Source organism: Mustela putorius, unplaced genomic scaffold (assembly GCF_011764305.1).
Source record: "Mustela putorius furo isolate JIRA1106 unplaced genomic scaffold, ASM1176430v1.1 tig00003845_pilon_pilon_pilon, whole genome shotgun sequence".
NCBI classification, from domain to species: domain Eukaryota; kingdom Metazoa; phylum Chordata; class Mammalia; order Carnivora; family Mustelidae; genus Mustela; species Mustela putorius.
In genome coordinates this window covers 25,571,776-25,643,864 of record NW_025421998.1, presented here as the reverse complement: position 1 = coordinate 25,643,864, position 72,089 = coordinate 25,571,776, and the positions used below count along the sequence as shown (strand labels likewise).

At 34.4% G+C, this 72,089-nt stretch overlaps 1 pseudogene; it reads left to right on the top strand.

The window, feature by feature from the left end:
- Nucleotides 1–14,913: 14,913 nt before the first annotated feature.
- LOC101689252 lies at nt 14,914–43,689 on the top strand (annotated as a pseudogene).
- Nucleotides 43,690–72,089: the final 28,400 nt, after the last annotated feature.

Below are 72,089 nucleotides of genomic sequence, written 5' to 3'. Positions count from 1 at the left end.
TGGAGGATGAATTGCACCATTCAGGCAACCTTCTACAGTTACCAGCTGTTCATAAGAGATCCCTATAGATACATGAATAAAGATGCTTTAATTCTTCAGGGGAAGCTTTATAACATTACATAGGAATCTTACTGCTAGTGTTGATGTAGAACAGAACTCAGAAAAGGATAGGTTACTTCCGAAAATATTCAAATCACCATCCCATGGGGTGTACAATATGAGGGTCTACAAGATTCCATCCTAGACTTTGAGTTTTTTAATGAGGTATCCTAAGTACTCTAAAGCAATATAAAATATTTGTTGAGTGCTTCTCGTATATCCTGTACTGTTCTCATTCCTTTTATGCATTACCTCATATACTCTTCGTAACAGCTTTGAGGTCTTTATTATAACTTTCCACATATAATAAATGAGGTAAATGATGTCTAGGAAGGTTAAATAAGATCTATAGATGAAACAGCTTTTATTAGAATCAGGTACTTCAGGTTACAAGTGCTTTGCTATACTATTTCCCTGAAAATTTGGCACATATTTGTCTCTAATATATTGTCATTAATGCACAGCATACATCTGAAATATTGTGAACATGTTGTAGTTTATTCACTGAGATCAGCTTTAGTGACTAGAAAGATGAGATTTCTCATGGCAATAACTGGTCAAGGGTCTAAGATTTTGCCTTACTTGCAAGTTGAAAGAGGTTAGCTTCCCACAGTTTCATGGTTGCTAGTAGAAGATAAAAGACTCTTGGGTTAGAGACAAAGGATATTATTATTCAAAGGAATTACAAAAGCCAGAGTTTCAGCATTCACACCTGTTCCTTAATTCTAGATCACAAAAGAGTGATTCAAAGTGGGACATACAATGGCTGCACATGCAATAGGTTGGGTTATAGAAGAGGATCTTTGAGTTTAGTGGATTCCAGTCTTTCCTAGAGGTCATTAAATTTGCCTAATCTTTGCCTTGGAGAAAGACTTAGTCTAAATTATATCAGATAGTAAAAAACAAGCCCCTAGTTCTAGAGAGACATTATCACCACCTCTCAAAACTTTTTTCTTTTGTTTGTATAAAAATATTTGAAGGGGTTCCTGGCTCAGTTGGCTGAGCGTTGGATTCTTGATTTCAACTCAGGGTCCTGGGATCAAGCCCCACATCGGGCTCCATGCTCAGTATGAGTCTGCCTGAGATTCTCTCTTTCCCTCTCCCATCGCCCCTCCCCACATGCATGTTTTAAATAATAAATGAATAAATAAATCTTAAGTGGAAAAAAAAAAGAATCCTTGAAGATAGTCTAGAACAAAGGTGGTTAGGTTCTAGGTTCAAAATATCTACAGAAATGCAAGAAACCCATGAAGAAATGTCTCCTAGCATCTCACTCAGAAGGAAACTGTGCTAGAGGATATTTGGGGAAGTCAAACCAACTACCATCTCTACCTTACGTTTCTGAAATCCCACAGCAGACTTGAAAGGAAGACATTTTTTAGAACTTGACATTGATAATTTAGGCCAAGTTTGATTCCACAGCTAGAGCCATATAGAAATTTGTTGATTTCATTACATAATTAATAAGTCTGCATGTCTTGATTTTTAATCAAATTATAGAAAACTCTTACTTCTTGGTTGATTTTGATGCCACAGTTAAAGAATGATGGGCTTTGGGGCACCTGGGTGGCTCAGTTGGTTAAGCATCCAACTCCTGATTTCAGCTCAGGTCATGCTCTCATGGTTGTGAGATCAAGCCTAACACGGGTCTCTGCACTCAGCATGGAGTCTCCTTGAGATTCTCTTTTTCCCTTTCCTCCTGCTCATGCATGCATGTATACGGAGCTCTCTAAATAAATAAATAAATAAATATCTTAAAAAAAAAAAAAAAGAATGATGTGCTTCAAAGTATTTTTCTAGCATTTTAACTGTTTAAATTATGTATACCATTGTTTTCAGCAATAGAAAGACACTGTTGGCAAAATAATTTAACTTTTAAACTACTCTAATCAAGATAATGCTCCATGACATATTATTTCTCTTAGAGTCATGAAAGAAAATGTGAAAATTTTATTTTTACCTAAATAAACCTCATTTTTGCAGTCAATAGATAAAGGGGATTATTTATACTTGTAAAACCTATAAGTTTAGATGAATTTTCAGACAGACTAGTGACACAACTGGAGATCATGCAATTTCTTTAGTTGATCTTTGGATGAAGTATGACATAAAGCATGCATTTGAAATCATGAGAGTACCCAAAGGAATGAATAATAAATAATATGGTATACAATATAGCAGAAACGTTTACCACACTGTGTAAAAAATGTTGCAGGATCCCAATCAAACAGAAATGAAATTAATACAAGAACTAGCTGATTGTGGGAATACATAAATGAAATTAATACAAGAAATAGCTGGTTGTGGGAATGGTGGACCCTGCTGCCATTAGAGAAACTCTAGATACCAGTCAGAGGAACTCAGTGAAGGAAACATATCAAAATAAGTTAAGAAGGTGGTTGTAACAAAGACGATAAGGAGGTCCCAGAGGCAGTGACACTGTTAAAAAACTTCATGTTAAAGAAAATCACAAAACATTTCATGACATTGAAAGTGCTAAAAATAAAACATGGCAAGCTGATCCAACCTCTAAAGGAATAGGACAATTTGCCAAAGCACAGAAAAGATCTTTGTTCTATATCTTAAATTATATGATGACAAGCAAGCACCATTCAAACTCCTCAGTATTTTTTAACAAAGATAAAAAATAATTCCTATTTAAATTACAGTGTATCAAATAAATACTAGTTTATTATTATTATTATTTTTAAAGATTTTATTTATTTATTTGACAGACAGAGATCACAAGTAGGCAGAGAGGTAGGCAGAGAGAGAGGAGGAAGCGGGCTCCCTGCAGAGCAGAGAGCCCGATGTGGGGCTCGATCCCAGGATCCTGGGATCATGACCTGAGCCGAAGGCAGAGGGTTAACCCACAGAGTCACCCAGGTGCCCCATAGTTTATTATTTTTAATACCCTATCCATCTCTAGCCTATTTTTAAACATTTTAAATATTTTATAAATTTTTAATATTTTGACAAAAATTTTTAAAGTCCTAGAACAACAGTATTTTTTCCTGATTATCTTTTTGATTCTTCAGATTGATTTGCATAATTTTAGCTGACACAGGCATTTTTACAGTCTTGTAATACTGTGCAAAAGAGGACTACCTTATCCTTATCATATGTATGATTATTTATAATATAAATACATATTCTCATACCAGAGATTATACCATAAGTATGAAGTATACATATCTTTCTATATCCTGGACATCATATTTTAGGTACTCATTACTTCTCACATAGAAAGATATAGAAGTCTTTTCACCATTCTACCTTCCACGTTCTCATCTTGCGGTCAATTCTTCATTTCCCTTCATATGGATCTTTCTAAAATGCATTTGTAGTCATGTCAGCCTTACTTAAAAGTGCATAATGAGAAACTGCTGTATATTTCATTAGAATACATTTTTCCCCACTGTTTTCCACTATGCTATCTTTGCTTATAGTTCCCACTCCACTTACGCTTCATGTTCCCCTTTCCTCTTCCCCTTATTACATGAATGTATAAATCAATGAATAAATGAGCAATATTTACTGGTGGAATATGTCATATAAATTAAGCAAGTTAACGTAACATTCTCCAAAGGTGTGGATTTTCACACATGAGGGATGTGGAAAATAACGTCCTGTACTGGTGAAAGGAAATATCAAAAATTCTATTTCAGGGGCACCTGGGTGGCTCAGTTTGTTAAGCGACTGCCTTTGGCTCAGGTCATGATCCTGGAGTCCCGGAATTGAGTCCCGCATCGGGCTTCCAGCTCCACAGGGAGTCTGCTTCTCCCCCTGACCTTCTCCCCTCTCATTCTCTCTCTCTTTCAAATAAATAAATAAAATCTTAAAAAAAAAATTCTATTACATTTCTTATGTTTTTTAAATCCAAAATACAAAAGAGCCTGGGTTGCTCAGTTTGTTAAGCATCTGAATTTTGATTTTGGCTCAGGTTATGATCTCAGGGTCCTGAGGTTAAGCCCCATGTCAGGCTCCTCACTGGGCATGGAACCTGGTTAAGATTCTTTCTCTCCCTGCCCCTCTCCCTGCTCACATGCTCTTTCTCTCTCCCTCTCTAAAATCAATCAATCAATCAATCAATGTTTCTTTCTAAAACAAACAAACAAACAAACAAAAAAGAAAATAAGCCTTAATATCCACGTAGCAATGGCATTCTTACTGGGTCAGTCATGTGCCACATGGAGGCTAGAGTAGGAATTCACTGTACAGACAAGGGTCTTCCCCCTTGTTTGTTAATGACTGACACATTGCAATCATTTGCACTTGTAAATATGGTTGAAGTGGATTTATGTTTTATATTGTCTTGTTTAAACTAAATCTCTCTTCACTAAATAGAAGAGAAATTTAAATTCAATGAGACAAGAATGATGAAAAAAAATGGAGGGTGATGGCAAGAAATGACATTGGACATGCATGCCTGCTGTTCGCATAAGGGGCTAAAAATTGATCTGCCAATAAGTCATCCAAAATATTCAATATTACTCAGAAAAAATAGTTGCAGTATGGATTTACATGTACTCTTAATAATGAATTTCAACTAAACTACATATTTCTCTTGGAGATATTTGAAGACATGACAGTTAGTAAAGTGTTAGAATTCTGTACCTATAATATGAGGTTAAAATGATGCAATATTTTTAGGGGGACAGTAGGAACCTGACAAAATTTTACCAATTTAGCTATAAGCGTATAATAGCAAAAGTCAAAATCCGCATTTGATTATGGCAATTGTTATTCATACAGTAGAAAAACAGCTAAAAGAGCTTATGTGAAATAACAATTATTATTTGGGCAGATACAGAGAAATGTTAGAGATTTTAGGAAACACTTTTAGAACTAATAATCCAGTATGAGAAGTATGCACTAGAGTTGGATGAAATTGCAGGTCTTAAACATGCCTTAGCTGATAGATTTGAGAGATTCTATTTTGTTAATGAAAATCTGAAGAACTACTCTTCTTGAACCACTAAAGGGAAAGTTCTCTAAAGAAAAAAGGGCTCTCATTTTTTAAAAAATGATTAAGGAAAAGAAAATTAATGGGAAAAAATATCTAAGGATACTATCTGAGAAAACGGCTGTTTTGTATTAAAAGTAAAGGATCAAGAATTAGTTCATAGAAATAGAATCATGTGAAATACATTCATTTGTATTATTCATAGACAAAGGATTGCATCAAAGTGGAAAAGTTTTTCTTTTCTTTTTTTTTTTTTAAAGATCTTATTTATTTATTTGAGACAGAACACAAGCAGGGAAGAGGGTCGAGGGTCAGAGGGAGAAGGAGAAACAGACTCCCCATTGAGCAGGGAGCCTGAGGTAGGGTTAGGTCCCAGGACCCTGGCATCATGACCTGAGCTGAAGGCAGCTGCTTAACCGACTGAGCCACCCAGGGGCCTGAACATGGAAAAGTTTAAGCAACAAGTGGAAAGTAATCATCAAAGTGGCTACTCAGGTTGGGATGAGGAAACTGATCATCATGATATTTTGTAAAAATGGTAAGCAATAATAATAAAAAATTTTTACTATACATATTTACTTGTTATTAAATAGTATACAGTTTACTTAACTGTCAAATTTAAGGATGAGTTACATATATTTTCCCTAAAGGACACGTCTTCCAAATTTATTTACTATTTGCATAATATGCAAACGCTTCATGGAAGTAGTGTATCAGTCCTTTAAAGATTAACGTGGCATTCAACAATGAATAAGAAAGCAACTGCTTACTGAAAAAAATTCACTTCATGGAGAGATGGATTTCAAAATGTTTTTATCATTATATGATTCAAAACACTGCAAGTGTATCACCTACAAAAATTTTATGTCAGCCCACTTGTACTGGGAAACAGAATTTTCTAATCAGTTTAAAAATCTTCCACATGAAGAGTCTCAGTAGATTTTAAACTAGCTGATTAAAAATGTAAAATGTAATACCTTCCAATCAGTTTGAAATAAAATCTGACTTATATCAAGAATTAGGGATACTGATAGCTATCAATACTCAGTGCTTTGCAGTATTGGTCAGTAAAACAGAAAATGAGTTTGTGATTATTAAGTACAAAATGACACCCTTCTTTTATTTAGATCTACACATATTTGTGAGGAATTTTTAGGCTCTTTTCCATCTTTAACAGCAAAGCATGGGTGGGTATAAAGTGAACTTTGTTCCTGGTTATGAACGTATTATACACACAATGCAAAAATTGGATTAATAATAAAAAACATATTTATTTGTTCTTACTGTATTCTTAAACAATACATTCTAAATAACTTAATACAAAATATAATTGTTAAGAGACTAATTTACAAAATGCCTCTTATATGACTAATTAAAATAAAAGTTTTTGGGCACCTAGGCACCTTGGTGGATGAGTAGGTAAAACACTGACTCTCAGGTCTTTCTCAGGTCTCAGGTTTTCCTCTCAGGTCATGATCTCAGGGTGATAAGATTGAGCCCCACATCTGTCTGGCTCCATGTTCAGCAAGGAATCTGTTTGAGATTCTCTCTCTCCCTCTGCCCCTCCCCCCTCCAATAAATAAATAAATCTTTAAAAAACAAAATGAGTTTTTAAAGACATATTGTTTATCTTCAGCTGGTTATTCATCTCATTATGAAATATTATTAAATAAAAAGCACTATGGAACACCATTTATAATATTATAAAGAGAAAAAGACATTTAAAAACTTTACTGTAATGTACTTGTCATTTTGCATTATAATATTTATGATAATTATAATAAAGTATGCATAATATAATGTGACAGAATATTTTCCATCCTTATTGTTCTTTTAAATTTATTCTAATTTTTGTTTATATTTTATAAGCATAAAATATATGCCATTTTACATATGAATAATTTTTAAATATATAGCTGTATGTATATTGGGAGATAACCCACTGAAAACTATTTTAACTGATAAGATTCTATAATCAAAAGACTTTGGTGCTTATAAAGCCTCATTTTATAGGAGCTACCTTCTACTTAAAGGTCTCTCTTTCCATTTTGGTAAGTGTCTCTTCTTTCTCCTAAACTTTCACATTCTTTTACTGAAACTTCTCAGGCACTTTGCTACACTGTAATTATTTTTATCTCCATTATTTTTTCTAGTTGTTAGAAACTACATAAGAATTTTTCTTAGCTATGTATCTCCTCAGTCATCAACAAGAGTAGCAAGTCTGCAGTTAGAGACACTCAAAAATATATGTTGACTGAATCATCTTGGGGCTTGCAACTGTGGAGTCACATTAGAAATAACTCTTTATCATATTACAGAGAAGCTTCTATTAGATAAATAAAGACTAAAGAGCAAATCACCTGGACTGCTTGCCAAATATTCTCCATAGGATACCCCACATCAACTCTAAATATTTATAATTTAAATTGATGTTATATAATGATCCTTGCTTTGCTGATAATCTTCTCACCAAACGCATATGGGAAACAGACATGGAAGTTGAAATATGACCTATGAGCATAATCATTCAATTAAACAGAATAAAACAGAATTGGCTTTTTACAATGTTGAGTAACAATTTATTGACCTGTTGGTTTAATCGGAGTAAGGACTAAATTTGTATAAATAGTCAAAGCTTTGCATTTGTCAATGCACATTCCTAGGGGAATTGGGAAGATGCTCTAGATATGAACATTTCAAGGTTTGTTTAACTTTTGGGCTTTTTTTTTAGCTTTTAAGAAACTTAACTATTAGTTAAGGAATTTGATGCCTACTGAGATCCTTTTACTGAGTATTAGTGTCTTTTATTCTCTCATTCTCACTCTCTTCATGTGTGCGTGTGCATGCACGCATATGTGAATAAAGAACAAAAACTCAGCACTTAATCCTAAATTATTCAAAAAGGACTCTCCTTTTCATGTTTTTTCTTCTTTCAGGGTCCTCTTAGAGTAATTTGCTATATAAAAAATCTTTCTCTATTATTATGTGAAATATTGATTAATTTAGGTCTATTTTTTAATATTGGCTAGTTTCAAATTGTTTATATAGCCTTTTAATTAGACTGCAGACCCTGGGAAAGCATTACAAGATAAGCCTATGTGTGCTTTTCTCTTTGGAGGTGCACCTCAATGCAATTTGCAGTGAGTCACAACTCGACCAAAACAGAGTTCTGTTCTTTCTAATTAAAACAAATATAATAGAACAACAATAATGATTTAATTAATGGAAAATGCTGTTTCATTGATTTTTTCAACTAGCATTTTAAATTATAATCAAGTTTTTACATGAAAAAATTCATATGAATATGTAAAATGATTTGATGAAATGATCAATAAATGAAAGTGAGAAGTTAATGAAACTGGCTTTTAACATTCTCTATAGCAGTTATTAATGAGGGAATGAAATAAAGGTGTAGTAAAGGTAGAATGACAACTTATTTTTTTCTTTCAAGTGTTCTGCAGAGCACAACACAGAAAAACAGTATTGAGAATTAAGAAAAAAAATTAACTCAATTTTAGAACTTTTTTCAAAGTCACAATTTTACTTATCAATGTAATTTATAGGGATAGTCACAAATTATTTTTATATTTATAATTTTATTATATATTTTATATTTATATATAAATTATTACAAAATTTATGAATATATATTATACAAATTTCATTATATGTCTATATATTTTATATCATTTATATTCATAAATTATATATAATTTATAGATAAATTTTTTTTATATTTTAACTTGGTTTTACTTAAAACTCTCTATGTTATTTCTGCAGTGTTTTCACACACTGCAACAGTAATTTCAGATGTTAATTAATCCAGTTAATTTGCCTGAAAATATGCTTCCTGGGACACAACTGATTTGAGCTTATAAGGATGTAGCTGGAAAAGCAGATGCCTACAACTTTCTAGGTAAAATGAAGAATTTTATCATCAGTGTAAGTAAATAAATTTTAGTATTTATATTTGTATGTATTTTATACTTATGACCTTTAAGATTCAGACTTCAGACATATTTAATTAACCTAAATGTTATAGTAGATTTCTTGGTTAAAACCGGCTGCAGATAATTATGTAAACATAAAATTTCCGAAGGGGCTTCCCATTACTACCCTGCCCCACATTCCTGATAGTCTAATGTTGCCACGAATGTCTCCTGAAAAAATAAATATTGTGTTTGTCAATTTGGCATGAGAGTCACCCTATTATTTTCAGAGAAAAAAAAAGTCCTCTGAATAATAGGAAAGATGATCCAAAATACATATTTTTGTACTGATTTCAAGAAAAATAATTTTTTCAAATATCTGGCCAATTGAGTTTTATTTTTTCCAAAAAAAAAGGATGAACTAATCAATTAGTTAGTTAAGGCAGATAATATGTTCTGTGCTCTGAACTCCCCACAGTACCTGTGTCTAGTCAGGTGGTTTGCACAGTAGGTCCTTAATAGGTTCAAAGATAAAGGGTTCCTTAGTTAAAACCAAAATTCAAAAAACCTTTGTGTCTACAATCAATCCAGCCAGGGACAACTGCAAATACAAATTATGTGTTTCTGGATGCCTCTGAAATAGGAACCATAGATTTTCTTACCAGGGTGCTTTTTACTCAGGTTGTGATTTCTTGAGTAACATACAATTAACTAGATGTTAATTTTAAACTGAGCCCTAAGATAACATAGTGGTTATCTACATTTTAGAGAGGTTTCATAATGTGCACACAAGTACTTGCATAGTATGCTCAGGAAATGTTAAAATATTGCCTGACGTGATTTTTATAAATTTAAGAAAGTGGTTTCAAAAGGAAGAATAGACAGATTTTATTTGTTGTTGGTGGTGTTTTGTTTTTTTTTTTTTGGTCTTACTTGCAGCCCAGTGACATTTGACTTGAATGCTTGCTTGAGGCTCAGCATAGTCCCCTACTCTGAAAAGCCAAGCCCCTTGCCACAGACATCTTTCTAAGCATTGTTGACTCAACGGCTGCCCTTCCTGTTACTAGGACTGTGCTCTAAACCTCCAAATTCCAAATAACATCTGAGCATTCCTATACTCTTTGTTTTCTCCTGGTAAGGGTCGAGATACTGGAAGACTTCTTTTGGTGGGACAATTTCTAATTTCTTGTAGAGAAACTGCAATAATGACCACCTTCTCAGGCTCCCTAATCACCTGCTATTTGAACCTAAGGCTTTTTTATTTTTTTATTTTTTTCTTACTGTACCACTGTTGGGAGTGTGATCACAGACCTGGGCTTGAATCCCAGAAGAATTTCCCATCCTCTTTGTACACCACTCCCTTAATAATATGATAATATCTGAATCTAATTATATGAAGAATGTGTGCCCACTCAAAATCCCTGTTTCTCATTTCCCTGTTATCCTTAGTAATTGCCTAAGATGAAAGCTCCTGCAAATATGAATTTATCCTTTTCTCTATTCTCATCCCCATTCTACTCCATGCTTCCTCTCCCCTAACCTAACTTCACATTTTTCCTGCATTCTCATACCTTTCAATTATGGTTTGTGAAATCCCTGGTATGTGGCAAATACATAAATACACACACACACACACACACACATCTCTTACTTTGTCAACTTCTTTTGTGACATTTCTCTACCTCTTTCTTTAACTGAAATTTGTTGTCCTCATGAGACAACCACAGCATGCCTCAAGCTGATGTTAATCATTCACCCACACATCTCATATCTCTGGGTCAGGAAGTGGGAAGTCAGCATTCTTCTCACTTCCCAAACTGATCCCTGACCATTGCTCTGAACCTCCTTGGAAAATCCCTTGCCCTTTTGGAGCTCAGGATATTTGGCTCTTTACCAAATATACTAATCACTCCCTCTCAAGCCCCGGGCACTTGAATGCATCACTCACTCACAATGTTTCTCCCTATTTCAAGTCTTGCTACCATCTCTGAGGTGTTTGTTTGTTTGTCAATATTCACATTATAGCTCATCCAGCATCCTGCATGCTCAATCCATTGGCCTTCTCTACTGTAAATTCCTATACCTAAATCCCTGTATGTTTAAAATCTACTTCCATCCACACCCCATGGCTGCAGCCAAAACATAAATAGCACCCTTTCTACACTCTTCCTCTCTTCCTATGCTTTTTTCAGCTCTTTTATTCTTGTCCCCATTATGCTATTTGGTCAGCATCATCAAGTCCACAAATCCACTAAATTATTTTCTTTCTATCACTCATCTCTTCTCTTTACTTCTCTATCTAGCATTATGGTCCATTTTTCAAACCATTCTTGACAATATGCTCAGGTAACTTGCCTTGTTATTCTTCTATAACTTTTCCCTGGAAAAACTAGTATGAGATAAATCCAACAGTTATTTCCTGCTATATCTGGGTTGATGAGGAATGTTAGGGAAAATCACATGAATCAGTATGTTAACTCTAAATTTTATTTGGCCCTTTATACTTTCTGGGAATCGTTCACAATTTCTCTAGTTAGATCACTCTTTTATTTGCCAAGTTGGCTATTTAAAATTTTCTCCAATCTCATCTCAAATTTCCTGCTCACCTTAAATCTTTTATCTTTTCAAATGAACTCAACTCTACATGTTTGAGGAAAAATAAAAGCAATCAGGCAGGAATTTCCTTCTGCTGTTACCTAGACAGTGGTTCTTTTTGATTTACCCCTTTTTTCTGTTCTCTTGTCACAAAAGATGCCTGCTTTCTTTCATCTACTTCCATTCCCTTCAACTTTGTTCTGAGTTCTATTTTTTTCCCTCTTTCAGAGATCTTGCTGCATTGTTTATCCCCTTATCCCTATATTTTATCTTCTTTGCTGATTCACTTCTACTAAGTAGTCTATTGAACCTTTCCTACCTTAGACAAAATTCACTTTGGCCAACATCCTTCTCCTTTTACTGTCTTCCTCCTGACCTTTTATAGAATGTCTCACTTCTGTAAAAGGTCAAATCTTTAAAGAATTCTCTATACTTTTTCCACTTCTGCATCTTCTGTTTATTCTTAAATAAAGGTCAGTGTAAATGTTGACAGATCACTTCACCAAGATATGGCACCATACATAGCAATCTTCTTTATTGTTAAGTACAATTTTGTCCCTAGTCTCATATAATACCTCTTTAACATTTAGAACATTTAGTAACATTCCATATTTTTTGAAATGCCCTTATCCATTGATTCCTATGATACTATATTCTAATTTTACCCATTTCTGTCCTCCATGTCATTTCCCATTTAGGTTCCCATTTAGGTTCTTCAGAAAATAAAAGAGTTAAATATGTAATATTAAAATCTCTCAAGACTTACTTATGTTTCTATATACTTACGGTCATTATAATTTATGTATTATCTCTGAACTAGGCTCTACCAAGATGTTTAATTATGAAACTGCTAGTCTATAATGGCAGGATCCTGAGACACATTTTGACCATTAATATCACTGATTTTCCAGAACCCCCAGACTGTACTGATGGTCCCTAGTTTTTCCCAGGCACAGGTATGGTACATCATCTTCCTATAGTTTACTTTTAACAGCTACATATAATGAAAGTGGGCAGGCATATTTCTCCAGTTATAGTTGTAGCAGTTACTTTTATTATGTATATTATGTGTTTAAATAAATATAAAAATTATGAGCATATACTCATGTATGTAAGAAAATATATAACCTCTCTATGAAATAGTTAGGAAAAAGGAATTATCATGAAGAAATTCTCATAGATGACTGGGATTAGAGAGCAAATACATTAAAAACAGCAATAGAGATTCTTCAAAAGATTGGTAAGAAAAGTGAGGCAGAAGAGACAAAAAATAAAAGGCTTTGCAATTTAATATATAAATTTAAGCCACTGACTCTGAAAATGCCACAGCAAGCAATTTATTTTTAAAATCCTTATAGCTCAAAAGTTGCATGTTGTGAAAGCAAATAATGTGTGCTTGCTTGGGGTTGACCAAGTCAGAGACACAACTTTCTCTAAATAACTAACAATTTAGTTTAAATACAAAGTCTAATATGAGTAAATGAGCAAGAAGAGAAGGGACAGTATTTCATGTAGAAGAATTCATATGTACAAATGTTTTGAGACAGTGTAGAGCATGGTGGGTAAAAAGAATTGAGTCTAATGTGATTGGGATGCCTGGCTGGCTCAGGTAGTTAAGTGCCTGGGTTTAGCTCAGGCATGATCTGAGAGTCCCATATTGGGCATCCTTGATCATTGGGAGATCTGCTTCTCTCTGCCCTTCCTCCATACCCATCCTCCTTGCTAGTACTCTCTCTCTCTCATAAATAAAAAAATCTTTAAAAAAAAAAGAGAGAGAGAGAAATTCTAGTGTGATTGAAAAGAATACAAAATGATTTTTGAAAGGTAATACAGCTATTTTAAGAATTTTGGTCTTAGCCTTAAGGATAGTAGGAACCTTCATAATATTTTAGGCAGATAGGTGTTTTAAACAGATTCTTCCTGTTGAGTGTAGATAAAGACTTAAAGATGGCAAAGGTAGAAGAGGTATCCACAGATGTAGTAAAGGGTCAGCTGATAAATATTTGGGGTTTTGAAAGCTGAAAGGAAAAATCAAGAATATTATTTGTAGTATATATATAACAATGGAGGGAACAGATTTCTATTGACAAGTTTTTAAAAATACAACAATAATAGTAACAATATGTTAGAATTTTTATAAATGTATCCTCTATAAAAATATGAAATATAAAAATAATGGATATAAAAATATCCTTTGGGAGGATAGAATTTCCTTTTATTAGATGGAGGGGTTAAATAACTGAACATCATTGAATGGTTTTCCTTGCTTGGCTAATACATGAGTCACTAAGAATCTTATTTCAGTTATAGCCTCATTTTAATTTATATTTGTGAATACAGTCCATCATCATGAGATTTTTTTTTTTTTACATTTTCTATTTTTTTTCTGACTATTGTTTTCTTGTCAGTTGGGAATATTGTGATGAGTGCTTAGTCTTATAATTCTGATGTATATCATATTCTTTTATTATGACTATAGTGCCTTTGTGCAATAAACACAATGCTTTCCACATAATTCAATAACAAAGTAATCCACACTCTAACATGCCTAAAAGTGTGGCATTCAAAATCCACATTTCCTTTCTTCTCTTGTTTGGACATGATGGGTAGGCATGGTAATAAAAAATGACGTGGTAATCAGCATGCTGTTATAACTGGATTACTGCAATTTATAGTATGTGAAATTATGAAAACACCATATATGGTCTCTATCTCCATTACTCAACTCCACCAACACAGCAAGAATGGAACCACAGATACTACATAAACAAGTGGGTGGGTATGTACATGTTCTGTTAACACTTTGTAAGTAGTGAAATTTGGATTCCTTATAAATTTCACATGTCACAAAATATTCTTTCTTTTGATTTTTTTAACCATTTAAAAATGCACAAAACATTCTTAGCTCATAGACCATACAAAAACAGTCAGAAGTCTAGATTTGGCTCATGGGCAGCAGTTTGATGAACCATGGAGTAGAGAAAGAGCAGTTAGCGGGTTATTTCAGTAATCCAGCCTAACCAGGTGATGGAGATAAAGATAAAAGAATAGTCTTGAGATACTTAAATAGTTAATTAATCTAGTATTGAATTAACTATAAAGGAGGACAGGAGGACTCTGAGGTTTCTGATTTGCATACTGGTTTGGAGATCTTCAGTTAAGATAGGAAAATCTAGAAATAGACCACATTTGGAGAGAAAATTATGAGTTCACTTTTGAACATGTCATGTTTGATATGCCTTTGTTATATCAAAGGAGAGATTTAAATAAGCAGTTGAACTCAGAGGTCCTGCCTAGGGCTATAAATGTTTTGTAATTGAAACCATGGACTTGGATGAGATTACTCAGTTAAAGAGTAGAGAATTAGAAGAAAGGAGGACAAAAGGCCAAATCCTGAGGTACTCCTACACTTAATGACGTGCGGGAAGAACCCTAGCCTGCCAAGAAAACTAAGGAGCAGCTAAAGTGGTGGTAGAAAAAGAGAGTTATGCCCTGAATCACCAAGGAAGAGAGTGCCAGTGGTTAGTACTCTAGAATTCCACAACCAAGTAAAATGAGATATTAAAATGTCCATTGCATTTACTAACTGATATGGGGGAAAATGGTAAGTGGTGATCCTGAGAACTATTTTATTGATGTTATAAGGCTGGAAGCCAGAATGGAGCAGATTGAGGAGTGAGATGGTGACATATAAACCATTTTTTAAAAAAGAAATTTGCATGTGAAATAGAGAGAAGACAGTGACAGAACTACATTGGATTGAAACAGTTTTGTCTGGTGTATTTGGTTTTAAAGTGAGTCTCTTGGGTAAATTTACAAACAATTGGGGAGAAGCCATTGGACTAGGCATTTGAAGACACATGAAAGCAAAACATAGGAGAGAGATGGGATCAAAGCCCAGGTAGAATCAATCAATCATTTATCAATCTAGTATATTCATTTATCTTATGAACATTTATATGTCTATATTTGCATCCTCAATTTATTTTTATATTTAACAAATTCAAAATGCTATGAAGCATTAGGTTTTTTTCTTTGAGATTGTACTGGCAACTTTAAAAAAATATTTTATTTATTTATTTATTTGACAGAGGGAGACATCATAAAAGGATTAGAATAGGAGAAGCAGGGTCCTCACTGAGCAGGGAGCCTGATGTGGGACTTGATCCCAGGACCCTAGGATCATGGCCTGAGCTGAAGGTAAATGATTAAACCAGCTGAGCTACCCAGACATCCCTGCACTGGCAAATTTAATCTCTAAAAACATACTAGTGAATTGAGGGTCCCAGTTTATTTGGCTGTATATTTTTAATTATATGTATTAACATATTTTATATATAAATATATAAATATACTATATATTTATTATGCGTATTATTTTGTGTTGGAATGAAAATTTCTTTATCATTGCAATTGAAATACAGTACTTTGAAAACATGCATTAGTGTCCCTTGATTTGAAAAAATCATGAATATAAACTATAAATTCCTTTAAAAACATAAAATAAATTTAAATTACCATTAATAAGAATACAAACCAAAACCAAACAGGCATTTAATTAAACTGCCATATGAAGTGCCTTTTAAATTCATTATAAAAATAGACTCATTTTCTATATGTATTATATCTATTACACTATGTTCAAATATCACATTCATTTTCTTAAAAGCTGATTACACCGATTACATTAAAATGTAATGCTTTTTATGTTGATACAAAAACACTATTTTTCCCCAATTTTCACTATTAAAGGCAGTGCTCTCTGATAACCATGAAGTTATTTTTCAATGCAAACACACATGCACACACACACATATACAGATGTTAAAAAATGATAACAGCTATGGATATGAATAAATAATGAGAATCGTCATTCTTTTTTTCTTTTTCTCTTGGTCAAGAAGTACGACTCCATATCATCTCTTCCAAGCTCTCCTGGGCTCTTAGCTCTCTTCTGTGTCACACTAAGGGCCTGTAAGTCCTTCCTGTTTTCCATTCCTAGTGTTGGATCTGTCCCAATTTGAGGTGGTAAAGGGTACATACTTAGGGATGACAGCATAGGGTGGTAGGTAAAGAAAACTGCAGATTTAAAAAGTTGTTGGTTAGGATTTAAAAAGCTATAATAAGGATTTTATCTGATATGAGAATTTAATGGCTGTTCAGGAAATTTGCCAAGTTTGATTTTCCCAGGCAATTGTTCCAGAGGTACTTAGAAGTTTTAGAATAAACCCTATAGATTTGTAATAATATTTTTCTGCCAAGAGAAAAAGCAAGAAGTAACTGTAAATGCTGAAGAAAAGTAAAATAAGATGAACACTGAGTGTAGATTGGGTTTGGCAGCATAGAGACTTTTGACGACCTTTGGGGGAAAGTTTTGGTGTTTAGGCAGTAACCTCTAGTAGAGTGGACTAAAGACTTTGCCAGAGGTTAAGAAATATATAAAACTCTGGACTTGAAGAGTGGAAAGTGACAGAGCCATAATTAAAGTATACTTGGAGCTAGGATGCTTTTTTTTTTTAATGGTATAGTTTTGAGCATGTTTAAATGCTAAGAGAAAGCAGACAGTAGTGATGGAGTATTTGAAAATGGAAGATAAATTTAAAGTCAAGTTCCTGAGAGAGTAGAAAGGAAGATATCTCTCAGTGAACAGGGATTATTGATAATGACAAGAAGATCTTCCTTTTACTCTAAAAGGAGGGGGAAAGTTGCAGACATAATTGGGGTTATAGATCTTATGAGAAAAAGGTGAGTTATTACTAGTCTAATGGTTTCCATTTACTCGGTGCAGTAAGAAGGGAGATTCCTTATGGGAAGTGGCATAGAAGGGAAAAGGTAAAAGGTGGGGGGCAAAAGGGCAAGATTTAAAATAAATGTAGAAAGGTGATGAATAAATATAACAGAGACTTGCTTAAGATGATTAAGGCTCCAAGACATTTATTCCTCTATTAATTTTTTTTATAATCAATATTTTGGGCTCATACTTGTGAAATGCCACAAAAGCTAACTCTAAGCATTGACCAAAAAAATTTTAAGCTCAGTTTTCTGATTATTTGAGTAAAAAAACCAAGTTATAGATATCAGCATATTTCTCGCTCAAAATCTTCAGGATTCACTATCCATGGCAGACTTATAACATGTATTTCTTAAATAATAACACATGAAAGTCAAAATTACTCCTTAATCCATGGGCTGCAGAATGGATGTTGTATTAGCAGGCATGAAAACAATATTAATCTTGTACATCTCCATCAGGGTTCTTCGTGACTAGGTGCATTGCCAATGAATCACATTCTGAAAAGGCTTTTTTTTTTTCCTGAGTAGTAGTTCTCAACAGTGGACTTCAGTGTTCAGTAAATTGTGTTATAAACAGATTTGTTGCCATCCAGGCTTTGTTGTTTCACTGATACAGCAGAGGCAGAATAGGTTTAGCATAATTCTTAAAGGCTCTAGGATTTTCAGGTTAATGTGCACTGGCTTCAACTTAAAGTCACCAGCTGTATTAGCTCCTGATGAGTTAGCCTATCCTTCAAAGTTTCGAAGCCAGGCACTGACTTCTCCTCTTTAGCTATTTAAGTCCTAGATTACGACTTCTTCTTCTTTTTCCTCTTCTTTTTCTAGATGACATCTTCTAACAACAGAAAGTTATTCTGTATACATAGAAGATCTGTTTTTTAGTGTACCCACCTTTATTGATTATCCTAGTTAAATCTTTTGAATAACTTCTTTGCAGCTTCTACATTAAGACTTACTGCTTCACCTTGCACTTTCATGTTATAGAAATGTTTTCTTTCCTTAAACATCATGAACCAACCTGCGCTACCTTCCAACTTTTCTTTTGCATCTTCTTCACCTCTTTTGGGCCTCATAAAATTGAGGAGAGTTAGAGTCTTACTCTGGATTAGGCTTTGGCTTAAGGAAATGTTGGGGCTGGTTTGGTCTTCAGGCTACTAAAACCTTCTCCATATCAGCAGTAGGGCCATTTTTGCTCTCTTATCATCTGTGGGTTCACTGAAGTAGCAGCTTTCATTTCCTTCAAGAACTTTTCTTTACACTGAACATCTTGGTTAATTGTTGTACAAAAGGCCTCACTTCGACCTCTCTTGGATTTTGATATGCCTTCCTCACTAAGCTTAATCATTTCTAGCTTTTGTTTTAAAGTGAGAGACGTGACCATTCCTTTCACTTGAATACTTAAAAGGACATTATAGAGTTATTAAATGCCCTAATTTCAAAATGATTGTGTCTCAAAAAAGAGGGAGGCCTGAGGAGAAGGAAAAAGATGAGGAAATGCCCAGTTGGTGGAACAGTCAGAACACACACAACATTTATCAATTAAGTTCACCATCTTATATGGGTGAGGCATCTCAAAATAGTGATATCAATGATCACTGATCACAGAGCACCATGACAAATATAATAGTAATACATTCAAAATATTGTGAGAATTTCCAAATTGTGACACACAGAGACAATGAGCATGTGCTGTTGGAAAAATAGTGCGAACAGAGTTGCTTCACATAGGGTTGCCCCAAATGTTCAATTTGCCAAAAATGTAATATCTGCAAAATGCAATTTCTATAAAGTACAATAAAGTGAAGCACAATCAAATAAGGTATGCTTGTATCTGCCAGGACTTGTTGAGCCTGTTACTTTTCTTTTTTGAAAAACTTACTTAAAATTATTATTAAGTTTGGTCATGTTATGTCTTTACTCAGAGGGAAGGCTTTTGTGTAATCTTGTTTTCTTCTTTTTTCAGTATTATTTTCAGAGAAAATATTAGGAGACACGTTTCTAGGCAGTTACTCTTCACTTTATTATCTTATTATCTTTGCTTACCCCCAAATCTCCTGATCATTTAACTTTAAATGTAATTACATTAGGAAAACAAAGATTTATTAAATTGAGCTGGGCAACTTATTAAAATTTAAACTTATAATGAATAAATTTGGTCCACAAATGTATGTCCATAAAATATAGAATAAATTTAAACGTCTTATTACCCAACTTTAGCTAAACTTCATTTCTAACTGATATCCCAAGGGCTGTGATTAAACACACACACACAAGTTTGTGTGCACACATACACACATGCACACATGCACACAAAACACCAAGAAACTAATAAATAATTCACTTGAGTATTTCCTGGGGTCACTCTATCCATGTTGTAATGTAGTTCAGCTTTTTACCTATGGTCAAGCTATGGGGAGATGTCAGAAGCTGTGTGAGAGATGGAGGTCAATCAGTTTTCTACAAATGTGTTTCTGTAAGAAAGACCTCCTCCATGAATGGCTTTACCAGAAATTGGAGTACAGGAATCTTACAGAAGGCTACCTTCTGGCTCCCTACAGGACAGTCTATCAGCATATATGTCATGCTCTTTTTCTTTAAGTTATAGTTGCCATTATCAGTGACTTTAAGATTAAAAAAAGCACTCTGTAGGAATAGTAAAAATGATAGGAAGCTGGGGGTGGGGATGATAATAAGAAAAAAAAATAGGCATCTTAAAATATTATCCCAGTTCTACCATCCGACCTAAAGTTAGTACTGTTCTGTTTTTATTATACAGAAATCTAATGAAGTGATAGTATACTTTAATGTTTATACATGTTGATTTTTTGCTTCACAGCTGCCTTAGAAATTGATGAGGGTTATCTATTATTTCAGTCCATATATAGAGTGACAGCCACAGATGAGAACTCTTTAATTGGTGATAGACTGATGGTAGGTGGTGATCATCGTATGAGATGCATATATTGCTTTAGGATACAGGACTATGCTTCATTTTTCAAGAGTAGTTAACATATTTAATTTGATAACTAAAGAGTATAATTAAGTTGACATATTTGTGCTATATTTGTGTGAATGCTGGGAATAGCATTTTTAGAAGACATTTCCTTGATTTGTACAAGAAAATTATATGACTTTTAATGAAGGTGGGCAGCTGAGAGGAAGATGTTGATGCTGAGCTGAAATTGGGACTTTGCCTTCGGGATTGTACTCAGAACTGTTTCACTTTTCTAGATATTTCAATGACACATCTGAATGTGATTATATTTTTTGATGTTTCAGTATCCTAATTACTAGATATCTAACTGTAAGAGACTTGCTTTTCTCATAATTGATTCATGGTTGTAAAGTCTTTAGAGATTTGGCAAAATGAAAAGAACCTATAAAGCTCTTTTGGAATATTTAGTGGCACACTAGACTAGGCCAGCATGCTTACTCTGCAGCTGTTCTTTTCAAACATATATTGAAAGAGTTTACTAGTTCTAATTTAGTAACTCACAGTATGGAGTAATGGAGCACTAAATGGGGATGAAGTAATGGAGTTATCATGGGACTTGAGTCAATTTATGGCTTTAACACAAACTAGCAGTATAATCCAGAAAGGTTATCTATTCTCTCTTGCCTTTGATTTACACAGTTAACCTTCAGAGTTATATAGGCTATTGTCAGTCAAAGTACTCAAAATTCCTGCTCAAAAATATTTTGCTGCAGACCAGCCAATACAAAATTAATATAAAATTGTTAAGAAATATGAGACCTCTCCTATTAGATGTTAAGTCTTTCTAATAGGTTAAAAAAATAACCTATGATTTAGTTGAAAATTGTTATTACCAGTCTGTCATTTTCAAGGAAAGGATAGGGACCCAGCAAATGATTGTTTTAAAATTTAATGTTTTAGGTAATAGTTACATTGTTAGAAAATAGATCCTTATCAGATTTAGAAAAAATATACAGATATAATCACACTTTTCTTTAATCAAATTTGACCTCATTTCAAACTAATTTGTTCAGATCCTTTTGAGAATAGATTTATCTACTCTCATCCCTTCTCAGAGGTTGTGGCACATAAATAAAAAGTGAAATCAAGAAGTAAGATAAATTACAGACTGCATATTCAACCACATTAATATGTGAAGTTGGTTTCTATCCTAATTTTTGTTTGTTTCTTAAAATCTGAACTTAGTGATGATGAGTTAATTTTGTACATTCTTTCAGAGTTGTATTAATTTATTGAATCAGAATTAATATTTTTTAAAATTATCTTGGGGAAATGTGTAGAGTATTATGCAGCACTATAAAAACATAGAAAATCTTTTGATTGTGGTGATAGGTTAAATAAGTATTATTTTTCTTGTATTCTGCATCAGTATATGCTGGTGGTTTTAATACAAGCTATATCATAAAGAAAGACTAAAATTAGTGTGAAAGTAGGGAATTTTCTACATATTCACTCTATTATTATATATTAAAAGTCTTCCAAACACCTTTTCATTTATTTTGGTGTGAGTAATGAATATATTAATTTTTTAGTATTCCATTGAGACACAGTTATCAGGACCAAAGAAAGGAGCAAAAATTTTTGGAGTAGATTCATTAAGTGGAATTGTTAGCTTGAGAGGAAAAGATCCCTTGGACTTTGATGTTGGATATCATGTAATTAATTTATTAATTAATTATGCTACACAGAGTGATAGGAATTTTTAAAACTTAAAGCTCTTCCTGAAAATATTAAATACATTATTATTTTAAAAGAAGAGTAATGGAGCACCTGGATGGCTCAGTTAGTTAAGCAACTTTGCCTTTGGCTCAGGTCATGATCCTATGGTTGTGGGATTGAGCCGCATAGCAGGCTCCATACTCTGTGGGGGAGCCTGCTTTTCCCTCTCTCTCTGTCTGCTGCTCCTGCTTGTGCTCTCTCTCTCTCTGTGTCGAATAAATAAAATCTTTAAAAAAAATTTTTAAAGAAAACATGAATTTTTAAAAATTTTGTGTCATTCATTTATGAGAATTTGTTAACCAAAAGTGTAGATCCAGTCTTTGTGGTTACTCAAAACATAGCACATCTTAACTTCTTAGATTTATCTAAAGAAGTTTAAAGGAGTAAAAAATACTTTTAATTGTTTGCTAATCAGGGAAAAATAAATTAGTAAATCATTAAAATTTAAATCTCTTCTAACATCAACGAAATGGAAGACACTTAAAATAATCAGGTTTTTATACTGAAACTTTTTCAGTTTTCATACTCTACCTCATGTAGAATGGCAAACGCATAGATAGTCAAGGTAAGAGCAGGTATAAATGAATTTGAAACTAATGTGATAGGAGAGAAGAACAATTTCTGATATATCCATAAGAAAGATAATTTAAGGAAAGCATTGTTGGGAAGATTTTCCTAAGTGGATAATGAAGGCTGCATTAAGTAGGAAAAACTAACTGGAAAGAAAGTAGCCAGAAGACTATTGAGATGATCTGTCCACACGGAAATAAGGAGTGAGATTTGAGAAATAAAGGGATAAGAGTTATTGTTATTGTTATTATTATTAAAATTTTCCATTTCCAGAAATCTTCCAAAGTGTTATTTCAATAAGGTGATTAAGAAAATAGCCACAAGAGGATAGATGCATGAATTTAAAAAACAGAGAATTTGCTGCTTTATAAATAGATATTTAGGAGAAAAAAGCAATAATAACTAAGGATGATATCAACTTTCTAGCATAAAAAAACATAAATGATGGAAGAAAGCCAATGACTTCTATTTCAACTTGGATTTGTTGAATGTTACAGGATGATGGAGAAGCTAATGATACATATGTTTTAAGCAATCTGAGTATTCGGACTACAAAATGATGTTAGAATTAGGTGGGGATAAAAGGAGATTATTTATATGAGGCACATATTTAGCATTTCAGCTCCATACTTTCCCTGTCTGCACTGACTCACACATTCAACCAAACTTCTACTTGTCCTTTAAAACCTATTTTATCATTCTACTACATAATTAACCAATTTATTTTATTATATTTGTCATGTTAGTGCCCACCCAAGAGATCCAAGAGATTTAAGTATAATCATTATCAACCCCTTATTTTGCATGGGCTCTTATATATTGTAAAGGGTTACTGGATATTTGCTTAAGAAAGGTTTTAGTAGATATTTTATTGCCTTGGAAGTGTTTCTTTATTTTTTTTTCTTTTCTTTACCAAGGGGCAATTGCTGATATGTATGAATAAATTACATCTAAAGAGTAAAATGTGTGACAGGATGATGAGGAAAATATTTGAGATCCGATGACATGCTTAACTCTTCTGAAATTATCTTCTGTTCTTGATCCCAAAGGGTAGCTCATGGTCTTGTTTCTATGGGTTAACATCAAACAACCTGTACTGTGAATAGTTTCAGTGCATTGTACTTTGAGTTTATGATTGAATCTGGAATTCATTCATTATCTTTTTTTTTCTTGGTTCAATTTAATCTGCATGTATTTATACAACCAAGCTACACATGCTTTTGAGTGAAACTTAATGGCATATTAAAGTTAAACTATTCTGAAATACACAACAGTTATTCAAGTCCAAGCACCACAGAGAACTTTCCTCAAAAAAAAAAAAAAAAAAAACAGGTCAAGACCAAGACGTATCATAGTGAAACTTGTAAAATACAAATACAAAGAGAAAATTCTGGAAGCAGCTAGGGACAAAAGGTCCTTAACGTGCAAGTGTAGACACAAGGCTAGCAGCAAACCTGTCCATAGAATCCTATAGGCCAGGAGAGAATGGCATTATATATTCAACATGCCAAATGGGAAAAAATATGAAGTCAAGAATACTCCACCCTATAAGCCTGTCATTCAGAATACAAGGAGATAAAGAGTTTTCAAGACAAGCAAAAACTAAAGGAGTTCATGAACACTAAACCAGCTCTATAAGATTTATTAAAGGGGATCTTTGAGTGGGAAAGAGAGATAAACAACCAACAAAGACTAGAAAGGAACTGAGACATTTTACAGAAACAGACACTATACAGGTAATACAATGGCACTAAATTTTTACATATCAATAATAATTCTGAAGGCAAATAGACTAAATGCTCCAATGAAAAGACATAAAGTATGAGAATGGATAAAAACAAAACAAAACAAAACCCATCAATATGCTGCTTACAAAAGACTCATTTTATTTTTTTTACTTTTTTTTAAGATTTATTTATTTATTTATTTATTTATTTGAAAGAGAGACAGTGAGAGAGAACATGAGTGAGGAGAAGGTCAGAGGGAGAAGCAGACTTCCCATGGAGCTGGGAGCCTGATGTGGGACTCGATCCTGGGACTCCAGGATCATGAACTGAGCCGAAGGCAGTCGTCCAACCAACTGAGCCACCCAGGCGCCCAAAAGACTCATTTTAGATCCAGATACTTCCAGATTGAAAGTGAGGGTGTGGAAAACCATCAGTCATGCCAACGGACATCAAAAGAAAGTTGGAGCAGGTGTATTTATATCAAATAAATTAGATTTTAAAGATTTTATTTATTTATTCATTAGAGAGAGAGGGAGAGGACATAAGCAGGGGTTGGAACAGCAGAAGAGGAACAAGCAGACTATGCTGAGCACAGAGTCCAATACAGAGTTCAATCCTATGACCTTGAGATCATGACCTGAGCCAAAAGTCAAGATTTGGACATCTAACCAACTGAACCACCCAGGTCCCCCAGACAAAGTAGGTTTTAAACTAAAGATTGTAATAAGAGATGGAGAAGGGCACTATATCATAATAAAGGAGGCTATCCAACAGAAGACCTGACAACTGTAAATATTTATGCCCCCAACTTGGGAGCAGCCAAATATATAAATCAGCTAATAACAAAATAAAGAGACTCACTGATAATCATATACAATATTATAAGACTTTAACACCTCTCACAGCAACAGACAGACCATGTACGCAGAAGATCAACCAGGAAACAATGGCTTTGAATAACACACTGGACCAGGTTGACTTCATAGTTATACTCAGAACATTTCATCCGAAAGCAGCAGAATACCATTCTTCTCAAGTATACATGGAACATTCTTCAGAATAGATCACATTCTGGGTCACAAATCAGACCTCAACTAGTACAAAAATATATGAGATCATACCATGCTTATTTTCAGACCACAACATTATGAAACTTGTAGTCAATCACAAGACAAAATTTGGAAACACCTCAAATACATGGAGGTTACAGAACATCTTACTAAAGAATGAATGGATTAATCAGGAAATTAAAGAAGAAATTTTAAATATCTGGAAGCAAATTAAAATGAAAACATTAAAGCCCAAAACCTTTGGGATGTCACAAAGGCAGTCCTAAGAGGAAAGTATATAACGAAAAAGGCCCTCCTCAAGAAGCAAGAAAAGTCTCAAATATACTACCTAACATTACAACAAAAGAAGCTGGAAAAAGAGCAGCAAATAAAGCCCCAAACAGCAGAAGAAGGGAAATAATTAAGATTAGAGCAGAAATAAGTGATAAAGAAATTAAAAAAAAAAAAACTAGACCAGATCAATGAAAGTAGGAGCTGCTTCTTTGAAAAAATTAACAAAATTGATAAATGCCAAGCCAGACTGAACAAAAAGAAAAGAAAAAGGATCAAATAAATAAAGTCACAAATGAAAGAGAAAAGATCACAGCCAACACTGCAGAAATATATATATATTATGGCAATTACATGCCCAAAACTTGGGCAATCTGGAAGACATGGATCAATTTCTAAAAATATATAAACTACCAAACCCAAAGCAGAGAGAAATAGAAAATCTGAACAGATCCATAACCAGCAAGGAAATTGAAGCTGTAATCAAAAATCTCTCAACAAACAAGAGTCCAGGGCCAGGAGACTTCCCAGGAAAATTCTACCAAACATTTAAAGAAGAATTAGTACCTATTTTTCTGAAGTTTTCACAAAAAATGGAGGCCAGCATTATGCTGATTTCAAAACTAAAGACCCCACTAAAAAGGAGAATTACAGACCAATATCCCTGATGAACATGGATACAAAAATTCTCCACAAGATACTAGCTAATAGTACATTGATTATTCACCACAATCAAGTGGGATATGCTCATGGGCTGCAGGTATGTTTCAATATCCACATGTCAATCAGTGTGATATAGAAAAGGATAAACCATATAATTCTCTCATAAATGCAGAAAAAGCATTTGATAAAATACAGTATCCTTTCTTGATAAAAACCCTAAACAAAGTAGGGACAGATGTACCATATCTCAACATCATAAAGGCCATATACAAAAGACCCACATTTAATATCCTCAATGGGGAAAAACTGAGAGCTTTTCCACTATGGTCAGGAACAACACAGGGATGTCCACTCTCACCACTGTTGTTCAACACAGTACTGGAAGTCCTACCCTCAGCAACCAAAAAACAAAAGTAAAATGCATACAAATTGGCAAGGAAGAAGTCAAACTTTGCAGATGACATGATATTGTACAGAGAACACCTAAAACACTCCACCAAAAAATTGCTAGAACTAATACATGAATTCAGCAAAGTTAGCAGGATATAAAATCAACATTCAAAAATCTGTTGCATTGCTATATATGAGTAACAAAGCAGCAGAAAGAGAAATCAAGGAATCAATCACATTTAAATTGCACAAAAACCCATAAGATAACTAGGAATAAACCTACCCAAAGAGGTAAAAGATCTGTACGCTGAAAATTATAGAATACTTATGAGAGAAATTGAAAATGACACAAAGAAACGGAAAAAAAAATCTGCTCTCATGGATTAGAACAAATATTTTAAACTATCTATACTATCCAAAGTAATCTACATATTCAATGCAATCCTGATCAAAATAACACCAGCATTTTTCACAGAACTAGAACAATCATAAAATCTGTCGGAACCACAAAAGACCACGAATAGCCAAAGTCATTTTGAAAAAGAAAAGCAAAAAGGGACTTTTCATTTTAAAATTCTACTCAAAGAAACATTCATAACATATTAATTGGAATCAGTATGTCCATGTGTATAAAGCAATAAGGCATGTTCTTCTCATTAGTGCAATATACTGTTCCCTGACTTCACTTGTATTTGTGTTTGTATCTTTCATGATGATGTAGTGAAAATAAAAAAATGTAAACATCTGAATGAACTTGAAACTTTGCATATAACAAGATTTCAGAAAATAAAAGTTGGCTTGATTTGGATTTAGTTGGGTCAATTGGAGCTCATCAATTTTATCTGTTCTGCTAGTTACTCTCTCTATTCCTTTCCTTCCATTTATTTCTAACTGCTGGGAATGGCCAGCAATGCCTGTACCAATGGATGAACAATTACTCCAAACTTTGCTGTGAAAGAAAGGAGAGGGTGAGGGGGTCAACACTAAGAGACAAAGACCCTTTGCTCTTCTTTGCTCTCACCTTTATTGATCTTTCAGGATAACCATAAATCTTTATCACTCTTTCTCAAACATGTGATGTATGACAAGGAATCTTACTGGAACAAGGAGAATCTGTTTATGGGAAAGATAAGATATGCTAATCTTCATGTTCTAAGAGTTCTGCTAAACATAGCCTAGGGGACAATGCATACATCTCTTGGATCACAGCTGACTGCTTTGGGTAACTCCCCAAGGCATTCCAGTGGCAGAGTGGTCACACAGCCTCTGCATTCCAAAGACCTACACCCTTCTCTAAAATCTCCCCTGCCCCCAGAGGCCTCTGTGTTACATTTTAGCAAGCCAGGTATTAGGGATGCTTTTATGCTATATATCAATCCCAACAGCTAACCTTACTTGCTTACTTATCTTTCATATTAAAACCCTTTCTACTTTTCTACCTTCTCTGTTTTTTGACTGCCTTTCTTCCTTTTGCTATTTCTTTAGAAGAAACTACCCAGCTAACTGGCAGATAAAGAGAGAAAAATAAAATGGAGGGCAAATGGAACAAAGGCAAAATTCATTAAAATAGGTTTTTTTATCTTTTTTTTTTTTCTGGATTCCTGTCCATCATGGCATTTATCTATTTCTCACTACTAGTATTATCTCTTCTCTATTTTTAAGAAACATCACTCTTTTGGGAGCTTCAAATTCTAACATGCACATGTGTGTGCACGCGCGCGCGCGCACACACACACACACACACACACCCCAGACTTCTTACCTTAAAGGCTCTTACTTTCCTACCTTCTGGTGTGGGAATAAAACATTACATGAATAAGAGTTTGTGCTGAAGGGACCTATTCACAGAGGCCAAACTTAAGAAAGAAAAGTCTCCTAGAAAGTCCTTGGCAGTGTACCAGCATATAGGGCTGGTGTTTATGAAAACATTATCTTTTGGATCACTTTGAGACAATCTAACTGATGTTCTTTGTAATTTCCTTTTGGTCTCCCCCAAATTATAGAAAGTTTTGAAAAGATACTTGTGGGTCCCAAGGAGGTCATTCTGACCTGATTTCTATCACACGCTTAGCTCAACTAGCATAAACTGCTCAAGCAATATCAAGATCAAGATGCCCTTCTGTTTCATCATGTGATTTTATGATCCTTGGGACAGAGGGATATCAGGAAAGAAAAGAGGGTCTGTGAGGGCATCTATGAGTCTCTGTGAGGTTCCCCAAAACAGGATATTGACACGATTTTCAGGTGGCTGATGTGCCACACATGTACCCATTTCACTTACTGTGTCAAGTTATTCAGTTGCCTTAAACTATAGCAAACCACTAAATTAGGTAATCTGTTTACACATGTTCAGTTTGAGGTCAAGGTTCAAAATAAGCAAGATCCATTCACACAAAAATTATTTCATTACATTCTTAGAAATGGTCAAACTATCTGAGGCTTTTGCAGGACTACCTGCTCCTGATTACAGTCCTTGGACTTGATATCCATGATTCAAATGTACAGAAAGCAGTAGTACTCTTTTTCAAGAAAAGTATATCACTTATAGAATTACCTAGCAGGTGAAGAACTTGCCTATTGTTTAAATATGTTTCCATTCATGTTGTTCGATTTTGAGATGAGAGAATCACAACAATCACAGGCAACACTGAAAGGAAAATAAGGAACAGTGGTTGAAGAAAGAAACAAACATTTCATGAGCACTTGTGAAATGTGTAATAATGTATGTCTTACTTAATCCTCAGAACTACTTTAGGCTTGAAAATGTACTTTATTGATGCTCCTGAGTGGCTCAGTGGGTTGAGCCTCTGCCTTCAGCTCAGGTCATGATCCCAGGGTCCTGGGATTGAGCCCCACATGGGGCTTTCTGCTCAGCAGGAGGCCTGCTTTCCCCTCTCTCTGTTTCCCTCTCTGCTTACTTGTGATCTCTCTCTGTGTCAAATAAGTAAATAAAATCTTAAAAAAAAAAAAAAGAAAATGTACTTTATCTCCATTGTACAGGTAAAAATATTGATGGATCAGAAATTCAAATTCATTTCTTCCTGACTTCAAAGGCTATGTTTTTTGTTTTTGTTTTTTTGCACATTATTGTGAAAAGAGATAAAAAGCATAAATTATCTAACATAAAGGAATCAAAGTTTAAATCATATCTTAATGACCAATGAAAAGACATAAAGTATGAGAATGGATAAAAACAAAACAAAACAAAACCCATCAATATGCTGCTTACAAAAGACTCATTTTATTTTTTTTTACTTTTTTTTTAGATTTATTTATTTATTTGAAAGAGAGACAGTGAGAGAGAACATGAGTGAGGAGAAGGTCAGAGGGAGAAGCAGACTTCCCATGGAGCTGGGAGCCTGATGTGGGACTCGATCCTGCACAAAATTTTGAGCAATTATATCCCATTCTACACACCAACCCAAAATTTAATTGTAAAAATATGAAACTGATATTGTAATGGTGGCTCTCTTAAAATGAATGTCACTGGGACTAATTATTTGGAGTCTTTTTTTCTATTTGTGAAATAAATATCATAAGACAACTGCTATCAGGAGAAATACAGCATAATAGTTATGGCACCAATAAGAAGCAAGAGGTGGTGAAAGAATGTTCGATTTTTATTTGATTTTTTTAAGAATGTATTTATTATGAGGGAGATAGAGTGTGAGCAGGGAAGGGGTAGAGGGAGAGGAGGAAGCTCCCAGCTGAGCAGGGAGGCCCATGCAGGGCTTGATTCCAGGACCCTGGGATCATGACTTGACCTGAAGGCAGACGCTTAACCTACTGAGCCACCCAGGTGCCTCAAGAATGTTTGAATTTAAATTATTGTTCATGGTTTATATAACTGTGTAGGTGTTTCAGTTTCTGCTCCTGATAATGTTGCTGTATCTACTTTAATATATATGATTGTTGCAAAAGACTCAGATCCAGAACAAAAACGTGACGTGTTTCATGATCATCTATTTATATTTCCAAATTTGGCTAAAAAAAGGACTCAAATTTTCAATGAGTAAAAAATCATTTAATGAGGCTATGAGCTGAAGTGTTCATTATATATTATGGTAGTCATTGAAGTGGAAGAAGGAATTTAAACCTTTGAAATCGTAACATAAACTAAAAATGGTATGACTAGAAAATGAAAGCAGTAGACCGAAAGCACTTTGAAAAACTATAGCTTACATTTATTTCCATTTATCTGATGACATTTACGTAGCTGGGAAAATAACCTTTCATGATTCCCTGACTTTTATTCATCCTAGATCAAGCATATTTTCTTTATTATATGTATAATTTGAATAAAGGGTATATCTTCATATTATTTCTGGTTTTAACATAATAAAATACAGTGAATTAATAAATAATAAATGACAAGATAATTACAGATTAAGAGGTGGTAAAGAAGAAGAAATACAAGATAATCCATCAGCCTAGATTTTCTGAGAGCTTTTTGGTAGCCTTATGATCTCTATTCTAATTTATAAGACAAATTTTGGTTTCTTGATTAGATAATATATTATTATAAATCATTAATAAATAGGAATATATACAATAATTCTCCCTTTAATTATTAGAGCAAACTAAGTTTTTTCCATTTATTCATACTTTACCAATTGGCTCACAAACATAGTTTAGAGAGGAGAATATGGTTGAAACAGAAGTTTAGGGCATAGCTTGCTGGAGAATTTAGTCTGTATATAATTTTTCTGGTGACCTGATTATAATGAGGCATTGATCAGCCCTCCAGTTTCAGATTTTTGCTCATGTGAATTTTAGACCGAGAAAAAATGTAAGTTCTGGTTTCCCAGATTCAGAAACTCCATGTATGTGACCGTGAATGTGTGCAAGGAGATAGGGTGAGGGAGTGTGGATGTGTGTGTTTAGGGTATGTGGGTATATGTCTGGGTTTAGGCCAGGATATATGTATGCATGTGGAAGATGTGTGTCTATACAAATATTAATTGAAATACATATTTATATGTATATTTTCCATACATAAAACTTATAATTTCTGAATTTTATTGCAGAAGTCATTAGGAAAGAACAACAAAAATCTTGGAAAATGTTATTTTTCTTAACAAATCCAAAACTATAATAGTAAGAGGAGAAATGAAGAAAAGGGGAATTTTTTGTGTGAGAAATTTTAATGGGTTTTAGTCAAACATATGCCAACTTTGGTTGTTCACTTATAGACAAGTAGAAATCAGTTAATGCACCCATAAAAATGACTGTGATGTCTTCTGGAAATGGCACTGAATACCACATCTCCCAGGTTTTACTGTTTTTCTTTGGGCCAGAAACTGGATGTAAATCTTTAAAAATATACTGTCTTTATTGAATCCTTTTCAAAATAGTATTTGTCTTGAAACTGAGCCCAACTATAAGTATGGGTGGTAACAGTAGAGAGGAACATGATACTTGTCCATAAAAAATAAATAAATAAATAATCTTTGTCTAAAGGAGTATTTTATTGTGCCATACCAAAAATTGTTACAAAGATGAGATCAAATGGCTTCTTCAAAATAATTCAGTACATGTGACTCCTTGAGATACATTTTTTGAGCACAAGATGGAATGACTTACTTAGATATTAGAAAAATTTATAAATGCAAAACTAGATAATAAACTAATTATAAAACCAATGATCTCTATTTATCAAAAAAATGCTTTAATACTTAAGTATAAAAATATTTGGGAAAAGGTGAAGCTAAAAATATGAAAGAATTTTCAGATTGCCTTTGAAGTCTGGAATGGAAAGAAAGTTTAGATTTTATAGACACTGTCTTTAAAAAATTAATTTGGGTTTAGTTAGATCTTGGCAACTTTTACATCAAAACTCAGTTCAGAATCCATGCTTCTCTGGTATGTTAACCATTTGTGTGTGTGTGTGTGTTCTTAAGTTTTCAATATTAAATTTCAGTTAATACCACTGCCTACTTTGCTTTGGGTTTGCATAATGATATTATTTCTAAAAAAAAAAAAATAACTTTTTTTGGACTATGAAACAAATTCTAACATAAGAATTAATATAAACCTCAACACTAAAATAATAAAGGTATTTCAATACACTTCAATAAGAATAATTTTCAGTATTTTCAAGAAGAATTTTAAAAACTTATATAAATTGAAATTTAAAAAATATCAAATTCATATAATTGCATTTTCATATTCACATAGATAAAGCAAAAATAAATTTAGAAGTCTATCTAATTTCTTTTACTTTTCCCATTAGACTTTATTTAAATATTATTTTACTTTCTGTATTTGTTTCTTCAGGTATGTATAAAAGTTGAAGAAAGGATTATCTCCACATTCAAAAGCACAGAGTTGATACAATGTTCTCAGTAATTAAATAAAATTACACTTTTTACGGTCATGAATTATCTGGAGAATTGCTTCCATCCTTGGCTTTACCTATAGAAACCTAGCCTAAGTCTTTTTCCCCTCAATGTTCTGGTCAAATTTCCAATTTGCAAACATTTAGAAAGAAGAAGTATGAGGGGATAGAAAAAAAAACAAAATAAATCACTTTTCCTACCAAATAATTCTAGGAAATGGGACCACTTGAATTTCACATGTTTTCCAATTTCTTTAATAATTTCTCAATATTTCCAGTAGTCATTTACAGCACACTTTTTAAAAAATATCAGCTTACTTAGAACAAGCCTTTATAAACTGCAAACATTTTGACCTGGACTTTTTTCACTGTGTAAGAATTAGAGAAAAAATAGAAAGCAACAACAGTTTCTCCATGACAATTGGCTAACGGCTTATCATAATGCATTTACTCTGGTATTGTAGGCTCATCTCTCATATTATTAACTTTGCTGTTTTTCACTAACTCCCAAATGACGTGCTTTGGTTCTTTTTGTTTCTTTACTTTTTTTTTTTTAAGATTTTATTTATTTATTTGACAAAGAGAGATCACAAGTAGGCAGAGAGGTAAGCTGAGAGAGAGGGAGAAGCAGGCTCCCTGCTGAGCAGAGATTCCGGATGCAGGACTCTATTCCAGGATCCTGAGACCACGACCTGAGCTGAAGGCAGAGGCTTTAACCCACTGAGCCACCTAGGTGCCCCTGTTTCTTTACTTTTATATAATGTTCAGGGTTACCTGTATGAAACAAAAGCCCAATTGACATTTTGATTTTAATTGCATTGAGTGTTTAAATTTTGAAGAGAATTAGTATCTTTATCATCCATAAATCTGGAGGATTTCTTCATTTATTCAGAACTTCATTAAGTACTTCAATAATATTTTGTGCTTTTGTCCATAAAATTTTGTATTTTTACACATTGCATATATGACATTTCTAGAATACTTGGATTTTGTTGCTAACTATCCATTCCTAATTATTCTTCAGTGTTATAGAGGAAACAATTGATTTTTATGTCTTGATCTTGAAAACAACAATTTTACTAATGCCTCATATTGATTCTAATAATTTCTAGATAATCTTTCAATTTCTATGTGTTAACATTCATAAAATATCTATGAAAATTACAGCTGCTTCTTTCTATTGTAACATTTTTTCACCTGCTTAGAGAATTAGTTTTTAAAAATCTATTAAAGTTCTAAGTTACTTCAATATATTTTCTATTATTACACTATCTTTGTGTTTCTGTCATATAATGTACCCCATATAAGGTAGTTTTCAATATAGATGCTATACTCAATTTGCTAATATTTCAATTTAATTCTGGAATTTTAATCTTGATTGTTCCTCCTGCCCTTTGCTGACTAAAGCTCAAGGTGGTAGGTTCACTCATGCTTTGTTTGCTAGCTTGTTTGTTTGTTTTTCCCATACATGAGCTCATCTTTAAAAGAGCTTCACATGTTTACATATTTGGACAGTGTTGAGCAAATGTTTCTCCAAAGGTGTTTTTATCTTTTGACTCTACCAGGCATCCCTAAGGCATCACTGGTCTCAGGAAAGTTTATCTGCTAATTTCATGGCTTAGCTATTCTGGCCCAAATATTAGGATAGTCTTAACTATTATGGGTTCTCTCTCTCTCTCAATCTTTCTTTCTTCATCTCTCCCATATTTCCATGATATTCTGGAAGGATCATGGCAAATTATTTTACTCTGGCCACCAAATTGATCTCAGAGCAAATTTTCATTTGATCAACTTTCAACCCTTCTTCGGTTTACATATCGGTGTTCTCATTAGAATTGGATTTCCTCCCTGGTAAGGTTATTTCTATTTTAGTTCTTGTCTTTAGTTTATTGCCCCATGCATTCTATGGTCAGTGTTCAGGAAATATTCTTGTATCAAAACATGGATTCTCTCTACCAATTTCAAGGGTCTCTGTGTTTGGTGACTTAAAACAGTGAGAAACAATGAATTCATTGGTCTGAACTATTTTATTCAATCTCTGTTGTATGCCTACTACCATGTTATCACTCTTACCTTGATTTCTAAAACATCACATCACATAGAAAGATCAATAAGATATAATCTCATAGAATTAAAAGAACTTTAAAGTGCTTTTTTTGCTCATACACATAACCTACTTATTAATTAAAGAATTACATTTAATAAAACAAAAATCATTCTATGACTTTTTCAGATTTATTAAACTTACATTTCTTAATTATTTGGTCATTGGAATATTAACTTTTAAAATAAAATTTTACAACTTTTTTTTTTTTGCAATTTCTAAAGTCTCCATGATTTCTCAAAATTTTCCAAAAGTAAGATTAACTCCACATAATTTTTAGGTAAGCAATGGTTAATTTAAGTATTTAAATGTTAAGATTTAATCTCTGAAACTGTTTTTATAATGGAGTAAATATCCGTATTTTGCTATTATTACAACTGCCAATTTTCTTACAGATATTCAGAGTGACTTAGAAGGCAAACATCTATGAACTCTATGTGATTTCTCTTTTTACATACAGTGCAAGTTACCTCATTTATATTTTGTTCTTGATATCATAGAAGAAAGTCAACTTTATTTGGCGGAATAAAAATTGAATAAAAATTCAAAGCTTTCTTCTTGCTATTTATCTTTAATAAGTAAATATTGTAGAAAATGTATATTGATATTCATATAACAAAATTAATGGAGCTATTAAAGAGGATTTGGACAGTAAGTACTTGCTAATATGGCAATATTTCCAAACATATATAAAATGAAAAAGTGATTGCAGATGTATACAGAGTATTTTGTATTCTGGAATAAAGTATAATTTACCAGTTAGTAGAAAGTCTACGGAAAGGGTATAGGTAGGAGGAAACTTTTAGCTTTGCTTTATAGTACACAAACATTCATATATATATATACATATATATATATAAAATCTATCTGTGTGCATGTGTATATGTATTTATATAGTGATTTGCAAAGAAATTTTTTAAGGCCAGGGGCTTAAAACTGTTACAGGATATGTATCACATAAAATTTAAAATATTTATTGTGTGACATAGATGAAAAGAGACATTTGTTTACACTAAGTGATAAAAAAATAATCCCTTTTGTCCCCCAGATACATACCAGATGCATCTATAAATATTTATGAAAATCTGCCTGTTGGAACAAAGCTAGTCAAGTTGACAGCAACTGATAGAGACATAGGGGACTTGGGGTATTTTGAGTGTATAGGTACACAAAAAGAATTTTTAATAAATGAAGGTAGAATATTTTTTGTTGTTAATCATTTAATAAAGTATAATGTAAAGTACATTTTCACTAGTTAAAAATAAGCCTGATTATCTTCCATTAGGATAAAGGAATTTTTTAAATATTCAGTAGTATATTTAACATGTTTTATATGAGGTAAAATGTGATCATTCTTTCAGAGGTATGGATACACTCTGTACAATGTGTCTGCGCTAGGGGACTTCCAAACAATTCAGACCCACAGCAGGATTCCCTGGGATTTTATTGTATGATTTTTTTCTAAGAAGTGGATTTTCCTATGGAACCCATGATAGTAGTCATATAAACTGAATATTTATTCCTCATTGTACATTCTCACAAGCACTTGGCATACATAATAATTTCTTTGGGTCTTTACTTTCATAATCCTTATCTTATGTATGATGCCTGGACAGGAATCTTAATTTATCCAAGCTCATACACCCAATTGGCATGGTAGAATTTACACTGAAATCAGTCTGCTTGATTTTGATACTTGTAACTCTAAGTACATTCTATATGACTACAATTTAGGAGCCCTTTCCCCTAACAACCAAGGCATAATGCAAAGGGAGAAGAGAAAGGAATGTTGATCTTCTTAAAAAGTTATGTACATTTTCATACATGAAAAGAAAAGGATTAAATGCTTACTGTCTGTTATATCAGCAGAAAGAATCCCATGTAGGAAGTAGACTCTGAGATTGAAGAGGAAGGTAATCTATGGAAGACAGAATCTATGGTAAGTCAGCACTTAAGCAAAAGGAGAAGGCTGTCAAAACATGTAGTGAGGACAAGAGAATGACAGCAGAAATGGGACAGTAATTACAGATTGGAAGATTGATAAAATAATTATGCTAAATATAAGTGGAGGCTGGTTTCTCCTGTCAACATGGGATACAAATGTAGAAAATGAGAAAATACAATGAACAATATGAGGATGAATTTAAATCAAAGGCTTTAAATCAAAGTTTTTCATTTTATGTATATATGCAGGAAGATATGTGTGTGTATATGTGTGTAGTTACATAAATAAATATTGATGCTATTTTATGTGTGCATGCATACACACACACACACACACACATGCTTCTGTAGTTATGTATCCTGAAAGAGTAAAAAAGCTATGAGGATGATATCACAATAGAAATGAACACAGCTAGTAGACAGATACTGACTTTTAAATGCCATTTTATCCTATAAGAACTCTCCAGAAAAAAGGCTTTTTTTTTAGATGACTGGGATTAGAATACAAGATGAATTTGTAATGTGACAGAAAGCAAGAATGCGCTCCAAGAATGATGAGGGGGCACTGGGTGGCATAATCGGTGAAGCGTCTGACTCTTGGTTTCCACTCATGTTGCAATCTCAGGGTCACTGGGATCTAGCCCCGATGGGGGTCTGCACTAACGTGGTGTCTGCTTGAGATTCTTCTTCCCCCTTTCTCCCACTGCCCCTCCCACTTGTGCATGCTTTCTCTCTCTCTCTAAAAATAAATAAATAAATCTTTAAAAAAAAAACAACAACAATGTGAGAATATGTTAAAAAGTCACAGAAATCAGCTTGAACAGCTCCCCCTAGCCAATATGAACATCAAAATAAATAATAGTTGCAGATTATAATGCATTATATAAAATAGGATACCATGATTCCATAAAGATATAAATACATAAATTGACAGTTTGATAGTAAACTAATGCTTATATATTTTCACAAATACCTTACCACAAAATATATATTAAATGCAAAGAATAAAATAGAATTTTGGAGTGGTAGACACCATTCTAGTCAAGTAATTAAAGTGGACTTCAACAGTAATGAGACAAACTGATAGCATACAATAAGAACACAGATTAACTTGTGTGATATTTAATCCAAAACTACATAACCCAACTCTTACTATGAGCTGATATCAGACAAATCCTTTTTGAAGAAAATTCTTCAAAATTGCCAGCCTTAAATCTTCAAAATGCTCTTAAAACTTAAAGCCAGATTAAAGAATTTCCCAGATTGAAGGAGGCTAAAGAGGCACGATAATGTGATTCTGAATTGGATTTTTTTTGCTATAAAAATATTATTGAGACAACTGGTCAAACTCAAAAGATGGAAGGTCTCAATATTAGACTTCAGGATTTTGTTTTTGTTGTGATAATGTTGGAGAATGCTCTTTAAGAACTGTACATTAAAATATTTAGAGATGATGAATATCACATAACCAATTTATTTATTTTTAAAAAATTTTATTTATTTATTTGACACAGAGACAGAGACAGAGAGAGGGGGAATATAAGCAGGGGGAATGGGAGAGGGAGAAGCAGGCCTCCTGCTAAGCAGGGAGCCCAATGTGGGGACTGAGTCAGGACCCCAAATCATGACCCGAGCCGAAGGCAGACACTTAATGACTGAGTCACCCAGGCGCCCCACCAACTTACTCTTAAATGGTTGAGGAGGAAAAAACAACTCCACCTGTTTGAGATTATTTAAAACATTTAGCAATTATAAAGACTTAAAAAATAGAAAGGAAAAAAAGATAGATACAGAAGACACACAGAGAAGAGAAAACATCTGAAATCATACTCTAAAACTTCCTGAGGAAGCACACAAAAAGTAAGAGGATGGAACAAATACTAAAAAGTGTCATTCAATAACATGCTCTTAAAAAAGAAGATTTGATGCTACATATTAAAAAAGGAAAAAATGGGTTTTCTGGAAAACCAATACAGAATTGCTGAATCTAAGACATACTGTAATAAAATAATAGATATTAACAAAAAAGGGAAGAAAATACTTGGGCCCCTAAGAAGGAAGACTGAGTCACTTATAAGAGTGATAATTATATTATAAACAGATTTTTCTACAGTATTTTTTGTAAGTTCATGGAATAGCATATTTAGGAAACTTGAGGACACAAAATGTGACTTAGGAAATTTATACCTAAGAAAATGACCTCATAGATTAAGAAAGCAGATACAATTTTAGGAATATGAAAGCGTTAAGGAAATATTGTTCCTGTAAGTTCTTTCTGAGGAATTCACTAGAGAATGTACTCCAGACAACCAAAATAGCTGGAGAGATATCAGCATGAGAAATGGTGAGAATTGGATATATAGTTACTTATAGAACTAAAAATAAGTAGTGATTATAAAGGACAGAGTGTGTGTGACACACAGAGGGCTCATGTTTTATAAATATAGATACAATAAAATTATTTAATAAGCAACTCACTAGTGAAATATATTTTTTTATTTTTGTTGATTTTTGTTATTATTTTTTTTTTCTCTTTGCATACATCCCCCTACTCCAACCTCACCCTACCTGGTGCTGGAAGAACAAAAGCTTGTAGAGTAAGGGGGGGAAAAAAAAGAAGGACTGGAAGAGCAATGGGGGGAAGCTGATCTTAGTAGATATTAAAACATAATTCCTCTAAATTGCAAACTGTAATACTAATAAATGACTAAGTGGAAAGACATATGTAACAGAATATAAAATCTTGATAAGAGTTCCAAATTATCATGAAAATACAGCTTTCAGTAAAACTGCAGAAAAGAATGGAATTTTCATAAATGCTATAATAACTGGATAGTATTGGGAAAAATGTAATTTTTTATACCATATACCAGAAAAAAATCAAATAGATTATTTTTTTTTAAATGCAACCATATATGTAACAGAAAAAGTATGAATAAATTTATAACCCTGGAGTAATCTTTTCTAACTATGTCAAAATCCAAAAATTACATGAGAACAAATTGATGAATCATCATGTCATCATCACAACAACATTTTTATGGCCAAAAAAAATCACCATAAGCAAAGCAAAAATACAAATAAGATACTGGAAAAATATTGGCATATTAGAAGAAATAAAAGTAACAATCAAATATGACAATGGACTAAAGAATCAACAGTTTAGAGGAGTTGCAAATGACTAAACCATATGAAAAGATGCTCAATTTTGCTCATGATAAAATAAAACATTAAAATAATAGCACATTATTGCTTTTAACCTATCAGATTAGCAAAAACTTCATGTTTGATTTTCTGTTAGGCTGTAGGAAACTAGACCCATACACTCTGGTGAAAATGAAAACTACTCAACCCTTGTTAGCTAACCCTTGCTAAGGAAATTTGGCTGAATCGAAGAAAATTGCATGTACATTTCCATTTAACTCCATAATCTCACCTCTACAAAATATCCCAAAATAACTCTGAAAAAATATAAAAGACCTATACAAATGTTATTCATTGCTGCATTATTCAATAGCAAGATTGAAAATACACATAGGATACTGTTTGTATAAACTGTGTTTGTATATAAACTTGTTTGTATACATCTAGACAATAGAATAATCCATACCTAGAAAAAAAAAGTGAGAAATTTATCTTGGTATATTATGCCATAATCACCAAGATATATCAAGGGGGAGAAGGTAGAGAAAAGGGTATGTCCTTTAATTTATCAAGGAAAGAAAACGGAATTATGTAACAAAAGTTTTAAAATGTTGGGAGAACCTTATAGAGTTAGGAAATACATCAACCAATTATAAAGTATAGACTTTACTTAGATGATAATTTCAAAAGCAACAAAACCTCAAAGGCAATCCAATAAATTTGATCATTACTGGAAATACGATGATGCTAAAAAATTAATGTCATGCTTTTAGGTATGCTAACTATACCACAGTTTTATTTTAAAGGAAGAGTCCTTCACCTTTAAGAGTAGATAAGAAAATATTTACAAATGTTATGACACGTTTGGGATCTTCAAAATAATCCAGGTAGAGAATAAAGCTGGAAATGCCACAGATGAAAAAACTGTGGCATGTATTGTCATTATTGAAGTGATATGTACATGCAAGTTTATTGCATTATTTTTTTGGATTTGGTATATGTTATTTTTTTAAATAAAAAATGTTTTATTCCAGAAAATATATGCCCCTTGATAATAAGCTATGAACTAAGATATTGCAGTAAGTTTTATCTTTAAAATAACACAATTTGAAAAACTGATAGAAAAAAATATATTAAGATTAAAGATTAGGGTGCCTGCATGCCTCAGTCAGTTAAGCATCTGTCTTCAGCTCAGGTCATGATCCCAGGGTCCTGGGATCCAGGCGCACATCGGGCTCCCTGCTCAGCAGGAAGCCTGCTTCTCCCTCTCCCACTCCCCCTGCTTGTGTTCACTCTCTCTCTGTGTCTCTCTGTGTCAAATAAATAAATAAAATCTTAAAAAAAAGAAAAAAGATTAAATATTAAATTAAGATATTAAAGATATTAAGAATTTCTTTAATTGCACTCACTCTACTTCTGTTATCTCCCAGATACATAATGTCCAATCAGTCACAATATGGTTATCAATTCTACCTGCTAATTATGAGTTAAAATCCTTTCTTTCCTTTGCTATTGGAATTCAACATCTTTTACCCAGTCTTGAGCAATGTGTTTTACTTTTCTCAAAATGTTCTGTTCTTGCATTATTATTACTCTCCCACCACTTCTAATCACCTATTTGGAGTATCCATACAATTTCTTCCGTTCTTTGGCGACCCTTTGCCCTAATTTCCTAACCTTCTTTCCACCTCAGCCTTCTCTGTCTATATGTCCTGTGCTCATTTTTCAACACTCAGCCCAAACTTCTCTGTGGATTCCACACCTCCACTCACCATGACCCATCTTTCTATGAAATATTTTCTGATCTACGCAGTTGAGGAGGCTTCTCTTTTCCCTGTCATTAACCATTCTCCAGAGATCCTCAATGGTGACTGGCTTATGAGATTCATCATGTCAGCAACTGTGTTTTGTCCTTTACCCCCAGAAATATTTTATCCATATCATTATTTTTAATCTTAACATATTCATCTTGTGAATGTTGAACAAGATTGCATCTGTCTTTTAGAGACAGGAGTGGTCACAAATGCCTATCTTTTGAATTATGAAGATACAGCCACCCCACATTCTTGGGTACTATATTTTATACCTTATGATGATGAATAAGGCATTTACAACTGGAACACTCACAGTGATTCTTCAAGATGTTAATGATAGACAAGCCACTTCCATGCACTTAGGATATTTACACGTAAGTTATTACAGAAATTTGGCCTTCAGATTTTGGCATAGAGAACAAGAGAGCAAAGTTGATGGATAACCAACATACCTTTCCTGGAAAAAAGAATCCCTTCATCCCATCCTTACTATATTGTTGAATAATGTTTCTCATTTTTCTTCCCTGTAACAACTAAACCTGCTTTAATTTGCTTCAAAAATTATAAAATTTAAAACTAGAAAGGACCCTAAATGATGACCATTGTTTAGCTCCTTGCTTTCAGGGAAATACGTTTCACATTTTAAAATTGTAATATAGGGGCGCCTGGGTGGCTCAGTGGGTTAAGCCGCTGCCTTTGGCTCAGGTCATGATCTCAGGGTCCTGGGATCGAGCCCCGCATCGGGTTCTCTGCTCAGCAGGGAGCCTGCTTCCTCCTCTCTCTCTGCCTGCCTCTCTGCCTGCTTGTGATCTCTCTCTGTCAAATAAATAAATAAAATCTTTAAAAAATAAAAAATTAAAAAAAATAAAATTGTAATATAAATATATTAAAAAATTTTGTAAATATATATATATACTTCATATATATAAGTTATATATATTTATAAAAGTTACAAATCTTTTTTCAAAAATTATTGACATTAATTGCAAGCATGCCTTTTCTGGTATTTTAAAATTATACAGAGATTTAAAAATACAGGTATGGCTCCCTCAACACTCCCCCCCCCCCCCCCCGTCTTCTCGGCACTGGGAACAGCTCTCCTGCCACAGCCCCTCATCCCCAAAGGTATGCCCGTGCAAAGTTCATCTCCACCCCGTTCTTGGTCAGGAGCACCTCTCAGCTGTTGAGCCGATCACTGTCTGCAGTGGTGCTAAAACCACCCGAGACACTTAGAGATGAGGCACCTTATAAGGGCCTCAGCATCTTGGCAGCCCCACGTCCCCTGACCTCACTTATTCCTAGCCGCAGCTTCCAAACCGGCACCATTTCAAGGGGCATCGATACAGCAGCCAAGTTCATTGGGGCTGGGGCTACCGTGGTAGGGGTGGCTGGCTCTGGGGCTGGAACTGGGACTGTGTTTGGGAGCCTCATCATTGGTTATGCCAGGAATCCCTCTCTGAAGCAACAGCTCTTCTTCTACGCCATTCGGGCTTTGCCCTCTTGGAGGCCATGGGGCCCTTTCGCCTGATGGTGGCCTTTCTCATCCTCTTCGCCATGTGAAAGAGCCGTCTCCACCTCCCATAAGTCTTTCTCCCATGTTTCGTCTGCCCTGTATATTCCCTATACCTCCCCAGGCAGCCTGGGGAAAGTGGTTGGCTCAGGGTTTGACAGAGGGAAGACAAATAAATACTGTATTAATACGAAAAAAAAATAAATAAATAAAAATACAGGTATGCTCTTATTCCCATTATATAAATGGAGTACCAAATATGTAAAATTTAATTTACTTACAAAATGTATAAAACTAATCAGCAAGAAACTACATCTTGAAAGCTAGATTTCCTGATTGTTGCTACATTTTTCTTTACAGAATACCTGATTGCTTAGAACTCTTAACCTAGTCTGGGAGTATTCTGAAAACACTCTTCTTTGGCATTCTAGTTATGTTATCTCATTCCCACAGTGTGTGTAATAACCCACCCCTGAAGAAAACCAAAGAAATGTGTGCTTTATATTATCAGGCCACCAAACACAATCTAGATGGAGCTAAAATCAACTATATATACCGGAACTTCAGTAGTTTTGCAAGCTGAGCAATGACAGCTTCTGCTTAATCAGAATTTTCACTTAGATCAGAAATACGGTTTTATATAATGCCATAAAAGTGTTTAGTGGTTTGCTCTTGAATAACTTATCTCTCACTTAAAGCATTATTTTACAAATATTTTTGCAGGAATGTCTTTTATCACTTTGTAGTAACAAACTGTAAGCCAAAATCCACACATAGAAAACAATACCATTGCTCTGTTATACATCAAAAATCAACTGTTAGTTCGTAAACCTTTTGCCAGAGATATGTTTTACTAAAAAAACAAGGGACAGAAATTGTAAACAATAAATCTGTAGCCACAGATTTAATTTGTTTTCAATTTCAATTCCAGATAGTAGTCTACAGATTGTTATTAGAGGAATATTAGAAATTTTGGTTTTTAGAACATTCTTTTTATTTAAAAAATGGACAACTCAACTTTTATCCCATTTTTTTTCAAATCTAAGGTATTTTAAGTAACTAAAATTAGAAATATTCTTTTAAAACAATAACAAAAAACAATTACAATTATAACTGTCTTTATTAATCAGGTTTCTTAACACTATTGCCATAACAAGTAAAATTTAAAAAAAAAAAAAACAACAGTGGCTAAACATACTAACCATTTCTTTGTCCCTTAGGCAGAGGAATGGAGGTTGGTTAACTAGACTGAGTGGCTCTCCTCTAGGCTGTGACTAGGGGTCCTGTTTATTGTATCATCTGGCTTTGCTGTGTTGTTGCCTTATGTTTTCCCCACTCAGTCTAGTCCTTATGTTGCTGTGTTGAGGGATAGTATGTGGAAGGTACCCCAAATATTTAATCATTTTGCTTAGACTGATACATAGCATTTCCACTTGCATTTCACTTGTTAGCACATCTTCCTCTCCCACCACCCCCAGAGCCAACTGTGGAAGTTGTAGGGGAAACCGGGGTCCATAGAAAGGTATATAACAAACACTGACAAAATTTAACAGTGCCTGCTAACTGTTAAGTAGATATAGTAGAAAGTCAGTAGTAGGACTACCATAACTTGAGCTATGCATAAACCAGATCAAATCTGATACTAATTTAAGAATATATATGTGTTGTGAGTGTTGTATATTGTATAAGACCAATGAATCACGGGCCTGTACCCCCAAAACAAATAATACATAATATGTTAATAATTTAAAAAAAAAATTAAAAACTTTGTATAACAACAAGATGGTCTTAAAACTAAGTAAAGAAAATTATTCTGCACGTGGAGGCGTTTATTTATTTTTCCAGTCTGTGTCCTTTAAATTGTCATTTAACTTCTCTAGTTTTCCTTTTCCTTATTTTTAAGTGGTAACAATAATAATTCATGTTCCTGATAGCAAATGTATGGAGTAAATAATTTCAGATCACTTTCAGATCACGGATTTATGAATTAAAAACTATGAATCTGATGTACAAACTGCTCCAACTGTTCCAATGATAATATATGTATTTGCCTTACTAAATTTGCCACTTATTAATCCAACATAAAAGTAGTTCATTTTCTTTAGGCTTGAGTAAGGATGCCAAATAATTTCTTATCTTTCATAATTTTCACCAACATTATAATTTTATTATTGGCCAGAGTGGTTAATTAAAATATGAACACATTTTAAAACATTTAAATTAAGTAGTATCATTGGTATAAATCTACATGAACATGCTAGATCATATTTTTTCTCATACTTTACTCATTACAGAATTAAACTTCCTGAAAAATCTCAGTTGAAACTCTTTTGGTCTTTCTAACTTGTCCAGATAAAAATGGAACTGTTCCCAATAACAGCATCACTTATCATTTGATTACAGATACTTTTTCAAATGTAATGAACTGAAAGTTAAGTATTTTAAAGCTGCTCTCTAATTGTGGTCTTATGATTAAACTTAGATTAAATTTAGATTAAAAATAAAAATAAAATTATTTTTCTTATTATAAAATTCTTACTGAACTACAGTAGTTCAAATAGCTGATGGCAGAATTTGTTTCTGTATTTTGAACCGTAAATTGCTAATAGACTATCTTGCTGGAATGCAATTTTGATCTTGAGAACGGAACTACGAAGGTTATAAATTTCCTAGAATAAGTGGTTCTGTGATAAAGTACTGACTATTCCTTTGGAATATGTTGAAATCACCCTAATTGCCATGAATAAGTATATCAAATAACTACTGAGCATTATAAAAAATAGACTAAATACACATACATTATTACTGCATCTTGGAATATACAACAGGTTAAATAAACTGGTAAATATTTTACCAGTTCAGTAAATCTAAATTTTATTTTATTTATTTTAATTTTTTTTAAGATTTTATTTATTTATTTGACAGAGAGAGAGATATCACAAGTAGGCAGAGAGGCAGGCAGAGAGAGAGGGGGAAGCAGGCTCCCCGCTGAGCAGAGAGCCCGATGCGGGGCTCGATCCCAGGACCCTGAGATCATGACCTGAGCCGAAGGCAGAGGCTTTAACCCACTGAGCCATCCAGGCTCCCCTAAATTTTATTTTTAATAATTTTTTATACCAACCTCTATATGTTGCTATATTCACAAATTTTTAAACTGAATAGGCAACGTTGGACAAGGTCTTGTGTTCAATCAGGATTCACGGGTGAAGTCTGGAAATTATAATTTAAAAATTGCTCACCTAAGCAACCTGCTAAGACACCAGACATGAATGATATGGATAAGTAAGCCACACATAGGTACCAAACAGGTATTTTGGGCCTTGATTTGCCACAATCCCTTGTTCCAAGTTGCATTTCATTCAAAACCCTAACATCCTTACCATTTGCTACTTCAGATTCTGTGACTAGAGTACACAGAATCACTTTCACAACCTTAGAACACTGTCCTGTCTTGTAGCTCTGGCTTGTGGTTCTGCTGCTCACACTGTTATATTGCTAGGAAACGACCCCCACCTATTTTGTGCTTCCATTACCCACACACTTTTGCACAGCCTTAATGACTTTGTTGATACATCACTTCTTTTAAGAAACCATCCCTGATATTTCTTTTCCCTCTTCTCTAGGTCAGGTGCTTCTCTTTGGGTTTTCATGGAAATTTACTTCTCTCCCACCATTGCACTTACCACTTACCTAACTGAGAAGACAGGAGAAGAAAAAATATCTGTCATTAAACTAGTGCCTGGCACATATTCAGTACTTGTTAAATATATGTTAACCAGTAATGAAATCACTAAATTAATGAGTAATAAATGAACAAAATCAAGCTGTGAAAGTTTTAAAGACACTGACAGGATTTAGTAGGAAATTTATTCCCAAGTGCATCAATATCACATTTTCACAATTCTTTGCAACTAGAAAATCTTGTTTGTATGACCAGAATGTTAAAGCAGAGCCTCATAAACTATATATATTAATTTATATTCTGATAATGATGGGAAAGAATACAATCTAAAGAAATTCTTAATTAAGAATATGAAGATCCTGACACTATATAACATTACTTTGAATTCTTCCTATTCAAACAACTTTCAACAAGAATAAAACAAAACAAACACAAAAAATAGATGAGCAAACAACAACAACAAATTGTTGTATGAGGCCTTCTCTAATTTTGATATAAACCATAAAACCTGACACACAAACTTCCTAGAAGCAAAGTCACTGAGAGTACCCCATAATGGCTTTTCCTACCTTTTTCTTGCAAAATATGTAATATTAAAATGCATTAAACTCACTGGTATTGGTATAACCCCCTTTTCTAAAAAAATTAAATTATTGGAATGAGAATAATCGTATTTTTCTCAAAAGATGATTAAGTTCAGAAAGGATTATTAAAATGGCATGTCTTATCTTTCTATTCTAGTCAAGAAAGAGAAGCTAATTTATAGACAAACAAAAAACTGAAACAACTTTAATGCTTAGTAAATAAAACCTTTATTATGAGAATATAGAAAACATACATATTTAGCTTTCCATATCATGCCCTTTTAAATTCACAAAAGGGCATAATTAAGATACAAATACAAATTTTCAAAAAATAAAAATTGATTTTTTCTTAGTTGGCCACACATATGTATGTGTATTATACTAAAAGGTGAAAAAAAGAGAATTTTAACATTCAAAACTAGAATTTACAATAAGCACCAAGAGTTTTATGTTAAAATAATGAGTAAAACTCTAACTAGTGGAAACCATTAACTCTAAATTTATCTTAATTCATTGAGAATGATGTTCATCAAGGTACCACTGATGACCATGTAATTTCAATATTAAACAATGAATTTCTATATAATGAAGCCAAACATTTCATATGTAATATATTTGATTTATTAATAAAAACATAAAAATGAATGTTTTTTTATATTGGTATTGCTAATCGTGTATTTTATTAGGTCATTTCTCTTTAATGAGCATTGACCTGAAAAAGCACCCCAATATATTTTTACTAGTCAAATCATTTTTAAATACTGCTTTATGATGTAATATTTGATATTTATAGGATAACATAACTAACATATTTGCAAATTACGTCATGTAGTAATAGAATGAACTCTGAGCCCATCACCCCCCTTCAGAATTAGAACATTATTAAGAACTGTGTTACTACTCTTTCCCATCCTTCTGCTCTTCAGAGGCAGCTAATACCCCAAATTTTGTATTTGTCCTATTTGTGGGCATTTTATAGTTTTATCATCTGTGCATATTCCTGATCAATAGTGTTGATTAGCTTAGTTCTTGAGCTTTCAAGAAGTGGTCTCATATTCTAATTCGTCTCCTGTGACTTAATTTTTTCATTTGTGTTATGCCCTGAGGAGCCATCTATGTACGGCATTTCTCTCTCCCTCTTGTCTCTCTCTTTCATCATCTATGTACCTAGTTGCGGTAATGTTTCATTATATTCCTTAATATTCCCTTGGGTGAGTATAACTATTCTCCCATTGATAGAGATTTTTATTTTTCATCCTGAGTTTTGTTTAAAGTTCTTGTATGTTTCTCTTGGTTACATGTGTAACACCTTCTCTAAGGTATATACTTAAAAATAATTGCCATGTCATAGTGTATGTAAATGGTCAGCTACATGATGTGGTGCCAAGTTGTTTTCCAAAGTAGTTGCATCACATTACACTCTCACCAGCAATGTGTAAGCACTACTCTTGGTCAATATCTTTATTGTGATACCTGGTACTCTCACACAACTTAACATGATTTAGCCTGATTACTAATGAGGTTGCATACGTTTTCATATATTAACCAACTGTGCTGTAAAAAGTGTGAAATATCTCTGTCTCCTTTATGCGAAAACATCTATTTACCCATTCCTCCTTTGTTTTCCTTATTAACTTGTATGGTATGTTCATCTATTCTGGAAAATACACTCTACTTTCCTGTAAATATTTTAGTAAGCAGACTTTCAAATTTAAGTTTTCTAAATACAAGGGAAGTGATTTTGTGGTTTATAGTGAAGTATAAATTCAATTATCTTTTTCCCCATTTGTAATACCAACTTGCACGGTAATATTTCTACAGTGACCTGCAATGCCATCTCTGATACATATAGAAATTTTATGTATGTTTGTGTCTGCCTCTAATTATCTTCTTCTTGTAATTCTTCCCAATGATCAACTTATATCCAGTTTTTCTATATCATTTAGATAGACACAGGATGAGAAAAGACATGCAGTAAATTAATAGGAGCACTATGAATGTGAATTATTTACTTCTTGACTGATGGTTTGCTCAGTGTGTCACTCTTCTATGTGTTACCTCCCTTTACCCACATAGAATACGGATGGTTAGGACTGAAAAGTACTTTAGAGAATATCTAATACTCTATGCAGAATTATTATTCCCTTTTTAGTTTGGCAATTCATCTATAGTCCTCAATTTCTCCAATTCTGGAATGTTGTAGAATCTTAAGAAAACAATGCTATTCACCTATGCTTTTCTGTACCATGTCATCATCTAGTTGCTACACATAACTTCCCTCCACAATAGGTGTTGGCTGTTGAGGAAAATAGCTGAAGTCAGTGTGGCTAAGGCATAAAAATGACCTCAGAAGAACTGGAAACACAGCGCACAATCACATTCCTTCTACTTTTCCTGGATGGCCTCATATCTACTCTAGCTATGGCCACACTGAGGATTGTGTCATTATGCATGAGCTGTGAAGGAGAAGACTCATACCATCACCCTTTTCATTTAACATTATGCAGTGAAAGACCTTGAATGTATCATCTCTTCCCTGCACATCCTTCCCTAGAAAGAACGTGAAAGAGCAAAAATATAAGATACTTTGACCTCTCTCACAGAGTGGAACTTAAGTTCTGCTTTAGCATGATTTCAAAATTTTTGCAATTTAAAGCTTGTTTCTGAGCAATTATTCCAGTTAATAGTAATCCATACTTAATTCTTTTTAAAAGTGAAAATAAATTCATAACAACTATAAATCTTAAATACATATAGCAGCTACTTAAAGGATAAGAAAAAAAGTCAAACTATGGCAAGTCAATCAGTGTGAACAAATGTACATCAAATATATAACCCTACTTTTGCTATCAGTATGCTTTAATAAGGCAACAATTACAAAGTGCCAGAATATTTATTAATATTATCTTAGCTTTTGCAATAAAGTATAGTTTACTTTTTATAAAATTTTGCTCTCCTATATGGAAGTCACTAACTACATGTACTTTTGAACCTCTGAACTATGGTTTGTTTGAATGGGGTTATGCTGCAAATACGAAACAGGCAACAGATTTATCATAATTAATACAAACAAACAATTGTAAATATCTCACCAATTTTTTTTGGTGTGGATTACATGTTCAAATGATAGAGTTTTGGATACATTTTGTTAAATAAAATGCTTTACTAAAATTAATTTTACCTGTTTCTTTTTCTTTTTAAAAATGGACCTACTAGAATTTCTAGTACGATGTTGTAAAAAAGAGATGAGAGGAGGCATCCCTTATTCTACCTAATCTTAGTGGCAAAGCTTTCAGCTTCTTGCCATTAAGTTTGATATTAGCTGAAGGTTTTTTTTAGATTTTTCTATATCAAGTTGAGGAAGTTCCCCTCTAGTCCTAGTTTACCTGCTATTTTTATCATGAATGGACATTAGATTTTATCAAATAATTTTTCTGCATCTATTGATATTACCAAGTGATTTTTCTTTTTTAGCTGGTTGACGTAATGGTAACATGGCTCCTAGAGGAATTAAAATTACTTGTAGCTTGCATTTGTGACTCACATTCCTATTGTTATAGAATAACTATAACACTGTTAGAGAATATCATATGAAATAATACTGTAGAATATGATTTTTACTTTTTCATGTTTTTATTTAAATTCCAGTTAGTTAACATACAGTTAATGTTAGTTTCAGGTATGGAATTTAGTGATTCAACACTTCCAAACTTCACCTGGTGCTCATCACAAGTGTACTCCTTGATACCCATCAGCTATTTAACCCATTCATCCCGCCACTCCCCTTTCCTCTGGTAACTACCAGTTTGTTTTGCATAATTAAGAGTCTGTATTTTTTTTTTAAGATTTTATTTATTTATTTTGAGAGAGAAGAGAGAAAGAGCATGAGCAGGGAGAAGGCAAAGGGAGAGGGAGAAGCAGACTGCCTGCAGAGCAGAGAGCCCAATGTGAGACTTGATCCCAGAACCCCAGAATCATGACCTGAGCCAAAGACAGATGCTTAACCAACTGAGCCATTCATGCACCCAAGAGTCTGGTTTTGTTTGTTTGTTTGTTTGTTTGTTACCAAATGTTTCACAAGTCTTAGTTTAAGATTCATGAAAATGATAAAATCATTTAATCAATTAAAATATATTTTTCACCTCCAGACTGTACCTGCACATCCAGATTATGATAATCCTATTTTTGCAGGAAAGCACTTCAAATATACATTGTTTGTGAGAGTGTCTGATTAAGGAACCCCTATACTATCAAGTAAGAGTTATTAATTTGAACTATTAAAATATTTTGAGTCATAAAAATAATAGGTATTTTTAAAAATTAGTTCTTAGATTGGGATGTCTGGGTGGCTCAGTTGTTAGCTTTTGGCTCAGGTCATGATCCCAAGGTCCTGGGATCGAGCCCCACTTTGGGGTTCCTGCTCAGTAGGAAGACTACTTCTCCCTTTCCCACTCCCCCTGCTGTGTTCCCTCTTTCACTGCCTCTCTGTCTAATAAATAAATAAAATCTTTAAAAAAAATAGTTCTTAGAAATTTATTATATTTGTAAATATTCTGTGTTACAATAAAATACCCATTATTACTCTTATATTTAGTGCATATTCAAATGAAACCCAAAATATGAGTGAGAGAATGATGTCCAAAAGTAATTAGAGCACACTGTAATTATTTAAAAGCTATGTCAAATTTGAACATTTCTGAAATCTTTGTTATTTATAAGATTTCTCAGGGAATTAATTTATTTTACATTTGAGGAAAAAAGCCTTATATTCAGATTCTCATTAAATTGCATTTCTTTTAAATTTCTTTATTATATGGTAATGGCTGAGGTATTTAATCATACTCAACTGGTAGGAAATGTCCATTCTTAGAAACTTTAATATTTAATTTAGAATAGTAGCATTTGTGTATAAACATTATAAAAGGCAAATTGTTATGACAAGTATTCAAAATCAGTTTAAGTGTTTTAATCATAAAGTTATTGTCAAATGCTCTATAATTAAAGAGGTAATAATTTAATTACAGAACTTAACAATATAGAGGTATGTGTATAATTTATATATTTGGCACTTAATAGACAATTGAGCCATGACAACATGGATTTTACCTGCTTGGTCCACTTATATGTGGATTTTTTACAGTACAGTACTATAAATGTATTTTCTCTTATGACTTTTTAAATAACATTTCCTTTCTCTAGCTTAGTTTATTATAAGAATGCAGTATGTAAAATGTATATAAAATACAAAATATGTGTTGATCTCCTGTTGAAGTTAGGTCAGTTATTAATTAAATTTTGGGGGTAGTCAAAAGTTATATGTGTCTTCTTGATGGCTCAGGAGTTGGTGCTCCTAACCTCCATGTTTTTCAAGGGCCAAATGTATATTAGAGGGTAATTAAGAAGTAAAGGGGGGGAAGGAGCAAGATGGAAGAGGAGTAAGAGACCTAAATTTCATCTGGTCCCAGGAATTCAGCTAGATAGTTATCAAACCATTCTGAACACCTACAAACTCAACAGGAGACTGAAGAAAAGAATAGCAGCAATTCTATGAACAGAAAAGTAGGATATGCAGAGAAATGAAACTAAGGTGATAATTGAGAAGATAGACCATGGGAGGATAGACCTGGCAAGTGATAGAGCAGTGGAGCACAGGGCTGGAACTTTTAAGAAGTCTGTTCTATGGAGGGACGTCACTCTGGTGGCTAAGCAGGGGGTGGAATCCTTCATTGGGACAGTGTAGTCTGAGGATCCTTAGGGTCCCAGAAAGACTGGGGGTGCCTGAGTGGGGCAGAGATCCCAGGTGTCTGAGTAGGAAAGCTGGCTGCAAATACAGAGCTAAGGACTGGGCTTTCAGCTTGGGGTTACCATAAACCGTAATCTGAGGCACAGCTGGGCTACGGCTCTTCAAGCAGGGGCCTCACAAGTGGCAGTTCCAGGAAGACCCCCATCCTTCACTGGGAGGAGCAGCGTGAGAACATGCTGTAGGAATCGCTAGGTTTGGAGACTCCAAACAGGAGTGTGGCTGGAGGTAAGTGAGACAGGAGTGACTGACTGCTTTTCTCTGAGAGCTCACTGAAAGGGGGTACCTGAGCTTGTGGCTCCTCTGCGTGAGATTGGGAGATCACCTTGTTCATTCTCAACCTCCAAAGCTGTACAAAAAGCTTTTAGGGAACAAAAACTAACAGAAACAAACCTGAGCAGATTACTTAGCCTGGCCCCTGGCAAGGGTGGTGCAATTCCACCTGGGGCAAAGACATTTGAGAATCACCACAACAGGCCCCCACAGAAGCTCAGCAAGAACATCCAGCCAAGACCAAATTTGCTGATCAATGAGAAGTGCAAAACTCCAGCATAGGAGAATACAATACATAGACTCCATGGCTTTTTTTTCCCAAGAATATTTACTCTTTCAAAGTTAAATTTTTAAATTTTTCTTTATTTTTTCTTTTTATATTTTTTTTGAATTTTTCCTCTTCCCTATTTTAAACATCATCTTATCAATACCTTTTTAAAATTCTTTCTTAATTTTCATTTTTACAGTCGTATTCTAACCCTTCATTTTGGTATAAATATGTTTTTCTTTCTTTGAAATTTTGGGATACAGTTTCTTCTAACAGACCAAAATATACCCTAAAACTAGTATATGGCTTTGTTCTCTTGCCTGATCACATTCTCCCCCAAAATTATTAATTTTTTTTTCTTTCTGTTTCCAACCAACTTCTTAGCTTATTAATTCCTTTTAATTTTTATCTTTATAGTCATATTCTATCCCTTAATCATATTTACCCTTATTTTTGTGTATATATATATATATATATATATATATATATATTTCTTTCTTTCTTTAAAATTTTGGGAGGCAGTTTCCTCTAATACACCAAAATACATCCAAAATCATGTGAGTGGCTCTGTTCTAATCACCAGCCTGATCATATATATACATATATATATTTTCTTCTTTCTTTCTTTCTTTTCCCCCCAGTTTTGGGTCTCTTCAGATTTGTTTAGTGGGTATTTTTCTGGAGTCATTGTTACCCTTTTAGCATTTTATTCATTCATTCATCTGTTCTTCTCTGGACAAAATGACCAAGTGGGGGGGGGGGAGAACAAGAGGTGATACTGACTGCTAGGGACTTAATCAATATGGACATTATTAAGATGTCAGAACAAGAGTTAAGAATGATGATTATAAAGATTTTAGCTAGGCTTGAAAAAGGCATAGAAAACACTAGAGAATCCCTTTCTGGAGAAATAAAAGAACTAAAATCTAACCAAGTTGAAATGAAAAAAGCTATTAATATGAGGTGAAATCAAAAAGGGAAGCTCTTACTGCTAGGATAAATGAGGCAGAAGGCAGAAGAGAGAATTAATGATACAGAATACCAAATAATGGAGAATAAAGAAGCTGAGAAAAAGAGAGATAAACAACTATTGGATCATGAGGGGAGAATTGAGAGATAAGTGATACCCTAAGATGAAACAATATTAGAATAATTGGGATCCCAGAAGAAGAAAGAGAGAAGGGCAGAAGGTATATTGGAGTAAATTAGAGCTGAGAACTTCCCTAATTTGGGGAATGAAACAGGTATCAAAATTCAGGAGGCATAGACAACTCCCCTCAAAATCAATTAAAATAGGTCAACACCCTGTCATCTAACAGAAAGAAAATCCTGAAAGCACCTCAGGACAAGAGGTCTTTAACCTTGACAGTAGAAATATTAGATTGGCATCAGGCCTATCCACAGCAGACTGATCCACAGTAGAGATATTAGATTGGCAGGTCAGAAAGGACTGGCATGGTATATTCAGAACACTAAACAACAAAAATATGCAGCCAAGAATACTAAATCCAGCTAGGCTGTCATTGAAAATAGGAGAAATAAAAGGCTTCCAGGACAAACAAAAATTAAAAGAATTTATGAACACCAAACCAACACTACAGGAAATGAAAAAGGTCCTCTAAGCAAAGAGAGAACCTAAAAGTAACACAGACCAGAAAGGAACAGAGTAATAGTCACCTTCAGGCAATACAATGGCAGTAATTCATATCTTTCAGTAGTTACCCTGAATGTAAAAGGGGTAAATGTCCCAATCAAAAGACACAGGGTATCAGAATGGATAAAAAAGCAAGACTCATTGATATGCTGTCTGCAAGAAGCTCACTTTTGATCCAAAGACACCTCCAGATTTAATGTGAGGGCATGGAAAACAATTTACCATGCTAATGGACATAAAAAAAAGCTAGGGTGACAATCCTTACATCAGACAAATTAGATTTTAAGGCAATGACTATAATAAGAGATGAAAAACGACACTATATCATACTCAAAGGGTCAATTTTAAATATCTATGCCCCTAAACTGGGAGCACCAATTATATAAATCAATTAATAACAAAATAAAAGAAACACATTGACAATAATACACTAATAGTAAGTGACTTCAACAAACCCCCTCACTGAAATGGACAGATCATCTAAGCAAAAGATCAACAAGGAAATAAAGGCTTTAAATGACACACTGGACCAGATGGACATCACATATATTCAGAACATTCCATCCCAAAGCAACAGAATACACATTCTTCTCTAGTGCACATGGGGAACATTCTTCAGAAGAGATCATATCCTGGGCCACAAATCAGGTCTCAACCAGTACCAAAGGATTGGGATCATTCCATGCATATTTTCAGACCACAATGCTTTGAAACTAGAACTCAGCCACAAGAGGAAGTTGGAAATAACTCAAATACATGGAGGCTAAAGAGCATCCTACAGAATTAATGCATGAATGAATGGGTCAAACAGGAAATTAAAGAAGAATTTAAAAAACTCATGGAAACAAATAAAAATGAAAACACAACTGTTCAAAATCTTTGGGACGCAGAACAGAGGGTCCTGAGAGGAACATATATAGTGATGGAAGCCTTTCTCAAGAAACAAGAAAGGTCTCAAGTATACAACCTAACCCTACACCTAAAGAAACTAAAGAAAGAAGAGCAAAGAAAGCCTAAACATAGCAGCAGAAGAGAAATAATAAAGCTGAGAGCAGGAATCAATGAAATAGAAACCAAACAAACAGTAAAACAGATCAACAAAACTAGGAGCCAGTTCTTTGAAAGAATCAATAAGATTGATAAATCCCTGGCCAGACTTATCAAAAAGAAAAGAGAAAGGACCTAAATTAATAAAATTGTGAATGAAAAAGGAGAGATCACAACCAACACCAAAGAAATACAAATAATTAGAAAAATATGTTATGAGAAACTATACACCAGCAAATTAGACAAACTGGAAAAAATGGATGCATTTCCTAGAGACATATAAATTACTAAAACTGAAGCAGAAAGAAATAGAAAACCCAAACAGACCCATAAACAGTAAGGAAATTGAAGCAGCCATCAAAAATATCCCAACAACAACAAACAAACAAACAAAAATATCCCAACAAAGAAGAGCCTCAGGCCAGATGGCTTCTCAGGGAAATTTTACTAAACATTGAAAGAATTAATACCTTTTCTCCTGAAACTGTTTCAAAAAATAGAAATGGAAGGAAAACCTCCAAACTCACTTTATGAGGCCAGCATTTCCTTGATCCCCAAACCAGACAAAGGTCCCATCAAAAAGGAGATTTAGAGGGGTGCCTGGTGGTTTAGTGGGTTAAGCCTCTGCCTTCGACTCAGGTCATGATCTCAGGGTCCTGGGATCAAGCCCCACATCAGGCTCACTGCTCAGCATGGAGCCTGCCTCCCCCTCTTCCTCTGCCTGCGTCTCTGCCTACTTGTGATCTCATTCTCGCATTAAAATAAATAAATAAATAAATAAATAAATAAACAAAATCTTAAAAAAGAGAGAGAGAGAGAGAGTCTGTTTCAAAAAGAAGAATTACAGACCAATATGCCTGATGAACTTGGATGCAAAATTCTCATCAAAACACTAACCAATAGGATCCAATAGTACATTAAAGGATTATTCACCATGACCAAGTGGGATTTATTCCTGAGCTGCAAGTTAGGTTCAACATCTGCAAATCAATCAGTGTGATACAATACATTAATAAAAGAAAGAACAAGAATCATATGATACTGTCAATAGATGCAGAAAAAGCATTTGACAAAGTGCAGCATCCTTTCTTGATCAAAACTCTTCACAGTGTGGGTACATACATACAGGGTACATACCTCAATATCATAAAAGCCATCTATGAAAAACCCACAGCAAATATCATTCTCAATGAGGAAAAACTGAGAGCTTTTCCCCTAAGGTCAGGAATACAGCAGGGATGTCCATTATCACCACTGCTATTCAACATAGTACTGGAAGTCTTAGCCTCAGCAATCAGACAACAAAAAGAAATAAAAGGCACCCGAATTGCCAAAGAAGAAATCAAACTTTCATTCTTTGCAGATGATACAATATTTTTTATGTGGAAAACCCAAAAGACTCCACTTTAAAACTACCAGAACTCATACAGGAATTCAGCAAAGTGTCAGGATATAAAATCAATGCACAGAAATCAGTTGCATTTCTATACACCAACCACAGGATTGAAGAAAGAGAAATTAAGGAGTCAGTCTGTTTATAATTGCACCCAAAATCATAAGATACTTAGAAAGAAATCTAACCAAAGAGGTAAAGAATCTGTACTCAGAAAACTATAGAATACTCATGAAAGAAACTGAGAAAGACACAAAGAAATGGAAAAACATTCCATGATCACGGATTGGAAGAACAAATATTGTGAAAATTTCTATGCTACCTAAAGCAATCTACACACTTAATGCAATCTTTATCAAAATACTATCAACTTTTTTCAAAGAAATGGAACAAATAATCCTAAAAAGTTTATATGGAACCAGAAAAGACCCTGAATAGCCAGAGGAATGTTGAAAAAGAAAACAAAAACTGGCAGCTTCACAATTTCAGACTTCAAGCTGTATCACAGAGCTGTAATTATCAAGACAATATGGTACAGGCATAAAAACAGACACATAGATCAATGGAACAGAATAATGAGCCCAGAAATGGACCTTCAATTCCATGGTTAACTAACCTTTGACCAAGCAAGAAAGAATGTCCAATGGAAAAAAGACAGTCTCTTCAACAAAGGTGTTGGGAAAACTGGACAGCCACATGCAGAAAAATGAAACTAGACCATTTCTTTCACCACACACAAAAATAGACTCAAAATGGATGGTAGACCTTAATGTGAGACAAGTATCCTTCAAAATCCTTGAGGAGACACAGGCATTAACCTCTTCACCCTCAGCCACAGCAGCTTCTTCCTAAAAACATTGCCAAAGGCAAGAAAAGCAAAGGCAAAAATGAACTATTGGGACTTCATCAAGATAAAAAGATTTTGCACAGCAAAGGAAATAGTCAATGAAACCAAAAAACAACTGAAAGAATGGGAGAAGATATTTGCAAATGATATATCAGATAAAGGGCTAGTGTCCCAAATCTATAAAGAACTTATCAAACTCAACATGCAAAGAACAAATAATCAAGTCAAGAAATGGGCAGAAGATATGAATAGACATTTCTGCAACAAAGACATCCAAATGGCCAACAGACACATGAAAAAGTGCTCAACATCACTTGGTATCAGGGAAACCCAAATCAAAACCATGGTGAGATACCACCTCACCACCACTCAGAATGGCTAAAATTAACAAGCCAGGAAATCACAGGTGTTGGTGAGGATGTGGAGAAAGGGGAACCCTCATACACTGTTTGGGGGAATGGAAGCTGGTGTAACCACTCTGGGAAATGGTATGGAGGTTCCTCAGAAAGTTGAATATAGAGCTACTCTATGACCCAGAAATTGTACTACTGGGTATTTATCCTAAATATTTATCCTAAAGATACAAATGTAGTGATCTGAAGGGGCACATGGACCCCCATGTTTATAGCAGCAATGTCCTCAATAGCCAAACCATGGAAAGAACCCAGATGCCCACTGACAGAGGAATGGATAAAGAAGATGTGGTACTTATATACAATGGAATATTCTGCAGCCATGAAAAGAAAAGAAAAAAGAAATCTTACCATTTGCAATGACATGGATGGAACTAGAGGTCATGCTAAGTGAAATAAGTCAATCAGAGAGAAACAATTATTATATGATCTCACTGAAATGAGGAATTTGAGAAATAAGACAGGGCATCATAGCAGAAGGGAGGGAAAAATGAAACAAGACGAAACCAGAAAGGGAGACAAACCATAAGAGATTCTTAATCTCAGGAAACAAACTGAGGGCTGTTCAGTTTGAGGAGGGGAGGGTGGTGGGAGGGATGGAATGACTGGGTGATGGACACTGCGGAGGGTATGTGTTATGGTGAGTGCTGTGAATTGTGTGAGACTGATGAGTCACAGACCTGGATCCCTGAAATAAATACTACATTATTTGTTAATTAAAAAAAAAAAAAGAAAAGGGAAAATAAAAATATAGAAAACCTGTGATAATCTTAACTGTATTTTTATGTACTTTTTTCCTCACAGCATTTAGTACAGTCATCATTAGGGTGAGTGGCATAAATAAACTGAATCCAATTAGAACTACATTGACATTTATCTTCAATATATTCAAAAAGAGTCCAGCGAATACCCTGGTTTAGAAAATTACATTAACAGATGCAGACTGGCCATTTAATAATATAAAATACATCATTGTTGGAGGAAATTGGGGACCTCCTCCCAAATTTTAGGTTGAACCAAACACAGGTATTATGAAAATATGGTAGCAATTAATAATAAAAATTAAGAGTTCCTACACTTATTTGAAATTTATTTTATGAGTAACTGTGGATATAAGAATATCTAAAAATATAACTTCAACTTCCCCTTAAACTACGTAATGTTCACCTCGGTTTGTAAGCTGTATCCATTCATTAGTAATTGCTGCAGAAAAATCACCAAAGATTTGATCTTTATTATATAGATCTTCAGAAAGTTTAAGCATATCTATGTTCCTTATATCTAAGAATGTAAAAGAGGTGGTTAAATGGTGTGTAAATGGGATGCCTGGGTGGCTCAGGATGGAGTCCCACACTGGGCTCCCTGCTCAGTGGGGGCCTATTTATCTCTCTCTCTCTCCTCCTGTGTGTGTGCTCTTTCTCTCTCTCTCTAGCTTTCACTCTGTTTTAAATAAATAGATAGATAAATAAATAAATAAATAAATAAATAAAATGATGTGTAAATTAACACCTGCCATGATTTTGCTGATGAATTATACTCTGGAAGTATGAATATATAACCAAATTTTATTTGTAATAGTTCATTTCCATTTGTTATTTTGTGATTATTTTATTTATATGGTTTATGATTTAGCATAAATTAAAGAGATTTATTATCCCAGGGATAACTAACTGTTCTCTGTTCATTTTAGTGTCAGAAATGGTAAAGCTATTGGATTCACTGGTTAGGAAATTTGAATCCCAGTACAAGATAACAGAGAAAATAACAGTCTTGGACCACTATCCCCTTAGACAGAGAAGTGGTACTGTTCAGGTAACTGTCAATGCTCTGGTAAGAATGAGTTACTGCTTATAATGCAGTTATCCCTTAGGAAGTTTATTCTTGGGAAATAAAAAGAGAAATTGTGAGTGGATACAATTTGGTGTCTTCAGCATGGATTTAAGTTCAGGGAGTTACATCTTGGGTTAAAAAAGTCATAAAAATACCATTTTATATATGATATATTTCAAATATATATCATTATATATTATACATAATAATTATATATTTTATATCAAATATATATATTATCATATATATTTCCATATGTTATATAGATTCAATTTTTCCAATTTTCTTCTTGTAATTAGTTTCTAGGTTCATAACACTACAGTGGAAAAAGATGCTTAATATGATTTCAGTAATCTTAAATTTATGGGGGCTTTTTTTTTGCCTAATATGTGATCTGCCCTGGAGAATGTTCTATGTGCACTTGAGAAGAATGCATATTCTGGTACATTTTTATATACTGTTCTCTATATATGTGTATATATATAGTTTAGTCTAATGTGTAATTTTAGGCGAGTTTCTTTATTAAATTTTCTGTCTGGATGATGTGAGCATTGAGGTAAGTGGGATATTAAAGTTCTCTACTACTATTGTATTTCTATTTATCTCTTTAGATCTTTATATAGTTAGATATTCTTATAATTATATAATGCCCTTATTATTATATAATGCCCTTATTATTGTATAATACCATCTCTTGGCTTTTATCGTAGTTTTTATTTTAAAGTCTTTTTTCTTTGATACAAGTATAACCACCCCAGCATTCTTTTGGTTTCTATTTGCATGAACTATCTTTTTCTATTCATTTACCTTCAGTCTGTGCCCTAAATCTGAAATAAGTCTCTTCCAGGCAGCATATAGATGGGCCTTGATTTTTCACCCACTCAGCCACTCCATGTCTTTTAATTAGAGACTTTAGTCCATTTATATTTGAAGTAATAATTGGTATGTATGCACTCATCGACATTCTGTTAATTGTTTTCTGGCTAGTTTGTAGTTCCTCTCTGTTTTTTACTTCTTCTCTTGTTCTCTTCTCTTATGGTTTCATAACTTGCTTTGTTATTTTTAGATTCATTTTTTATTACTTGTTGTGTATCAATTATAAGTTTTTGCCTTGTTGTGACCATAAGGTTCACCTATAACATCCTATATAAATAAGTCGATTTTGAGTTGATGGCATTTTAAGTTTGAACACATTTTTTTAAAGATTTTATTTATTTATTTGAGAGAGCATGAGTGAGAGAGAGCATGAGAGAGGAGAAGGTCAGAGGGAGAAGTAGACCCCCAAGGAGCTAGGAGCCCAATGCAGGACTTGATCCTGGAAGTCCGGGATCATGACCTGAGCCGAAAGCAGTCGCTCAACCAACTGAGCCACCAGGAGCCCTACTTTGAACACATTTTAAGACTCTATATTTTATTCTCCTGACATTTTATAATTTTGATGTCATATTTAACACCTTTTTACTTTGTGTATCCTTTAAATGATTATTATGATTATAATTATTTTCATTGCTCTTCTGTTTTGATCTTCATACTAGCTTTTATAAGTGAGGGATTTATTTATAAGAGATTTATTAATCCCTTACCTTTGCTATATATTTGCTGTCACTGAGATTGATACTTTCATGTTCTCTTCTTACTAATTAAATTAATAGTTGGTCTGGCTAGCCCGATGGAGGAAGAGGGCAGACGCTGGTGGCTCTCATGAGGATTTATTCAGTGACCTGCCAGTCTCCAGTAGGGTTTGTTTTCTAAAGGGCAATACAGAAAAGTGTTTTCTGTCCCTCTTTGGTGAATGGAATGGGCATCTGAAAATCTATGACGTGGGGCTGGATGGCTAGATGATCGAGCCGGGATAATCAGAAGGGGGAGTGGGCCACCAGAAGTGACCCATTGGAAAGTAATACCCCAATACAAGAGCGCCCTGTGATTGGGGACCATCATTGTCTTGGAGTCTGGTTAAAAGCACTCAAAAAGAGCAAAAGATCTTAAGGGGCAACTGGTGGAATCAGGGGGTCACAGACACAGGCCTAAGTCATGGACCCAGGACAGCCACCACCGATGACCACCTGTGCCAGAGAGAGTGTGGCTATGCCCTCAGGGTTGCAAGGCTTGCATCATGAACACTCCCACCTCGCATGAGGGAGTCTGATGATGGCGCCAGCCTGTGCTCCCTAGAACTTTTGCACACCACTCGACCAGGAACTGACCCACTCCCCCTCAGCTTCCCACCAGCCCTGATAAAGCTCTGTCCTAGAGCTAACTAGTGGTCTCTAGGAGCCACCGAGGGTCTGGATTCTCCTAGCCTCAGTGCAATCACCTGAGCTGTCAACCTGAGGTCTGCAGTCCTGGGAAAAGCAGCCACCAGAAGCAGGATCCCTGCACCAATGTTGCTCATAGTTTTGGCACGGGGCTTGCAGGGACAAGAGGTCGCTTAAGGCAACCCCTAACACGGTGGCTGGGGACGTGCTCTGCCTGTGGAAGGATACATGGCTCAATGGAGTTTACAGAGAGGGATTGTGTGTGTTCTGGGCCACAGAGAGGAGAGCAGACTGAGGCTTCTCTCTGAGACAGAGGTCGGGGTGCAGTTTGCTTCCCTCGAAACCTCCGAAAAGCTGCAAAAAACCACCAAAGGAAACAAACAAACAAAAAAACCTCCAGAGAACAAAAGCCTGAAAAACCGGTTTCCACAGAGCCCAACCCCCTGATAGGGGGCAGGAGGACTCAACCCAAGCAAGACTGACTGAAAAACAATGCAGCAGGCCACTCCCCCAGAAAGTCAGCCAAAAGAATGAGAGGACAACCACCACAGGATCCCCATAAATCTGTAAAACCCTAACATCAGGGGAAAATAATATATTAAGTTCCTGGTATTGCCCTAAAACCTGTATATTTCATAGGTACAACTTTTATTTTTAATTCGTCCTCACTATTCTTGTTCTGTTTAATTTTTTTAACCTACTTATCATTACAACTAGAGATTTAATACAACATATTCCATAATAACCTTTTAACTTGAATTTTTTCTATACATATACCTGGGTTTTTCTTTTTCTTTTCTATTTTTTTAATATACATATAGGTATAAGCTTCAAGGTAATCTTCTTTCCGTAATCAATACTACCCCTATATATAAACCAGTGTTTATCTCCCTTTATCTCTGGAAAGTTGAATCTTTTAACAAAGTTATTAAGATACACCCAGGAAGAATCAAAATAATCTTTCTTGCCCACATTGAGGATTTATAACCAACCTCCCATCTTTTTCTTCTGTAGTGTTTCCATGTATTTCTTTTTGTTCTGGTATTATATAAATCCTATACTTGGGGTTCATTCTGGCTGGGTTCTTTCTTCTTTTTGTCATTTACATTTGTTGGTCTTTTTGTTTGTCCGTTGATGTTTGTATACCTTATGTTTGTATACCAGAGGGGCCCATTCTGGCTGGGTCTTCTCTCTCTCTTTTTTTTTTCCCCCCGTCTCTCTCTTTCTCTCCCTCTTTTTTTTTTTCTTTTTTCTTTCTTTTTGCTGGTGACTTCTGATTGCTCAGAAGTGTTCCAGGGTGCACCTTGCCTGGATCATGGTTGATATATTCAGTTACACATCCCTTCAACCACTTCTCACCAAAATGATTAGGAGGAGGAATGCCCAACAGAGGAAAAATTTGGAGACTGTGCCCTCTCCATCAGAGCTATAGATATGGACATAAACAGTATGTCAGAAAGGGAATTCAGGGTAACAATTATCCAGGCAATGGCTAGGTTGGAGAAAACCATTAATGACAACATGGCATCGATTAGGGTAGAAGTGAAAGCTGCCCAGGAAAAGGTTAAAAATGCTATCGATGAGATCCAATCTAATCTAAATTCTCTAACAGCTAGGGCAACCAAGGCAGAAGATAGAATTAGTGATCTAGAGGACAAACTGATAGAGAAAAAGGATCAGAGAAGGCCTGGAATAAATAGCTTAGAAGCCGTGAAAACAGAATTAGGGAAATAAATGATGCCATGAAATGTTCCAATGTCAGAATTATTGGGATCCCTGAGGGGATGGAGAAGGAAAGAAAACTAGAAGATATAGTTGAACAAATTCTCCATGAAAAAATTACCAATCTGGGAAATGGAACAAGTGTTCGTGTCCTAGAAACAGAAAGATCACCCTCCAAGATCATAGAATCTAGAAAGACCTCGAGACACCTGATTGTGAAACTGATGAATCATAATTTCAGACAGGAGCTCTTGAGAGCAGCTAGGGGGAAGAGATTCTTTATACACAGACGAAGGTCCATCAGAATAACATCAGACCTGTCCATAGAAGTCTGGCAAGCCAGAAAGGGCTGGCAAGACATATTTAGGGTACTAAATGAGAAGAACATGCAGGCAAGAATTACTTTATCCAGCAATGGTGACATTCAAAATGGATGGAGCGATAAAGAGCTTCCAAGACCAGCAAGGTTTAAAAGAGTATGTTACCACCAAGCTGGCACTATAAGAAATACTAAGGGGGGGTTCCATTAAAGAAGAAAGAACCCAAGAGTGTCATAGAACAGAAATTTACAGAGACAATCTATAGAAACAAGGACTTCACAGGCACCATGATGTCAATAAAAACATTTCTTTCAATAATCACTCTTGGTGTGAACGGCCTAAAGGTTCCCATAAAATGGCACAAGGTTGCAGATTGGATAAAACAACAGAACCTGTCTATATGTTGTCTACAGGAGATCCATATGAACCAAGGATACATCCAGACTGAAAGTGAAGGGATGGAGAAGCATCTTTCATGCTAATGGGCCTCAAAAGAAAGCTGGAGTAACAATTCTCATATCAAATAAATTAGATTTTAAACTAAAGACTGTAGTCAGAGATAAAGAAGGACACTACATCATTCTTAAAGGGTCTATCCACCAATAAGATCTAACAATTGCAAATATTTATGCCAATATGGGAGCAGACAAATACACAAGACTATTGTTCATCAAGATAAAGAGTCATATTAATATGAATATATTAATAGTAGGGAATCTTAACACGCTACTCTCAATAATAGACAGATCATCTAAGCAGAAAATCAATAAAGAAACAAGAGCATTGAATGACACACTGGACCAGATAGACATCATAGATATATACAGAACATTCCACCCTAAAACAACAGAATACTCATTCTTCTCAAGTGCACCTGGAACATTCTCTAGAATAGACCACATACTGCGTCACAAATCAGGGCTCAACCGATACCAAAAGAATGAGATTATTCCCAGCATATTCTCAGACCATAATGCTTTCAAATTGGAACTCAACAATAAGAAAAAGTTTGGAAGGAATTCAAACACTTGGAAACTAAAGACCACCTTGCTTAAGAATGTTTGGATCAACCAGAAAATCAAAGAAGAACTTAAACAATTCATGGGAACTAATGAGAATGAAGACACTTCAGTCCAAAACCTATGGGATACAGCAAAGGTGGTCCTAAGGGGAAAATATATAGCCATCCACGTCTCCCTCAAAAAAGTTGAAAAATCCAGAATACACCAGCTGTCTTATACACCATAAAGAACTGGAGAATCAACAACAAATTAAGCCAACCCCCAAACAAGAAGGGAAATAATCTAGATTAGAGCAGAAATCAATGAGATAGAAACTAAAGATACAGTAGAACACATCAATGAAACTAGAAGCTGGTCTAGAATCAATAAGATCGATAAACCATTGGCCAAACTAATCCAAAAGAAAAGAAAAAGGACCCAAATTAATAAAATTATGAATGAAAAGGAAGGATCACCACTAATACCAAGGACATAGAAACAATCATCACAAATTATTATCAACAGTTATATGACAATAAGTTAAGCAACCTAGACAAAATGGATGCATTCCTGAAAACCTATAAAATTCCAAAACTAAATCAGGAAGAAATTGACAACCTGAATAGACCAAAATCTAGTAATGAGATTGAAGCAGTGATCAATACCTCCAAAAAAGAGCCCAGGACCTGATGGATTCCCTGGAGCATTCTACCAAAACATTCAAAGAAGAAACAACACTTATTGTCCTGAAGCTGTTTCAAAAAATACAAACAGAAGGAAAACTTGAAGACTTTTTTTATGAAGCCATCTCTCAACAAGATCCTAGCTAATAGGATCGAGCAGTACATTAAAAGGATTATCCACCATGACCAGGTGGGCTTTATCCATGGACTGCAAAGGTGGTTTAAGCAAATCAATCAATGTGATAGATTGATTTATTGATTTAAGAGAAGAGAGAAGTGAAGACATGGTCCTCACAATTGATGCAGAAAAAGCATTTGACAAGATACAGCATCTGTTCCTGATTAAAACGATTCAAAATATAGGGATAGAAGGAACATTCCTCAACTTCATAAAATCTATGTATAAAAACCCACAGCAAAGATCATCTTCAATGGGGAAAAGCCGAGATAAGGAAGACAGCAAGGATGCCCACTCTCACCACTGTTATTCAACATAGTACTAGAAGTCCTAGCAACAGCAATCAGAAAACAAAGAGAAATAAAAGGTATTCAAAGATTTATTTATTTGACAGAGAGAGATCACAAGTAGGCAGAGAGGCAGGCCGAGAGAGAGAGAGAAAGAGAGAGAGAGAGAGAAAGGAGGAAGCAGGCTCCCTGCTGAGCAGAGAGCCTGATGCAGTGTTAGATCCCAGGAGCCTGGGATCATGAGGTCACAGAAGGCAGAGGCTTTAACCCACTGAGCTACACAGGCGCCCCGAAATAAAAGTTATTCAAATTGGCAAAGAAGAAGTCAAACTCTCTCTCTTTGCAGATGACATGATACTTTATATGGCAAACCCAAGAGACTCCACCCCCAAACTTCTAGAACCCATACAGCAATTTAGTAATGTGGCAGGATACAAAATGTACAGAAATCAGTTGCTTTCTTATACACTAACAATGAAAATACAGAAAGAGAAATTATAGAATGGATTCCATTTATTATAGCACCAAGAACCATAAGATACCTAGGAATAAACCTAACCAAATAAACCTAACCAAAGTGGTAAAAGTTCTGTACTCAAGGAATACAGACACTCATAAAAGAAACTGAAGAAGACATAAAAAGGTGGAAGACCATTTCATGCTCATGGATCAGAAGAATAAACACTGTTAAAATGTCTATACTATCTAGAGCAATCTATACTTTCAATGCCATCCTGATCAAAATTCTACTGGCATTCTTCAAAGAGCTGAAACAAACAATCCTAAAATTTGTATGGAACCAGAAGAGACCCTGAATTGCTAAGGAAATGTTGAAAAAGAAAAACAAAACTGGGGGAATCATGCTGCCTGATTTCAAGCTTTACTATAAAGCTGTGATTACCAAGACAGCATGGTACTGGCACAAAACAGGCACACAGACCAGTGGAACAGAGAGCCCAGATATGAATCCTCAACTCTATGGTCAAACAATCTTCCACAAAGGAGGAAAAAATATATAGTTGAGAAAAGACAGTATCTTCAAAAAATGGTGCTGGAAAAATTGGACAGCTACGTGTAAAAGAATGATATTTGACCATTCTCAACACCATACACAGAGATAAACTCAAAGTAGATAAAAGACCTCAACCTGAGGCAGTAATCTATCAAAATCCTAGAGGAGAACATAGGCAGTAACCTCTTCAACATCAGCCACAGTAACTTCTTTCAAGATATGTCTCCAAAGGCAAAGGAAACAAAAGTGAAAATGAACTTTTGGGACTTCATCAAGATCAAAAGCTGCACAGTCACAAAAACAGTCAACAAAACAAAGAGGCAACCCACGAAGATATTCGCAAATGACACTATAAAGGGCTGATATCCAAGATCTATAAAGAACTCCTCAAACTCAACACACACAAAACAGATAATCATGTTAAAAAATGGGCAGAAGACATGAACAGACACTTCTCCAAAGAAGACACACAAATAACTAACAGACATATGAAAAAGGTTCAACATCATTAGCAATCAGGGAGATTCAAATCAAAACCAAATGAGATATCACCTTACACCAGTTAGAATGGCCAAAATCAACAAGACAGTAACAAGTGCTGGAGAGGATATGGAGAAAGTGGAACCCTCTTACAATGTTGGCAGGAATGCAAGTTGGTGTAGTCACTTTGGAAAACAGTGCGGAGATTCCTTAAGAAATTAAAAATAGAGCTACCCTATGACCCTGCAATTGCACTATTTACTGGGTATTTACCCCAAAGATAAAGATATAGTGGAAAGAAGAGCCATCTGTACCCCAATGTTCATAGCAGCAATGGCCACAGTCGCCAAACTGTGGAAAGAACCAAGATGCCTTTCAACGGATGAATGGATAAAGAAGATATGGTCCATATATACAATGGAGTATTATGCCTCCATCAGAAAGGATGAATACCCAGCTTTTGTATCAACATGGATGGGACTGGAAGAGATTATGCTGAGTGAACTAAGTCAAGCAGAGAGAGTCAATTATCATATGGTTTCACTTACTTGTGGAGCATAAGGAATAACACAGAGGACACTGGGAGATGGAGAAGAGAAGTGAGATGGGGGAAACTGGAGGGGGAGACAAACCATGAGAGATTGTGGACTCTGAGAAATAAACGGAGGGTTTTGGAGGGGAGGGGGTTTGGGGGTTGGGTGAGCCTGGTGGTGCGTATTATGGAGGGCATGTATTGCATGGAGTACTGGGTGTGGTGCATAAACAATGAATTTTGGAACACTGAAAAAAATAAAATAAAATAAAATAAACGAATTAAATTAATATTCTTTCCTTTTAATTTAAAGAAGACTCTAATATTTCTCATAAGAATGGCTTAGGGTTGATGAACTCCTTTAGCTTGCTTGTCTAGAAAACACTCTCTTGCCTTCAGTTCTGAATGATGACCTTGCTGATAGACTATTCCTGGTTGAAAGTTTTTTTTCCTTTCAACATTTAAAATATATTGTGCCCCTCTCTTCTGGCTTGCTAAATTTCTGCTGAATAACCTGCTGATAGCTTTATGCCATTTTTATGTATATGTAAGAATTTGTCTTTCTCTTGCTGCATTTAAGATTCTTTATCTTTACCTTTTGACACAAAATATAGTACATCTTTTGTGGATTTCTTTGGGTTCATCTTATTTGGATCTTTCTGGACTTCCTGGACCTAGATGTCTATTTACTTCCCCAGGTTAGAAAAGTTGTTAGCCATCATTTTTTCAAATGTTTTCTGCCCTTTCTCTCCTTTTCTCCGCCTTTTCCTTCTTTCTTTATAATACAAATGTTATTCCACTTGATACTGTCCTATAGGTCCCTTAATGTATCTACTTCTTAAAAATTCTTTTTTCTTCTTGCTGTTATGTTTGTGTGAGCTCTTCTGCCTCATCTTGTAGGTCACTGATCCTTTTTCCTGCTTTATCCAGTCTGTAGTTCACCTCTAGTGCATTTTCAGTTCAATTATTGTATTCTTCATTTCTATGACTCCTGTTTGGGACCTTCTTAAATTTTCTATCACTTTTTGAAGTTCTCACTATATTCATTCATCTTCTAAATTTCTGTGAGCACCTTTGTAGCCATTACTTTGAACTATTTATCAAGTAAATTACTTACCTTCATTTGTTTAAGGCTTTATTTCTGAGGTCTTATCTTATTCTTTCATTTGGAACATATTCCTGTGTTTCCTGATTTTTCTTGACTCTATGTGTTTGTTTTCATTTATTAGGTGAAAAATTACCTCTCCCAGTCTTGAAGGATTGGACTTCTGCAGGAAATGAGCCTTATCTTTCAACCTTGCCCTTGGAATGTGATTGTTGTCAAATCTTGATATTTGTCTAAACAGCCTGATTTATTCTTGCTAAGTGCCCATTGTGCCAAGACCCCATTCAAAAAATGGGGTCTCATTCAACATATAGTTTTAGGTTAGAAGACAGATCTTAGAGAGCAGCTTTTAAAGTATGCAAAATATATTGTCTTATGGGACCACAATCTTAAACCCTCCTGGTCTCCAAACCAGGCAATATGGAGGTGTTCCCTTGGTGACAATTGCAAAAACCAGGGCTTGAGACACTGTATAAGTTCCTTTCTGGGAGATACTAATTAATGTAGTAAGGCTGAGGGAGAGTGCAACAATGACATCCCCTGGCCTGCATTACTTGAGAGCTTCTCCATAGCTTCTAGATGTGTAGCAAATCTCGGGCTCAAGTTCCAAGATCAATAGGAAATAGACATTTTTTTCTCCCCACAGAAAGAGTGGGGATGTATTTCTGTCTGCTATCTTTATAGTGCCCTGGGGTTGGGGGCCTTCCATGACCTGTCTCTTTAATTGATACTGTCCCATGGGTTCCAGGAACATTAGCCTCTGTGGCCATCAGAGCCAGGCAATGATGGAGCATCCCCCGTGCAGACTCACATGCCTGCTGGTTTTCATGGGTCTATGGAAGTACAGAGGACTGGGATGAACCTGCTGGCTTTCACAGGGCTTTGGAAAAGGATAGAGCCAGGCTGTACTTTCTGGCTCTCATGGGGCCACAGGAGTGTGAAGCTAATCTACACTAGTGAGGCTATCAAGGTGGAGGGACTGCAATAATGGCACCTGCCAGTGTCTCTGTCCCAGAAGAGAGTCCCAACAGGTCCCTGACCCTCTAGTAGATGTTTTAATATCTGCAAATGAATATCCTTT